General features: G+C 54.2%; 3 protein-coding genes across 4 annotated transcripts; 1 reads left to right on the top strand and 2 right to left on the bottom strand.

Moving 5' to 3' along the window:
* Window positions 1-289: 289 nt before the first annotated feature.
* Window positions 290-27,196, bottom strand: ARF3 (ADP ribosylation factor 3). Its single transcript, XM_062203743.1, has 5 exons — window positions 27,066-27,196; window positions 5,073-5,313; window positions 4,170-4,280; window positions 3,806-3,930; window positions 290-3,252 (listed from the first exon to the last, which is right to left on the bottom strand). The coding sequence occupies exons 2-5, from the start codon at window positions 5,218-5,220 to the stop codon at window positions 3,091-3,093; spliced, it is 546 nt and encodes a 181-aa protein (XP_062059727.1). The 5' UTR covers window positions 5,221-5,313; window positions 27,066-27,196; the 3' UTR covers window positions 290-3,090.
* An 8,701-nt stretch (window positions 27,197-35,897) lies between these two features.
* WNT10B (Wnt family member 10B) lies at window positions 35,898-41,654 on the bottom strand. Of its 2 annotated transcripts, XM_062202229.1 has the most exons (6): window positions 41,426-41,654; window positions 40,954-41,171; window positions 40,117-40,231; window positions 39,720-39,982; window positions 37,687-38,060; window positions 35,898-37,406 (listed from the first exon to the last, which is right to left on the bottom strand). In XM_062202229.1, the coding sequence occupies exons 3-6, from the start codon at window positions 40,188-40,190 to the stop codon at window positions 36,948-36,950; spliced, it is 1,170 nt and encodes a 389-aa protein (XP_062058213.1). In that variant the 5' UTR covers window positions 40,191-40,231; window positions 40,954-41,171; window positions 41,426-41,654; the 3' UTR covers window positions 35,898-36,947. The 2 variants fall into 2 exon arrangements, with proteins under 2 accessions (XP_062058213.1, XP_062058212.1); XM_062202228.1 differs by lacking the exon at window positions 41,426-41,654 and having other exon boundaries at window positions 40,954-41,232.
* Window positions 41,655-48,650: 6,996 nt separating this feature from the next.
* Window positions 48,651-51,531, top strand: WNT1 (Wnt family member 1). The gene is made up of 4 exons (XM_062202227.1): window positions 48,651-48,754; window positions 49,455-49,708; window positions 50,356-50,621; window positions 51,043-51,531. Exons 1-4 carry the CDS (start codon window positions 48,651-48,653, stop codon window positions 51,529-51,531), a joined length of 1,113 nt encoding a protein of 370 aa, XP_062058211.1.
* Window positions 51,532-59,118: the final 7,587 nt, after the last annotated feature.

Below are 59,118 nucleotides of genomic sequence, written 5' to 3'. Positions count from 1 at the left end.
AGGGTCGAATTCATTACACTGCCCGTTTTGCCTTCATGCTTACTCACTGCCAAAGCCCAGAACTCGATGGGTAACAGGACCTCAAACCATGGATAAGGGGACTGCATTCAAAATTAGAAAAGTTAAACCCTTCGGAACCAGAGGAGCACAAAAGTCACAAAGGCTTCACTCTGGGTGCTCCCTCTGGGGTACAAGGGGAAGAAATAAGCTGTGTGGAGACGGGTTAGGTTCCTCCTTTACTAGCCTCCCCTCACCGCCCCTGCCCCAGGCACGTCTGCCTGCTACCCCTCTGCAGAGACAGAAGTCTGGAGAGAAGGACCACCACCAGGACTGCCCTCACCATGGGGCCGCTGTCCCACAGCCGCTGCACACCAAGGAGGAAGGCCTGCTCCAAAGCTGCATAAAACGAGTTTAATTTCCAACCAGGGTCACAGTCATCGCGTTATCCCACATTTTGAGCAAGGATAGCGAACGTGAGTTATTAAACAAACAGTCCACATTCCAGAGGAAGAGGAAAAAAAAGAGAGAAAAACCAGTTCAGAACTGCAGTTACCACTGTAACACCACAAACTTGGGCAAGTGGGTGGGTGGGTGGGTGGGTGGGGGAGTCCCCGGGAAGAAGAAAGCTGGAATGAGGGGAAAGCATAAAACTAAACCCATCAGAAGAGAGCGAGAGAGGGAGTGGGCAGAAAGGAATGAAACCCAATCCTGAAAGAGCTGTCTGGTGAATGGGAATGTACAAAAGACCACCCTGTGCCAAGGGCCAGGCGGCAAGGGACATCACCAAATCACTACTGCCTCCTGCTGGACAGACCAGGAGCAGAACTGAGACAGCCTCCAAGGCTGCTTCCTAACACCCTTGCCCTCCGTGGGTCCCTGGAGCCCCAAAAACACCATGGGGTGAGGCCTGAAGTAAGGACAATGTGTCTGGGACAGGCATCTAATTAAAGAGGGATGGAGAGGGCGTGAGGAGGTGAAAAGGCAAAGTCGTCACTGGCCATGAAGATACAGGGAGGGGAGGAGAAGCATAAATAGGGAACAAGGAAGAAAAGAACAATAGGCAACAACACTGAATGCGCTGCGACGGCAAAGGGAGGCACTGAGAAGGAGGGGCAACCGGGACGGGATAAAAAAAATATCTTAGGAAATAGGGCAAAGACAAAATATAGAGGAAAGCATTTGTGTGGTCAGAGGAGTGAAAGCATTTTGAAATAAAATAACCCCCCCAGTATCCCACACGCTACACACACACACACACAGGCCTGGACAACAAGATAACTGTATACACCTGCTGCATCTTGGGTAACACTTTGCTAAGTAACTGGCACTGAGGGAGACAACCCTGGACCCTCTCTCTCACAGTTCAGTCTGGAGGGGGGTACTGGGGACTGATCTGCTTGCTGTAGAAAAGGTGGCAGGCAGCCAGGCCCCAAACCTGGGGCTTGAGGCAGCCCTTCTGGGAAGGGGTCCTTTAGCTTTGCTGGGGGGGGGGGGGGGCCTCTGGGCCCCGACCTTAGCGAAAAAGGTTATACAGACAGCTGTCTTAGAGCTCAGGGCGCAGCCAGCACACACAGGAGCCCACAGAACAGCCACAGCTTAACAAGAACTGCCCAAGTCAAGACCTCCTGCCTCCTGTAGACAGAGATGTGGTAGCAGCAGCTTCTGGACAACTAGGTAATAACAGGCAGAGGCTCTGACTGAAGGCGCCAACAGCCCACCAGCACCAACAGCCACTTTAAGGTCCTACTTCCTGCACTCCAAGCCCGAGATCCATCCATTTACGAGAACTGCATCAAGGACAGGGGAAAGCTGTTGGGTGGAAGGGGTAGCAGTTATGGACTAATGCCCAGGAAACAGCCGAAAACCCTTTTCCTTGAATACATTCTGGACTTGGAAAAGAGAGCTAGAGAACAGAGGGCTCCACACGGAGGCCTGCTGTGTCGTTCCTACTTGGCAGCACTCAGCAGCCCACGCAGGGAGCCCGAGCAAGGCCAGCAGAGCTTCCCACAACGGCCACGTGCACCACCTGACCCTCCAGGTCAGCAGGGCTGGGAGGTGGGGACGGGGCTGACCCTGGACTCACCTCCTCCTAGCAAAAGAGAAAAAGATGGGACACCTGAGGCCCTCCCTACTCCACGTCCCCTTCAAGCTCCTGAGCTAAGAACGGTGGGGAGGACCCATGGAACACTCTGGGCTGACACAGGAGTGGCCTCCTCTCTCCTGCCCCCTAGCAGGGCAGGGCAGAATGGCATCTCCTTGGGAAGAGTCATCTGGAGATAAACGTCACCCCCTACACTCACACACCCTAAACAGAGGAGAGGGAGCGAGCTACAAGGAAGATGGGGTGGCGAAGAATCCAGCATCTGTCCTACCCGGGAAAATATAACCTCTGCAGAGAGCAGAGGAGCCAGCCCGAGGCCGGGGTGGTCCAGCCTGACTAAAACCTGCCTCCCATCTTCCCTCTACCTCACCTACACCTGAGGGGCAGGTGACAGGCTCCAGGGGGCAGCGTCCTGGCTGCAAACCCTGAGCTGCACTCCCTCGCCTCCCTGCTTCCCCCATCCCCACATATATATCTCTCTATACATGTATATACAGGCGCACACATGCACGCACACACAGAGGCCCGTGCAATTCCCATGTAGAGCAGGGAGAGGGTGGCGAAGGAAAGGAAGACAGGGAGGAGGTGAGGGGCTTGTGGGGACAGGGAAAGGACTCAGATGCCAAGAGCACAGCAACCAGTGCCAAACGAAGAAAACGGAAAGAGTACTCCACCCTACCTCCCAAAACCCAGAGGGTGAGAGAGACGGGGGCCATCCCATGAAACCATAACAACCTTGTTTTTGTTTTAAATCCGGTAAATTGGAATGATTCATCATCAGGACAGCAATTGGGGACTGATCATGTCAGTGGACGCGGGATTGAAGGAGAGGGAAGGGGGCAGGGGAGGCGAGGCTCTTGCTGGGCATGCGGACATGATACCCACGGCCCTGGCCACACTTGCAATGGGAAGGCAGGGGTGGGGCTGGGGGAGGGAGACAGTAGGTATGGCAGGGATTGATGGGGTCATTGGACAGGGCTGCCTGGCTCTCACTTCTTGTTTTTGAGCTGATTGGCCAGCCAGTCCAGGCCTTCATACAGCCCATCCCCGCTGGTGGCACAGGTGGCCTGAATGTACCAGTTGCGGTGACGTAGGGAATGCAGGCCCAGCTTGTCCGTGATCTCAGCAGCATTCATAGCATTAGGCAGATCCTGGAGCACAAGGGAGACACACAGAAAGGAGCCTCAGGATCTTTCCAAGGCTTCTCAGGGTACCTATCTACCAAAGATATGTGTGCTAGCACCTTCTCCCCTCCTGCATTATGGGAAACCCCCAACAAGATTCTAAGGAGCAACTCTGGACTTAAGTCACCCTTGGATCCCTGGACCAGATCCAGGGCACCAAATAATTATTCTGATGAGATGGAAACCAAATAAGGGGTTGGTGGAGAGTGGAGGGGTGACTGACATCCGCCCAAGTATCCAACCTGACAGCAGGAACAAGGGACCAAGGTGGAAAACAGGAAAGACCAAAGAAAGATTTGAGGTGTTGTATGTGGGTGGACATACTGCTAAATGGGGCTGGGTGGGGAGTGAGGATGGGGCATCAATTGACTGCTCATGTTTCCCATACTTCCCACACTGAGAGCATGGTCACAGGGCTTCCCACACGATGCAACCTAAGGCCTCCACATGACCTCCACAGCCAGACTGCCCTCCCCCCAGTTCCGGGACCAGGGGTAGGGGGTGGGAGGAGAAGTCTCACCTGTTTGTTTGCAAAGACAAGGAGCACAGCATCCCGGAGTTCATCCTCCGCCAGCATCCGCATCAGTTCCTCCCGGGCCTCATTTACTCGCTCCCGGTCATTGCTGTCAACCACAAATATCAACCCTAGGGAAGCAGAGCATGGGCTACACAGACAGGGAAGGTGCGCCCATCCCACCACCGCCACCAGCAAAGACAGCACCCTCCTCACACCCTCCAAATATCTGCTCCCTTTCCTCTTGGCTATGACCCCCGGGGAGCTGTAGCTGGGCAAGTGTTTCCTGCCCACAGCCAAGGAAGGCAGCCACACACTCTGCTCACACATGAACCACCCAGGCCACTCCCAGGCACTTCATCTGCCGTACCTTGGGTGTTCTGGAAGTAGTGTCTCCAGAGGGGCCGAATCTTGTCCTGGCCACCCACATCCCACACTGTGAAGCTGATGTTCTTATACTCCACCGTCTCTACGTTGAACCCTACAGGAAAGCAGACAATCACCATAGCATGCAAACAGTACCCCGAAGGGTTTGGGTCTGTTCCCTTAGCCGCTAGGCCATGACACCAACAGTGGAAAGCTAAGCCATCCTCAGACCTTGTGACCCCTGACCTGGTAGCCCAAAGGCCAAGAAGACAACCTAAAGTAAGAAGCAGACGACAATGAGGAGTTCATAGTTGACTGAGAAAAATGAATCAATCGTCCCCACTTGTCTGCTCAGCCTTTGGCTCTTCTTCCTACAAAGAAGTGACTCAGCTCCACTCCTGTACCTTGGCCACCAGAGTCTGTCAGCTAAGGTGGGGCCTGCAGGGCAGTGAAGAAAGAGAAGCAAGCTATGATCCCGGGAGTCCCAAATGCAGAACCAGCCTCCAAGGACCTGCAGCCTCACTTGCAACAAATGTTCTCCCTCCCTTAGGCAGGTCTTAACCAGGATCAGCTGCCAAAGATCTAACCCGAAGCAATCCCAGGCCTCTGGCAGAAACATCAAAGCCCTTCACCTGCTTTCCAAACAACACAGAGAACAAATCAACGCTGGTGCCCGAGGGCAATGACTGAGTGCCAGGCTGTGGAAGTTCCCGCATCAGGGAGGGCCCGAGTAGGTGGGCAGACAGCAGCCCCAGCACCTGCTAGTAAACTGAACAATCATCCCACTCTGAACCCCACAGGTCGAATGGGCTTGCCGGGGGAGAAGAGGCCGCACAGGGGGTCCAGGAATAGGTTCTGGCCCCGCCCCAGGACTGCACAGAAGCCTGCCTCCGAGCTCTGCCCTTACCGATGGTAGGGATGGTGGTAACGATCTCGCCCAGCTTCAGCTTGTACAGGATGGTGGTCTTCCCCGCGGCATCCAGCCCCACCATCAGGATGCGCATCTCCTTCTTGCCAATCAGGCTCTTAAGAAGGTTTCCAAAGATATTGCCCATGATCACAGCAGCTGCTTTCTGAGGGCAGTGGGGCCCAAGTGGGGGCAGTGGCAACCTGGTGCTGGCCTGGTCCCTGGTGTGGAGGACTTGATCCTGGGCAAAGGAAATGCAAACTCGTTATCACCTCCGCTTGTTAAGGACTTCACGTGAGTGGAATCTGCTAAAGTCGTCGCTGAAATTCATCCAGGACAACCGAGAGTCCGAAGGCCCACTCAGACACAGCCTGAGCACAGACAGAGCAGCGAACACTCAGCTCCTCGCTCTGCCAGTAATTTAATCGTGTGACTGGGCAAGTTACTTCACCTTTCCCTATCTGCACCTGTGAACCGAGGGGGTTGAACCAGATGATTTTTAAAGTCCCTTCAGTTCTGACATTCTACACTGCACCCCAAGGCATTGAGAGCTCCTTAATGCTCATCCCCCTCCCAGCCTTACCCTGATACTTCTGGAAAGGGTGGGAGAGGAGAGACAGTGGAATGAGGAGTGGCTCTGTGACTGCTGACAAGGTTCAGGCTTGCCAGGTTCCCAAGGTTTATGCTCTCGCTCTGATCAAGAGACTGCTTCTTCCCGTCCTGTATAGTTAGTTCTACAATTCCATCTTCTTTCCACACCAAAATACATGAGGGAGAAATAAGAAGGCAGTTGAGCTTTCACACTATGTAAAATGCCAGCTGCTGACACTGCACCTGCCCATACAACACTGACAGCCAGGAGGTGACACAGGGACAGGCTATCCTTCTGTCTCAGCCAGGGAAATCCTAGGTCCACAACGGCCCATCCAGACTGTTCCACAGGTCACCTGCAGCCAGGTGCTCACCTAGTCCCTGCAGAGCAGCCAGAGTGATGGTAAATGTTAAAACCAACATCAGGTCACATGGCTCTGTTCAAACCCCCGCTCCTGGCCTCACAGCTCCTTCTCAGTGTGGCCCACAGCCCATGGCCACGGCCTACAGGGCCTCACACGCTCCACACACCCCTGCTTCTCTTGTTGGATCTCCTGGCACTCTCCCCTTTGCCTGTTCCATGCCAGTTCCCCAACACTGTCCTGCCTCAAAGCTTTTGTTCTTGCCTGGAGTGCTCCTCTCCCAGATAACTTTCATGGATTATGTATGCCCTCACCTCCTTCAGCTATCTGTTTCTTTTTTTTTTTTTTTTTTTTTTGACAGGCAGAGTGGACAGAGAGAGAGAGACAGAGAGAAAGGTCTTCCTTTGCCGTTGGTTCACCCTCCAATGGCCGCCGCGGTAGCGCGCTGCGGCCGACGCACCGCGCTGATCCGAAGCCAGGAGCCAGGTGCTTCTCCTGGTCTCCCATGGGGTGCAGGGCCCAAGCACTTGGGCCATCCTCCACTGCACTCCCTGGCCACAGCAGAGAGCTGGCCTGGAAGAGGGGCAACCGGGACAGGATCGGTGCCCCGACCGGGACTAGAACCCGGTGTGCCGGCGCCGCAAAGCAGAGGATTAGCCTAGTGAGCCGCGGCGCCGGCCTCAGCTATCTGTTTCAATGTTTCGACATCACCTCTCAAAGAGGTTTTCCATGATGACCTATATCACACACACACCCCACTCCCTATCTCATTTATCCCACTATACTTTTCTTCAGCCCACTTACCCTGGCACACTGTATATTGTTTCTTGTCTTATTTTACTATTCCTACTACAGTGTAAGCTGTTCACTGCTGTGTCCCCAGTACCTAGATCAGAACCTTGCACATAGTAGTTGAGTAACAACTGACTTCTAGGGTCTACACAAACTTCACTGGCAGCTCACAGAGACTGAATGCCTGGTATGGAGTAGGCACTTCACAAATACTTGCTGAAAGGGAAGGGGGGGGCACTAAGAACCTCTGTGAAGGTACAAAATGGCTGTCTGCACACCCCAATCATTGCCTCCAAGAGACAGAATCACACATTCACTCACTCTTCCTTCCTTGTAGCCCAGAAGAGCCACGTGAAGTACATCTTTGAAGCAATAGTGAAATGGGGCTTCAGAATCAGCCATGCCAGCCAGTCCTCTGTGCCTGCAGGAGGCATGCGTTAGCAGCCAGCTTATTCAGCAATCACCATATGCCAGCTGCTGGCTTTCTCTACAGAGACTGCACACTCACTCCACACCCAGCAGGCGAAAGGACGGGCCACGACAGAGTGCACCCAAACCCAAGAATGCGAAAGGCGGATGGGGGGAATCTACTCACAAGCAGAAGCATGGGGGTTTGGAAGGAGCTTGTTTTTTTCAAAAACTTCTTTGGGCTTGTATTTTGGTATTTTTTTTCCCCTACTCAGTTTGCAACAAATTCCAGACCAGTGCAAAGAAGTCAGATCAACAGCCCCTGGAGACCAAAGTACTAGTTTCTCCAAAAAACAGAAACAATGAGTGTTTCATCTTCAAAGGCCTCCCCAGACATCCACTAATGAGACAGGCGTGGCATTCCCAGCAGGTTCCTCAGATGAGCCCTGCCCCTGACCCGCAGGCCTAACACCCTAGGGAGCAGGCCTGGCTCAACCGCAGCCAAATCGCCCACTAGCCATCCTCCCTGCCCTTCCTGCCACTACCCACCCAGGTAGACAGATGCCCAAGGATCCCAGAGGCAGGAGGGACAACTGCCCAGTTAATAAGGTCAGATCTCACCAGCCCTGGAAATGTGGGATAGTTAAGACTTCTGATTCTGGCCAGTGCCGTGGCTCACTTGGCTAATCCTCCATCTGCAGCGCCGGCACCCCGGGTTCTAGTTCCAGTTGGGGCGCTGGGTACTAGTCCCGATTGCTCCTCTTCCAGTCCAGCTCTCTGCTGTGGCCCAGGAGGGCAGCAGAGGATGGCCCAAGTGCTTGGGTCCCTGCACCCACAAGGGAGACTGGGAGGAAGCACCTGGCTCCTGGCTTTGGATCAGCACAGCGCCGGCCGTAGCGGCCATTAGGGGAGTGAACCAACGAAAGGAAGACCTGTCTGTCTTTCTATGCCTATAACTCTCTGTCTCTCTCTCACTAACTCTGCCTGTCAAAAAAAAAAAAAAAAAAAAAAAAAAAAAAAAAACTAAAAAAATTTAAAAAACAAAACAAAACAAAAACCAAAAGACTTCTGATTCTGCTACCATGGCCTCCAGAAATGCAAACCTTGCCCAGGTCTTCCTGGTCTTTACTCTGCCTCCTGCACAGGTGGCCTTGCCTTCAGCTCCAGATAATATGGATATTTGCTTCATAGGTTTGGTGTCAGACTTCGGCCGAGGTTCTGAGGAGAATTTATACCACCCAGCCAGCTGCCTTGCATGATGAAATGATAACCAATCCTGAGCACAGCAGCAGTTGAAGATGTAAGAGGATTATACTTGCCCCACAACACACACACACTGTCCCTTCATGTGCTTCTTTGACAAGCCATAATGCTGAAGTCCTGGTTCAAAGGCTGATTCCCGGGGCCAGAGTTGTGGCACAGAGACAGTGGGTTAAGCCACCACTTGTGACACCAGCATCCCATATCAGTGTGCTGGTTTGAGTTCTGGCTGCTCTGCTTCCCACTCAGCTTCCCGCTGATGCACCTGTAAAGTGGAGGGCAGCCCAAGTACCTCGGTCCCTGTTACCCATGTAGGTATCCCTGGAGTTCCTTGCTCCTAGCTTCAGCCTTGCCCAGCCCTGGCAGGTGTGACCATCTGGGAAGTGAACCAGTGGATGGAAAATCTCTCTCCCTTTTGAATAAAAAAATCTTCTAGGGGCCAGCGCTGTGGTGTAGTGAGTTAAAGCCCTGACCTACAGCACTGGCATCCCTTATGGGCACCAGTTTGAGTCCCACATGCTCCACTTCTGATCTATCTCCCTGCTCATGCACCTGGGAAAGCAGTGGAGGATGACCCAAGTCCTTGCCCCTGCACCCCAGTGGGAGACCCAGAAAAAGCTCCTGGCTCCTGGCTTCAGATTGGCTCAGCTCCAGCCATTGTGGCCATTTGGGGAGTGAACCAGCAGATGGAAGACTTCTCTGTCCCTACCTCTTTCTGTAACTCTTTCAAATAAATAAAATAAATCTTTATTATTAAAAAAAAATCTTTTTAAAGAAAAAAGCTGATGCCGGTGACCTCTTCCTATTTCCTGGCATGCTGTACCCAGCCCCTAAATGATCTGAACCACTCAGGGGGTCCCTACGACCTTAGAAAAGTTTTCCTTCTTTCCTAGTGTGTATATCTGCTGTCTCCCCAGTGTGACTACATATTCCCTACTGGTAAGGACTACTCTGCCCTTACCCCTGGTGCCAAGGAACAAAATCACACACGCTGGCTTACTCAAGCCTCATGTAGGGATGTCCTCATGTTATTTCTCGCGCCCAGCAGTACCTGGTATCTCCATGTAATCCACAGATGGCTGCCTTGGTGTCCTGTTAATTCTCAGACATTTTCTGTGCATATCTGACCCCAAGACTGGTGTAGGAACACTATAAAGGGATTGGAAGACTGTAATTGGCAGAATTTTCTCTTGCCACTTAATATGCAATGAAAGAAAAAAAAAAAGTATAAAATATCTGGGAGCTACCATGTGTCCCTCTGGGGCTGCCCAGGGCCTTGAAATTAATGAACACTATGACTTTAAGCCTAATTGGGAGCTCGACTTAGAAGGACATTCCAAAGAGGAATGCTTCCTCTGTCCTGCCTGTTAGCAGACGGCATGCTGCCCCACCACTAGGCAGGAGCGGCTTGCAGCTTTGTGCCATGAACACAAGACCTGGCTATCCAGCTAACACTCACCCTCACAATAATGTATTCCCAGGAAAAGCTATAGGAAGCAGAATGGCTAAGAAGCCTGCTTTCTGCCCTCCCCGTATGGACTGCACAGCCTATGGTTATGCTTTCACCACAGATGGTGCTCCTGTGTTGACAGGGCAAGATGCCAGGGCTCCAGGGGCTGCTGGGAACCAGGAATAGCAGCTAACACTGAAGGTGACTGGTTCCAGATGAAAAATGGAATACGGTTAATAGCTCTGTGGACAAAAATGTTGACAGTGCAACTCTCCACTTTATAGTCAGAAACTTTTGTTATCAGGGCTAAGAGCCGTATGAGCTTCAAAACCGTGATCCTGTAAAATCTGTGAGAGACGCTGCAAGAACTCAATCAAACACACCGCATGTTTTTTTTTTTTTTCAACGACATCTCACCTTTTTAAAAAGATTTATTTATTTATTTATTTATTTATTTGGAAGTCAGAGTCACAGAGAGACAAAAGCTGAGAGAGATCTTCCATCTGCTGGTTCACTCCCCAAATGGCCACAATGGCCAGGGCTGTCTCAGGAACCAGGAGCTGCTTCTGGGTCTCCCATGTGATTGCAGGGACCCAAGCACCTGGGCCATCTTCTACTGCTCTCCCAGGCGCATTAGCAGGAAGCTGGATCAGAAGTGGAGCAGCTGGGACTTGAATCGGCACCCATCTGGGATGCTGGTAGTATTGCAGACAGCAGCTTTCCCTGCTATGCCACAACACCAGCCCCACATTGCACAATCTAAGCTTCACATTCACCCCTACCACTCCAGGAGAAGCAAGCTGCTGCTTTGGCTGCTCTCTTCACAGCTTGAGTGTGTTACAGGAACACACCTGGTCACAGCCCAAGTGTGCCACACATACTCTCCCCTCCACGATTCTAGGGACCGACTCAGGCCTGTGGCCCAGGACATCACTGAGAGAATTCCTGGCCCGGCACCACCTCCTCCTCGTCAGTCTCCAGGGAATGGAAAATCAGAGTCTCCAAAGCCTCTGGTGCCAGGCAGGATGTGGTAAAAACAGCTTTGTCCAAAGATAATTTGCAAATTAAGACAGCACTAATAGAGATGCTATTTTTAGCACAGCTAAGCAAACAAGCCAGTATCACTTAAGAAAACAAAATAGGGTATGCCTGTATTTTGTTTCCTGGGTGCAGCTGGCTTAAGGCATCTGTAAACTCCAACGGTTTTGTCTCAAGAGCACTGAAATCAGAACACGAGAACTCCTGGCTCAGCAGCTCAGTGACTTCCAGGGGACTCAGACTGTCTTCCTCTCAGTATCCCTAGTTTATTATAGTCAGTGCATATCTAACAAGGCTATTAAATTCTTGCCTTTGGAATGTTTCTGCCTTTGTGAAACTCAAGTCTAGCAGGGAAGAATAGAAAACAAAAGATTATAAGATGATGTGAGAAGATGGGGACAGAACGCGTGAACAGTTAACGATGGAGGGGAAAGGACAATTCGCAGGCAGGATTTTTAGGTCACACTTGAGCTGACTCCTGAAGAATCCAAAATACCCAGACAAGAAGATGCGACGAGGCGCAGGCAATTAAGCGGCTGCTTGGTGTGCCCAGCTCCTCCAAGTCTCCCCTGCTTCTGTTCCCAGCTTCCTGCTAAGGTGCACCCTGGAGGGCAGCAGGTGATGGCTCAAGTACTTGAGTCCCTGCCACCCTCATGGGAGACCTGGATTGAGTCGTCAGCTCCTGATTTTTATCTGACCCAGACCTGGCTGTTGTGGGGCATTTGTTTCAAATAAAACAAAAATAGTTTTTTAAAAAAAATAAAGAAAGAAGGAATGCAGAAGAGAAAACAGTATAAGGGGCTGCCGCCTGTAGTGCCAGCATCCCATATAGGCGCTGGTTCAAGACCCAGCTGCTCCATTTCCAATCCAGCTCTCTGCTATGGATGACCCAGAAGAAGCTCCTAGCTCCTGGCTTCGGATCGGCACAGCTCCAGCCAATGCAGTCATCTAGGGAGTGAACCAGTGGATGGAAGACCTCTCTCTCTCTCTCTCTCTCTCTCTCTCTCTCTCTCTCTCTCTCTCTCTCTCTCTGTCTCTCCTTCTCTCTCTGTGTAACTCTGACTTTCAAATAAATAAATAAATCTTTAAAAAAAAAAAAAGAAGAAAGAAAACAGTATGAACAAAGGTGTGCATAAACAGACTGGAGTGACAGATAGCACTTTTTATTGGGCAAAGCCAGGCGCCAACTGGGAGGTAATTGATTTGGATGCAGCACTGTGAGTAAAGGAAGTGATGAGAGATGGAGCTGGAGAGAGAAGCAGGAGCTGGATCATAAAAGGCCTCAAAGGCCAGGCTGAGTAATGTAGACAGACATGTTCATGCAAATGACCTCACAAAAGGTCATTCTGGCAGCAGTTTCAGGAATAAATTAGGAAGGTGAAAAACTGGAGACAGCAGGTTAAGTCACAGCTTAAGCAGCTTGCATCCCATGTCAGATTGCCTGGTTTGAGTACAGCTACTCCTTGCTTCCTGACCAGCTTCCTGCTCATGTGCCTGGCAGGCAGCAGGGCATGGCCCAAGTACCTGGGTTCCTGCCACCCACATGGGAGACTGGGATGGAATTCCTGGCTTCTGGCTTTGCCCTGGCCTAGCCTGGCTGTTGCAGGCATTTGGGGAGTGAATTAGCAGATGGAAGATCTGTGTGTGTGTGTGTGTGTGTGTGTATATATATATACACACATATATATATAGATATATATATATATATGTCTCCCTTTCTCTCTGTTGCTCTGCCTTTCAAATAAATAAATAAATAAATCTCTTTTTTTTTTTTAATTTATTTATTTATTTGAAAGGCAGAGTTATTTGAAAGGCAGAGAGACAGAGAGATCTTCCATCTGCTGGTTCACTTACCAAGTGGCTGCAATGGCAGAGCTGGGCCAATCTGAAGCCAGGAGCCTGAAGCTTCTTTGGGGTCTCCCATGTGGGTACAGGAGCCCAAGGATTTGGGCCTTCTTCCACTGCTTTCCCAGGAACATTAGCAGAGAACTGGATAGGAAGTAGAGCAGCCAGGGCTCAAACCAGCGTCCACATAGGATGCTGACACTGCAGTCAGAGGCTTTACCCACTGTGCCACAGCACTGGCTCCAATAAATCTTTAAAAAATTAAGTTAAATTGGGCCGGCGCCATGGCTCAACAGGCTAATCCTCCGCCTAGTGGTGCCGGCACACCGGGTTCTAGTCCTGGTCGGGGCGCCGGATTCTGTCCCGGTTGCCCCTCTTCCAGGCCAGCTCTCTGCTATGGCCCGGGAGTGCAGCGGAGGATGGCCCAAGTGCTTGGGCCCTGCACCCGCATGGGAGACCAGGAGAAGCACCTGGCTCCTGCCATCGGATCAGCGCGGTGCGCTGGCCGCAGCGGCCATTGGAGGGTGAACCAACGGCAAAGGAAGACCTTTCTCTCTCTCTCTCTCTCACTGTCCACTCTGTCAAAAACTTAAAAAAAAAAAAAATTAAGTTAAATTTAAAAGGTAGGAAGGAAAAGCAGAAGAGTCAAAGACGATTCCCAGGGCCCAGCTTTGTAGCACAGCATGTTAAGCTGTCACCTGAGATACCAGCATCCATGGGGAAAGCACTGTGCCGCAGAGGGTTAAGCCATCCCATATGGGTACCAGTTCAAGTCCCGGCTGCTTCACTTCCCATCCAGCTCCCTGCTAATGTGACTGGGAAGGCAGTGGAAGATGGCCCAAGTGCTTGGGACCCTGCACCCACCTGGGAGACCCGGATGAAGTTCCTGGACCCTGGTTTTGGCCCAGCACCCCATATGGGAGCACTGGTTCAAGTCCCAGCTGTTCTGTTTCCAATCCAGCTTCCTGCTAATGTGGCTGGAGAGGAAAGGATGCCCCAAATACTTGGGCTGCTGCCATCCATGTTGGAGACCCAGATGGAGTCTCAGCCTGGTCCAACCAGGGCTATTACAACTATTTGGGGAATGAACCAAATATGGAAGATAGAAAATATCTCTCTTACACTTCCCATCTCTCTCTCTCCATATATCTGCTTTTTAAATAAATCTTTAAAAAAAAATGATTCTCATATTTCTGGTCTAGGTTACATTTCTTTTTTGTTTTATTTATTTGAAAAGCAATTATGGAGAAGGGAAGAGCGAGAGAAAAACCTTCTATCTGCTGGTTCACTCCCTAGATTGCCACAATGACCAGGGGCTGCACCAGGAGCCCAGAAGTCCATCAAGTCTCCTACGTGGGTGCAGAGGCCCAAGCACTCGAGCCATCCTCTTCTGCTTTTCCAGGTGCATTAGCAAGGAACTAGATCAAAAGTGGAGCAGCCAGGATTTGAACTGGTGCCCATACGGTATACCAGCGCTGGATTAACCTGCTACACCATGGAGCAAGTCCTGACATTTCTTCTGATAGGAAATATAAGAGGAACAGATCTGAAGGTGAAGAAGTTTGTTTTTTATTTAGAGTTTTTTTTTGTTTTTGTTTTTGTTTTTTTTTGACAGGCAGAGTGGACAGTGAGAGAGAGAGACAGAGAGAAAGGTCTTCTTTTTGCAGTTGGTTCACCCTCCAATGGCCGCCACGGTAGGCGTGCTGCGGCCGGCGCACCGCGCTGATCCAATGGCAGGAGCCAGGTGCTTATCCTGGTCTCCCATGCTGGTGCAGGGCCCAAGCACTTGGGCCATCCTCCACTGCACTCCCTGGCCACAGCAGAGAGCTGGCCTGGAAGAGGGGCAACCGGGACAGGATTGGTGCCCCGACCGGGACTAGAACCCCATGTGCTGGCGCCGCAAGGCGGAGGATTAGCCTAGTGAGCCGCGGCGCCGGCCAGAAGTTTGTTTTTTAAATTAAACACTGGGGGCCAGCGCCGTGGCTTAACAGGTTAATCCTCCGCCTTGTGGCGCCGGCACACCAGGTTCTAGTCCCGGTTGGGGCGCCGGATTCTATCCCAGTTGCCCCTCTTCCAGGCCAGCTCTCTGCTATGGCCCGGGAAGGCAGTGGAGGATGGCCCAAGTGCTTGGGCCCTGCACCTGCATGAGAGACCAGGAGAAGCACCTGGCTCCTGGCTTTGGATCAGCGAGATGCACCGGCTGCAGCGGCCATTGGAGGGTGAACCAACGGCAAAAAGGAAGACCTTTCTCTCTGTCTCTCTCTCTCACTATCCACTCTGCCTGTCAAAAAAAAAAAAAAAGTAAATTAAACACTGGGGCCAGTGCTGTGGCATAGAGGGTAAAAGCCACCGCCTGCAGCGCTGGCATCTTATGTGAACACCAGTTCAAGTCCTGGGTGCCAGCTCTCCACTACATCCTGGGAGAGTGGCAGAGGACATGCCCAAGTCCATGTGCCCCTGCACCTGCGTGGGAGGCCTAGAAGAGGCTCCTGGCTCCTGGCACAGCTCTGGCCATTGCAGCCAACTGGGGAGGGAGCCAGCGGATAGAAGATATCTCTCTCTGCCTCTGTAGCTCTGCCTTTCAAATAAATAAATCAATCTCAAAATTAATTAATTAAACACTGATTTTGAGGTGCTAAGGTATGAAGCTCAGGAGACAAGTCTGGGATGAGTATTTGGGAGTCCTCTGTGCAGATGGTAACTAAAGCCATAGGAGAAAAGAGAAATCAACATGACCCAGGCCAGCAGCAACTGCCAGCTGCCTACCCAGTACTCAATCTCCCCTTTCCTCCTAAAGAACCCCTATTTTGTTCAGATCTAGGGACAAAGCTTGAGATGTTCTCAGTGAAGATGGCCCTTCCTCATCCCTAAGGAATAAAAAATTGATCAGCCTACGGGCCAGCACCATCGTGCAGCAGGTTAAGTTGCCCTCTGCAGGGTCAGCATCCCACATGCGCACTGGTTCGAGTCCCAGCTGCTCCATTTCAGATCCGGCTCCCTGTTAATGCGCCTGGGAAAGCAGTGGAAGAAGCCCCAAGTGTCTGCGCCCCTGCCACTCATGTGGCACATTAGGACTGGTTCCTGGCTTTGGCCTGACCAGGTCCTTGTGGCCATTTAGAGAGTGAATCAGTGGACAGAAGATCTCTCTGTGTCTCTGGCTCTCCCTCTGTCACTCTACTTTTCAAATAAAATAAATAAATCTTTAAAAAGAAAACCTAGGTCCTTAATAATATCAAGCTGGTAGTTTAAAAACAACAAAAAACAAGAAGTGTTCTGTTCTCAGACTATTTTTAACTATGGTTAAATATACATAAAATTTACAATTTTAAACATTTTTAAAAGACACAGTTGGTGTGTGGGGGGGGTGCTGTGGTGTAGTGGGTAAAGCCACCACCTGCAGTGCTGGCATCCCATATGGGCACCAGTTCGAGTCCCAGCTGCTCCACTTCCGATCCAGCTCTCTGCTATTATAGCCTGGGAAAACAGTAAAGGATGGCCCAAGTCCTTAGGTCCCTGCACTAGTGTGGGGGACCGGGAAGAAGCTCCTAGCTCCTTGCTTCAGATCAGCCCAGCTCTGGCCATTGTGGCCATTTGAGGAGTGAACCAGTGGGTGGAACTCTCTCTCTCTGTTTCTGCCTCTCTGTAACTCTGCCTTTTGCCTTTCAAATAAATAAGTAAATCTTAACAAACAAACAAACAAAAAGGTAATTTTAGGTGCCAGTGCTTTGGTGCAGTGGGTTAAGCTGGCATCCCATATGGGTGCTGGTTTGAGGCCCAACGACTCCATTTCCAATCCAACTCCCTGTTGATGGCCTGGGAAAGCAGCAGGAGGTGGCCCTTGTGTCCTTGAATCCACGTAGGAGACCCAGATGAAGGTCCCAGCTCCTGACTGGCCCAATCTGACCACGTGGTCATTTGAGCAGTGAACCAGTAGATGGAAACACTCTCCCTCTCTCTCTGCCTTTCAGATAAATAAATAAATCTTTAAAAAAGTAAATAAATAAAAGGTGAGTTCAGGGGGTGAATATCTGCCTAGGATTTAAGACACTGTTTGGAAAGTGCCCACCCCACGTCAGAGTGCCGGGGTTTTCTCCAGCTGCAGCTCCTAATTCCAGCTTCCTGCTAATGAAGAGCCCGTGAGGCAGCAGTGATGCTTCAGATGGTTGTACTCCTGTTACTCACAGGGGAGACCTGGACTGGGCTCCTCACTGGTTAGCTCTGCCCCTCCCTGTAACTGGGAGTTAACTGGTGAATGGGAGCATGCTGTCTCTCGTGCCCACTCTCTGCCTCTCAAATAAACTAAATAAAAGAAGGGTTTGTTTTTTATAAGAAAAAGCTGAGTTTATTTTGACAGAAAAAAATTAGAAATCACACATACATAGGATATTCAAAAAGCCCATGGATGCGCCGGCCATTAGAGGGTGAACCAACGGCAAAGGAAGACCTTTCTCTTTGTCTCTCTCTCACTGTCCACTCTGCCTGTCAAAAAAAAAAAAAAGTCCATGGAGAGGCCAGCGTTGCAGCGCAGCAGGTTAAGCCTCTATCTGTGACACCAGCATCCCATATAGGTGCCGGTTTGAGACCCGGCGCTAGACTTCCAATCCAGCTCCCTGCTAGTGGCCTGGGAAAGCAGCAGAAAATGGCCCAAGTGCTTGGGCCCCTGCCACTCATGTGGGAGATCCAGAAGAAGCTCCTGGCTCCTAACTGGCCCAGCTCTGGCCATTGTGGCCATTTGGGGAGTGAATTAGTGGATAGAAGATATGTATCTCTCTCTCTGCCTTTCAAATAAATGAATAAATTTTAAAAAAATAAGTTTGTGTAAAATACATATTACGAAAAAGCTGCTGGTGGATTTCCGTTTTTGCACCAAAATAAACTTATCTTTTCATTTTTTGGTGAATTTGAGGACTTTTCTATCTAGGGATAATGTATATAGTGCAATTAAAGAAAGGATAAAAGGGAGAAACTTGGGGAACATCAGCATTTAAAGTAGCAGGCAGAGCTCTCTACTATGGCCCGGGAAGGCAGTGGAGGATGGCCCAAGTCCTTGGGCCCTGCACCCGCATAAGAGACCAGGAGAAGCACCTGGCTCCTGGCTTCAGATCAGCACGATGTGCTGGCCGCAGCGGCCATTGAAGGGTGAACCAATGGCAAAAAGGAAGACCTTTCTCTCTGTCTCACTATCCACTCTGCCTGTCAAAAAAAAAAAAAAATTATAAAGTAGCAGGCAGGAGGCTTGCTGTGGTACAATGGATTGAAGTTTAGGCTGCTCTACTTCTGAGCCGGCTTCCTGCTAATGTGCCAGGGAAGGCAGTGGAAGATGGTGCAATTAGCCACCCACGTAGGAAACCAGGTAGGGTTCCTGGCTCCTGGCTCCTGGCTCCTGGCTCCTGGCTCCTGGCTCCTGGCTCCTGGCTTTGGTTTAGCTCAGCCCAAGTTGCTGCAGCCATTTGGGAAGTGAACCAATGGATGGAAGTGTTCTCACTCTCTCAGCTTGTCAAATAAAATAAATAAATCTTCAAAAACCAATAAATAAAGTAGCATGCACAGATGGGAATTTGGCCTAGCAGTTAAGACATCACATCCCACACCAGAGTGCCTGGGTTCAATACCCAGCTCCGGCTGCTGACTCCAGTTTCCTGCTGAATAAATCTATTCGAACCTTTCCTCTTGACGAAAGTTGAAGCAGAAAGTCTATCACATAAAGTGAATACATCATGCTGTGTCAAATAGATTTCTGACATCAAGTACATTATGTGTGGATCTGATGAAAGGAACATTTGTCTGTGCAAAGCTGTTTCTGAGAAGCTGGGCGTGCTTACATCATGAGAAAAAGCAAGCAGATTATAACCAGAAGTTAAAGGAGAAATTTGCACACCACCCTCATGTAAAACGTGGATCATCTTTGACATCCACCAAAGCCAGCCAGATTCAGGAAGAGCCCGTTGTGAAAGCAGCTTGTTGACAAAGGGAAGTGAACTGCCCTAAGCACACAAACCTGGAACAGTGCCAACTGTATTTGAGAGGAAGAAACATGTAAGGGCTTTCAAATGAATAAATAAATGTATCTTTTTAAAAATGCATTTATTTATTTGAAAGAGTGACAGAGAAGGGCAGAGGGAGGGAGTGAGAAAGAGAGAGAAAGCAAGAGAGGGAGGCAGAGAGGGAAAGAAGGAAAGAGGGAGCGAGGGAGAAAGGGAGAGGGAGTGGTTCTATCCAAAGGCTCATTCCCCAGATGCCTGCAACAGTCAGTGCTGGGCCAAATTGAAGCCAGGAACTTCCATTGGGGTCTTCCATGTGGGTGGCAGGGACTGAAGCAGTTGGGCCTTTACCTGCTGCCTCCCAGGCAGTGTATTAGCAGGAAGCTGGATCATAAGTGTGGAGTACGGGCCAATACTGTGGCACAGCAGGTTATGTCACCACCTGCATACGATGCTAGCACTAGCACTCCCTAGGAACACTGGTTCGAGTCTGGCTATTCTACTTCCGTTCCAGCTCCCTGCTAATGTCCCTGAGAAAGCAGCAGCAGATGGCCCAGCGGATGGGAGATTGATATCTCTCTCTCTCTCTGTTATTTTGCCTTTCAAATAAATATATGTCTTTTTAAAATGTGTGGAGTAGGTGGGGCTTGAACCAGGCACTCTGGTATGGGATGAGGGTGTTCCAAGTAGCAGCTTAACCAGCTGTGCTACAAAACCAGCACCACAGATTCTTTTTTTATTTTTTTTCTGGAACATTCTGTGACACTGACCTGTGACCAAAGCTTTCAGCTTGCCCCATTCTTAGACTCTTACCAGCTTCCTGCTGCTACATCTCCTGATGCTCTGTGGCTGCTCCAACTCCTGTATTTATAACCCTGGATATCCAGTACAATATACTTTCCCAATTATAGAATCTCTGAAAAAATCTATCAGTAATTAGCCTTTGCCCCCAACTGGTCCCATGGCACATAGAGCTGACAATGAACAGATGAAACAGGAAGCCATGATTTGATTCAGACAAAGCCGTTCCATATAGAACAAGCTAGTGATACACAAGAACAGGAACTGTCTACCACGGGGAGTGAGCTCCTCAGACACCTCTCTCCTCTAGGACTTACCTATTCACATGTTTGTCTGTCTCGCTTTCCAGAGCTGGAACTTCCCAATGTGCCTCCAATGCACTACAGGTCTGCTAGAGATATCGATCCCATCAGCCACAAGATGGCTGAGCAGGAATTAGGGCGTCTAGACACCATGGTCCAGTCCTCTGAGTTTGCTAACAGTTGTGTCCATCTCACAAGGACCATTTTCTATGTGTGCCATGAGAGGAAAAAGGTTGGGAAGTAGCTCAGCAGCCTGTGAGTCCTTTACCACCAAGGATTATACTTTACTCATGCTAAATGTTCCCAGAATCTAGCACCACAACCTGTCCTACCATGCTTGGTGATGGATATGGCTATTGCACAGTTCTTTTCTTTTCTTTTTTTTTTTTTAAGATTTTATTCGGGGCTGGTGCTGTGGCATAGCAGGTGAGGCTGCTGCCTGCAGTGCCGGCATCCCATATGGGCACTGGTTCAAGTCCCGGCTGCTCCACTTCTGATCCAGCTCTCTGCTATGGCCTGGGAAGGCAGTAGAAGATGGCCCAAGTCCTTGGGCCCCTGTGCCCACGTAGGGGACCTGGAAGAAGCTCCTGGCTTTAGAAGAGGTTCCGATCAGCGCAGCTCCAGCTGTTGCGGCCATCTGGGGGAGCAAACCAGCAGATGGAAGACCTCTCTCTCTCTCTGTGTAGCTCTTTCAAATAAATAACAAATAAATCTTTAAAAAAAAAAAAGGATTTATTTTATTTATTTGAAAGAGTTACAGAGAGAGGGAGAGACAGAGAGGTCTTCCATCAGCTGGTTCACTCCCCAAATGGCCACAACGGCCGGAGCTGGGTCCATCCGAAGCCAGGGACCTTTTTCAGGTTTCCCATGCAGGCACAGGGGCCCAAGGACTTGGGCCATCTTCTACTGCTTTCCCAGACCATCAACAGGAAACTGGATCGGAGTAGAGCAGCGGGACTCAAATCAGTGCCCATATGGGATGCTGCTGCTGCAGGCTGGGGCTTTAACCTGCTGTGCCACAGCACTGGCCACCATGCACAGTTCTACTGAGGTGGCAAAACTGGAAGATAGAATTCTAAGGAGTCAGTGTTGTAGGGTAGCAGGTTAGTTGTTGCTTGCAACACCAGCAGCCCATATCAGAGCACTGGTTCAAGTACAAGCTACTCTGCTTCTGATCCAGCTCCCTGCTAATGCACCTGGGAAGCAGTGGAAGACGACCCAAGTACTTGGGCTCCTGCCATCCATGTAGAGACCAGGATGGAGTTCCTGGCTACTGGCTGCAGCTTGGCCCAGCCCTGGTTATTGCAGCCATCTGGGGAGTGAACCAGTAGAGGGAAGATTATATATATCCACCCCTCTTTCTTCCTGCCTGCCTTTTCAGTAAATAAATACATCTTTTAAAAAAAAAAATATATATATATATATATATATGTTCTATAGATAGTCCATGATCCTTCCCTTGTATGTGACAAACTGAAGAAGTAGGAATGGGAGTTGGGTGCAGTGGTAAAGATGCCAGGTAGGCAGAAGGCTAATCCTCTGCCTGCGGTGCCGGCAAACTGGGTTCTAGTCCCGGTCAGGGCACCGGATTCTGTCCCGGTTGCCCCTCTTCCAGTCCAGCTCTCTGCTGTGGCCCGGGAAGGCAGTGGAGGATGGCCCAAGTCCTTGGGCCCTGCACCCGCATGGGAGACCAGGAGAAGCACCTAGCTCCTGGCTTCGGATCAGCGCGATGCGCCGGCCGCAGCGGCCATTGGAGGGTAAACCAACAGCAAAAAGGAAGACCTTTCTCTCTGTCTCTCTCCCTCTCTCACTATCCACTCTGCCTGTCAAAAAAAAAAAAAAAAGATGCCAGGTAGGAGCCGGTGCTGTGGTGTAGCCGGTAGAGCCGCCGCCTGCCTCACTGCCATCCCATATGGGCACCCAGCTGCTCTACTTCCGATCCAGCTTCTGGCTCCTGCATTTGGATCGGCATAGCTCTGGCCGTTGCGGCATCTGGGGAGTGAACCAGCAGATGAAGACCTCTCTCTCTGCCTCTAACTCTGTCTTTCAAATCAATCAATCAATCAATTTTTTTTTTTTTTTTGACAGGCAGAGTGGACAGTGAGAGAGAAAGACAGAAAGAAAGGTCTTCCTTTTTGCCGTTGGTTCACCCTCCAATGGCCGCTGCGGCCGGCGCACTGCGGCCAGCGCATCGTGCTGATCAAAGCCAGGAGCAGGCGCTTCTCCTGGTCTCCCATGCAGGTGCAGGGCCTAAGCACTTGGGCATCCTCCACTGTCTTCCCGGGCCATAGCAGAGAGCTGGCCTGGAAGAGGGGCAACCAGGACAGAATCCGGCGCCCCAACCAGTACTAGAACCTGGTGTGCTGGCGCCGCAAGGCGGAGGATTAACCTCTTGAGCCACAGCACCGGCCAATCGATCAATCTTTAAAAAAAAGATGAGAGGATACCTGCATCCTACCCAGCATTCCTGCTAATGCACACTAAGAGAGGTACCAGGTGATGGCTCAAGTACTTGGGTCCCTGCTACCCAGGAAGAAGACCTGGATTGAATTCCTTGCTCCTGGCTTCATGTTGGCCTACCTATCCCTGGCTTTTACAGGCATTTTGGGGAGAGAACCAGCAGATGGAAAATTTCTCTCGCTTTCTCAAGCAAATAAAAATGAATAAAGCTTTAAAAAAAAAAAAAAAACTGGAGAAGTGGTTTGCATGCTCTCAGATCCCTAGAGTTTCTTGGAGGGGACTTAGAGGCTGCCTGGGGAGAGGGAGACAGAAGAGGGGCTCTCATACCCCTCCATTCTCCAGCATCACAAGAACTACACTTTTATTCATCCTACATATTAGACTTTAATTAAGGTTTTATTTAAGGTAAAATTTGCTTTAAAAAAAAAAAAAGCTATGGCAAAGTGAGAGCATGTTGAAGTTTCAGCATTCATGCTTGCTGCTCATATACATGTGCTGATAAAAGGGTAGAGTGTTAAAGGTACCACAAGATCTGCCATCCGTAGCCATTTCACCTTTCTTCAGGAACATGGGGATAATGCCAACTCCCTGAGACCTTGAGCCATTTCCTTTCCTGTCCATATGGTGTGGCCCACAACAAAACTCTAACACAGTCACTGAATCCCTACCTCGGCCAATTCTTCCCCAGACTATCATGCGAAGCCTTCAGACATTTGTAGGGCACTTTCCCAATGTTCCCCATGCCTTTTCACTACCAGAAAGTTTTCTGAGTTGGCACTGTAGTGTGGTGGGTTAAGCCACCACCACCTACAAAAGCAGCATTCCATATGGGCGCCAGTTCAAGTCCTGGCTGTTCCACATCTGATCCAGCTCCCTGATATTGTGCCTGGGAAGGCAGCAGAGGATGGCCAAGTGCCTGGACCCTTGCCATCCATATGGGAGACCGGGATGGAGTTCCACACTCCTGGCTTCAGCCTGGCCTAGCCCTGGCTTTTGCAGCCATTTGGGAAGTGAACCAGCAAACAGAAGATCTCTATCTCCTCCTCTCTGTAAGTCTGCCTTTCAAATAAATACATGTTTTAAAAAATTAAAATTAAAAGGGGCCGGTGCTGTGGCATAATGGTTAAACTGCTGCATGCAGTGCCGGCATCCCATATGGGCACCAGTTCGAGTCCCGGCTGCCCCACTTCCTATCCAGCTCTCTGTGGCATGGGAGAGCCATGAAGGATAGCCCAAGTGCTCGGGCCCCTGCACCCGCATGGGAGACCTAGAGAAAGCTCCTGGCTTCTGGCTTCAGATCGGTGTAGCTCTGGTCATTGTGGCCATCTGAGGAGTGAACCAACAGATAGAAGACTTCTCTGTCTGTAACTCTTCCTCTCAAGTAAATAAATAAATATTAAAAAAGAAAAAGAAGAAGGTCTGATAAGGAATTAACAGATATCACAATCTCTGAATCTCTAAATGAGGCCAATTGGGATGCTACTTTATGGACGGGCCAATCATACCTCAGAGTCAGGCTGCTTTTTCTAATATGAACAGCAGCCTGAGCTCCGTGTCCTCACCCTACATCCAAGTGGTTGGCTCAGCGCCCTGCCTTGCTCCAGTGTCACCTCCTACTCAGGCAGCAGGAGCCGCCTCTGTGAGGCTCACACCAAGCAAAGATCTCACTGCTCTTAAGCCTCCCTACCACCAGCACACACCCAGGGCTACAATGACCCCTTTACACAGGAGCCTCAGGCAGCACATTGCTCCTTTGTAAACCTCCTCTCTTTTAAGGCAGTCCTGACTGTTCCTAGTATGATGATTACTATTATGACAATGGGTTATTAATAGCAGCTAACACTTATTTGGTGCTTACTATGTGCTCTGTAAAATACTAAGTACACTTATGATCTCCTTTAATTCTCACAGCCCTACTATCTTCTTTACGGATGACAATCAAGCTAAGAGAGAGGGAATTTTACCAAGGAAAAAGCAACTAGTACCTAGCAGAAGCAGAATTTGAACCCGTTTTGTCTGATTCCAAGACCTCCTCTTTCTTCACTACACCACTCTAAAATTACCTGCAAACAAACATGGCAAGGAGAGTCCAGCAGAGAGATACACTTTGAACTCAGGGCTGCCTCTGAATGCACTCAGGGGAGCTGCTCCCACCATTTCCCTCAGTTATATGCCCAGCTTTAACAAATCTTAGAGAAGTTCCTCCTACCGAGCACATCCCGCCCTCTCTCCTCTGAGTCCATTTCCTCTTCTGACTTGGGTGGAAAGGAGGAGGGCAGAGGAACACACTGCAGTTTGACCCTTTGTGGACTGCACACTGCACTTCCACCCTTCCCAGCCTGCTCTCCTTTCGGCACGACAGCAGCTTCCACGCACTGCTGCCACTTCTGCGCCAGGCACCACGCACATGGGCCCTTCCCCCATCAGCTCCAGGTCACAGACACCACTTGGGAGGACCTGGGTCTCATGAAGAGAGCCCTTTGCCCACAGGGGTAACAGGAAATCTGGGATTTCAGATAAATAATGGCTTTTTGCTCGCAAAATATTTTTTCTGTTGGGGCTGGTTTCCATCATCTCTGCCAGTTTTGTGCCTACTGAGAAGGTGGAGATGCTAAGGTCGCTCGGTTATGAAGGCCAGAAGCCTTGAATCCTAGATCAGCTATTTCTAGGCACTTTCAGTAACAGCCAAGCAACATCTTCCCTTTTTCTTAAACTGTACTGAGTTCCATCCATTCACACGTTGCATTCATTATGAGCGCCTACTGTGTGCCTAGGCATTGTGGGAACTGAGATAAAAATCCAATTCCTGCCGGCGCCAAGGTTAACTAGGCTAATCCTCCACCTTGCGGCCCCGGCACACCGGGTTCTAGTCCCGGTCGGGGCACCGATCCTGTCCCGGTTGCCCCTCTTCCAGGCCAGCTCTCTGCTGTGGCCAGGGAGTGCAGTGGAGGATGGCCCAAGTGCTTGGGCCCTGCACCCCATGGGAGACCAGGAGAAGCACCTGGCTCCTGCCATCGGATCAGCGCGGTGCGCCGGCCGCAGCGCGCGTACCGCGGCGGCCATTGGAGGGTGAACCAATGGCAAAAGGAAGACCTTTCTTTCTGTCTCTCTCTCACTGTCCACTCTGCCTGTCAAAAAATTAAAAAAAAAAAATCCAATTCCTGCACACAAAAAGCTTTCGTCTCTTTGGAAAAGCCAGATATATACATAATTTTTTTTTCTTTACTACGCAAGGTAATAATTCTATGCTGGAAGGCAGAGGGCATGTGAATTGGATACATGGGAGCCCTTCCTGGCTGAATTCAAGGTCAATAATTCAGTCTGTGAAACGCTGCACTTCAGATGGATTACTTTCTTTCTCTAAAAGAGCTTTTGACAGACATGGTGTCCAAACTCAGGTCCAATGTGCAATGATAACCCTGGGCCAGTCGTAACAAGTGGAGATCCTTTCTCACCAGCAGGCCCAAAACAAAATGGCAGCGAAGGCGATCACCACCTACCCAACTAGATTCTGTCCCACTGCATTGACCCCAGGCAATCAGACTCCCAATAAAAGTTTCATGCTTTGGACCAGGGGTGACCCAATCCAACAGAGGCAAATAGGGGTTTTAAATTACACCTCTCCCTCACCCGAGTGACCGGCTATTGCTTCTCACTTGGAACCAATAAAACACTCCTCCACCTCTACCACCTTACTCCGCCTGGCCTCGCCTGGCCTGGCCAGCCGGGAGCCCACTGGCAGCACAACCCAGAAAGCATGGAACTCCTCCCAAAGGAGAGCTTCCAGCAAGTGGCCCTTTGCAACTGGAAACTACAACTCCCCACCTCCCCCCCTCCTCCCCTCGGATGCCTGGCATTAGGCAATGTCTCCATTTTCTGTTCCGGGAATCCTGGTACTTCCTAAAGAAGGAAAGCCTATTGGAAGACACAAACTCAGGGCCTGTGACAAGATGCTCCCTCCTCCTGTGAGACCGCCCCCGCCTCGCCTGGGGGAGGAAGGCACCACCTCCCCTCTCCAGCCGTGCAAGATCAGATGCCCCCCTCTCCCCCCTCCCCCTCCTCTCCCCACCTGCTGCCCTCTTCCCAACCTGCGGCTGCCAGCCAGGACCCGAAAGCGCAACCTCCACAAGAACAGCACGCCCCTTGAGGGGACCCCCACCCGGCTGGCCCCCCACTGGCTGACCCCAGGCTCCCTCTCCCTACGCACCCCGGCCCATGTAGGGGGGAGGGGTGTCAAAAGCGCCAGGCTTTTCTCTGGTCTCCTTTTGCTAAAGTGGGGGGAGGGCGAAGGAACAAGGGCGAGCAGCATTCCCTAGCCCTTTCACAGATTAACAAAAAAAAAACAGCCCTCGCCGCCTCCGCATCGCATCTCCCCGGACCGCTCTCCCCCCACCCCCACCCCCGGAAAGCCCACCGCCTGCAAGGCCAGGAGAAGCTAACTGCAGCCCAGGTGGCCCCCTTGTGCGACACGTAGGACAAACCCGGGTGCGCCCCCACCCCCATCTCCGCTCCGCGTCCTTCCAATGCGGAGGCAGCCCTGGGGCTGGCCTGACGCCCCCTCCTCGCGATGCAGGTGGGGAGGGCCACACCGCCTCTCGCCAGGCAGGGCCGGGCGGTGGCCAAAGGGGCTCGATTCCCTCAGCCCCCACCTGCGACCGAGCCCCTTCTCCAAGGGAACCCACCTTCTCCCCTCAGCCCCTCACCTGGTCCCGATCCCAGCTCCGCCGCTGCGACCGCCGCCTCCGCCCCGCAGGTTCCGCCGGCCTCTCGCTCCGCTCCCTCCCGCTACCCTTGCCGACTTCGGCTTCGCTGCTCCCCCAGCCCGCTCCCCGGTCCCTCCTTCCTTCCCTCCACCTAGCACCGGAAGCCGCGACGGCGACTAGAGCTGTGCGGCGAACCCCCACCCTCCCCAGTCCGGGATACTTCCCACCTCCACGATCGCGCGAGAGCTGTGCTGCGGCGAGCGGCAGTTCTCGCGAGAGCCGTCACCATGGCAGCGGCTGCAGCAGAAGCAGCCGGGCGCTGGAGTCAGGGCGGGGGCTGGAGGCTGCGGCGGCGCGGGGGCAGAGCTGGAGAACCGGGATGAGACCGTGGGGACGGGGGCGAGGGTCCGGAGCTCCAGGGCCATGCCTGGAGTTTAAGGACTGGGGGTTGTGTGGAGGCTGCGCCTGGGCTGAGGGGCCCAAGGGTTCCTTGGGCGTAGCTGGGAACAGGTATGGGGGAACAGTGTGCCACGGCCCCGCCTTTACCTGCCAGGCCATCTTTGTGTCTTTTTTTTTTTTTTTTAAGATTTATTTATTTGAGAGTTACTGAAAGAGGTAGAGCCAGAGAGAGAGAGAGAGAGAGAGAGAGAGAGAGGTCTTCCATCGAGAGAGGTCTTCCATCCACTGGTTCACTCCCAAAGTGACTGCAATGGCCAGAACTTGAGCCTGTCCAAGCCAGGAGCTTCTTCCGGGTTTCCAAAGCAGGTGCAGGGGCCCAAGGACTTGGGCCATCTTCTGCTGCTTTCCCAGGCCATGGCAGAGAGCTGGATCGGAAGTGGAGCAGCCGGAACTCGAACCAGCGCCCATATGGGATGTTGGCCCTGCAGGCTTTAAACCTTCTGTGCCATAGTGCGGGCCCCAAACTTTGTGACTTAATTTGGTCCAGCTGCCTGTCCCTGAGAGCCCACCCAGTTGCTTACACCCTCACTGGAGACTGACTTCCGGGTCTGAGTCCGGGAGTCCTTTCTCAGAAGGAAGAGGAGGAAGAACGATGAATTTAAGAGACTAGCGGAAACAACTGGACTCTGGGCCAGCTAGGAAGCTGGCATTTGAAACAGCTGATTCCTAAGTCAGAGGTGTGGCTTGTGGAAGTGTCCCTAGACCAGTTTGGACTTTGGTATCTCAAGGAAAATGAAGGACTTTGCTCCCTTGTTCCCCAGTTCCTCCCTGTCTGCATTTCCCTTGCACTCACTTTGCACCTGGGCTAGATATGCAATGCGGGGTTGTGATAGTCACAGCCGTGCTACAAGAACGTTAGTAATGCTAAGAGCAGAAGGTTCTTTAAGTGCCCTCTCTCATGTATAGCAGAAGTCTTGAGCCAAAGTTGTTGCTTTTCTTAATTTTTTGCCTTTTTCTTATCTTCCAGGAAGAGTGAGGCTGGTAGGAGCTGGCATTGTGGTACCGCAGGTTAAGCTGCTGCCGGAAATCCCAATATTGCATGTTGGATTCCAGCTGCCCTGCTTTCTATCCAGCTTCCTGCTAATGTACCTGGGAGGCAGCAGATGCCAGTCCGAGGACTTGGGTTCCTGCTACCCATGTGGGAGACCTGGATGGAGTTCCTGGCTCCTACCTTTGGCCTGGCCCAGCCTTGCTGTGGTGGACGTTTGGGGACTGAACCACCAAATGGAAGATCCCCCCCACCCCTGTTACTCTGCCTTTCAAATAAATGCATATACTTTAAAAGTTATGCTGGTAGATGCCATACCATGTCTTGCTCCTGTTGCTGCCTGCTATATGTGCTTACCCGTCCCTTTTTTTTTTTTTTTATTTGAAAGAGTTACAGAAAGATGGAGAGAGAGAGAGAGAGAGGTCTTCCATCCATTGGTTCACTCTCCCAAATGGCCGCAATGGCACGAGCTAAGCTGATCCAAAACCAGGAGCCAGGAGCTTCCTCTGGGTCTCCCATGTGGATACAGGGGCCCAAGGACTTGGGCCATCCTCCACTGCTTTCCCAGGCTATAGAAGAGAGCTGGATCAAAAGTGGAGCAGCTGGGACTTGAACCGGTGACCATATAGGAGGCTGGTGTTGCAGGCTAGGGCTTTAACCCTCTGCACCACAGCGCCAGCCCCCCAGTTCCTTCTATATATTCCAGTCTGTTTGCTCTCTTGTGTTAACCTGAAGAATACCATGACCTTACAATGTGAGGTCAACAGGACCCTAATTTAAAATGGCAGGGAATGAGATGGACAACAAGGAAGCTGTTTATAACAAACACAGTTATATCTGTTCTGGTCATTTCTATTAAAGGCTTTTCCCTTATTAGACTCTCTGTTTTTCCTTTTTGCTTTTAGTATTTATTTTAATTTTTAAATTTATTTGAAAGAGAGAGAGACAATCCATCTACCAATTTACCCCTTCAATATCACAACAGCTGCACTAGGCTGAAGCTAGGGACAAAGAATGCAATACAAGTCTCTGGATGACAGGGACCTGAGTACCTGAGCCATCACTAGTTGCTTCCTCTAGGAAATTGGCTAAGAAGAGGAGCTGGCACTCAAACTCAGGGATTTCCAATATGTGACATGACCAACCAACTGGTATCTTAGCTACAGCACCCAACTGACCAACGCCCACTCCAGTCTTTTTTTTTTTTTAATATTTATTTATTTGAAAGACAGTTATAGAGAGAGGTAGAGACAGAGAGAGAGAGAGGTCTTCCATCTGCTGGTTCACTCCCCAAATGGCTGCAATAGCTGGAGCTGGGCTGATCTGAAGCCAGGAGCTTCTTCCAGGTCTCCCAAATGGGTGCAGGGACCCAAGCACTTGGGCCATCTTCCACTGCTTTCCCAGGCCATTAACAGCTGGATCAGAAGTGGAGCAGTGGGGACTCAAACTGGTACCCATATGGGATACTGGCACTGCAGGCTGGGGCTTTAACATGCTGCATCACAGCACCAGCCCCCAGTCTTTATTTTTAATTAACTTTTAGTTTTAAAATTAGCTTTCCTACATAGGAAACCATTCTAAGATTTAGTCTTTTAAAAACTAACAGTTGGGTGGCCGGTGCCTAAGAAAGCAGCAGAAGATGGCCCAAGTCCTTGGGCCCCTGCTCCCACATGGGAGACCCGGAAGAAGCTCCTGGCTCCTGGCTTTGGACCGGCTCAGCTCTGGCCGTTGCGGCCATCTAGGGGAGTGAACCAGCGAATGGAAGACCTCTCTCTCTCTCTCTGCCTCTCCTTTTCTCTCTGTGTAACTCTGACTTTCAAATAAATAAATAAATAAATCTTTTAAGAACAACAACAACAAACTAACAATTGGGTTGGTGAACATTTGGCCTAGAGTTAAGTTGCCATGTGGGCTACCGGCATCTCATATTGGGGAGCCTGGGTTCAAGTCACAGCTCCCCTTCTTAACATAGCTTTCTGTTAATGCAAACTGGGAGGCAGCAGGTGACGGCTCAAGTACTTGGGTCCCTGCCACCCATGTGGGAGACCTGGACCAAGTTCCTGGCTCCTGGCCCAGCCCCAGCTGCTGTGGGCATTTGGAGAGTGAATCAGTGAATAGGATCTCTCTTTTTGTTTTTATATATTTTATTTGAAAGGCAGAGCGAGAGAGAGAGAGAGTGAGATCTCCCATCTCCACTCCCCAAATGTCTGCAACAGCCAGTGCTAGGCCAAGCCAAAGACAGGATCTAGAAACTCAATCCAGATCTCCCACATGGGGAGCGAGGGCCCTGTTATTTAAGCTATCACCTGTTGCCTCCCAGAATGCTAATGAGCAGGAAGCCAGAATGGAGAGTGGAGTCAGAGCCGGGCCTTGCACCCAAGCATTCTGAGAGGCTGCAGGTGTCCCAAGTGACAGCTGAAACGGATGTGCCAAATGCCTGTCCCTAGGTTCCATTTCATTTATTTTTAAAGATTTATAATTTGTTTGGAAGGCTGAGAGACAGAGAGCCAGGAGCCAAGAACTCCATCCTGGAGCCTCCTACATGGGTGGCTGGGGTCCAGGTACTTGGCCCTTTCTCTGCTGCCTTCCCAGGAGCATCAGCAGGAAGCTGGATGGTAAGTCAAGTGCCTGATAGGGTATGCTTACCACACAAGGTGCGGCTCAACCAGCCTGCTATGCCATAATGCTGGGCCCTGTCTGTGTGTGTGTGTGTGTGTGTTGTGTAAGAGAGGGAGAGGCAGAGGCAGAGAGAGAGGTATCTTCGTCTGCTGGTTCACTCCCCAAAATGGCCAGGACTGGGCCAAACGGAACCCAAGGGCCAGGAGCTTCCTTCAAGTCTCCCACATAGGTGCAGGGACCCAAGCACTTGGGCCATTTTCTGCTGCTTTCCCGGGCGCACTAGCAGGAAGCTGGATTGGAAGTGGAGCAGCCAGGATTCCAACCGGCGCTCATATGAGATGCCGGTGCTGCAGGCAGCAGCTTACCCACAGCGCCCAGCCTCTAGCTCTGTGTTTTTAAAGATAAAAGACCTCCAGTGTGATTAGGGAACCCTAGACCAGGCCTCGTGATTCCTTTACATGATTGCTCTTTTCATTTCTTTCCCTAGAAATGTTTCTAATAACACTGTACCAAGTTATGGCTCCATACTGACCACCAAAATTATGCTTTTCAACCCCTCTTCCCCAGTGCCCCAACCCCACCAACAAGCCTTCAGGGACGCCAACAGAGAGATGGAACTTGTCTGTGGGCGGTCCTGCCTGAGACTTCAGCTCCCCCCAAGGCTGTAGCCTAGATGTGACAGGAGGCTGGAAATGGTGACATCCTGACATGGTTAGCAGCAGGAACCATGTATGTGAGGCAGAACCGATCAATGGGAACTAGAGAATCATCCAGCTCTACTGAACTTCTCCCCTCTCCAGAGTTGGGGGAGAAACTGGCCACTGCAGCTGACGGGGCTGTCCAGCTGAAAATTAGATGACCACTGTCACTCCCCAACTTCCCATCTACCAGATAGGAACCAGAGGGAAAAATATCCCAAGCTGAAGGAGGGCAGAGGCCAGGCATATGGTTCATCAGCCTTCTTACCTCCCTGTGGCTGCCACTGGAGCCTAATAAAAGCTGAAACTACAGCCGGCCGGCGCCGTGGCTTAACAGGCTAATCCTCTGCCTTGTGGCGCTGGCATACCGGGTTCTAGTCCTGGTTGGGGCACCGGATTCTGTCCCGGTTGCCCCTCTTCCAGGCCAGCTCTCTGCTATGGCCCGGGAAGGCAGTGGAGGATGGCCCAAGTGCTTGGGCCCTGCACCCACATGAGAGACCAGAAGAAGCACCTGGCTCCTGCCTTCGGATCAGCGAGATGCGCCGGCTGCAGCGGCCATTGGAGGGTGAACCAACGGCAAAGGAAGACCTTTCTCTCCGTCTCTCTCTCTCTCTCTCACTATCCACTCTGCCTGTCAAAAAGGAAAAAAAAAAAAAAAACTATAGCCAGTGGCTCTGTGGGTTGCATCCTCCTACCCCATCACTGACCCCAAGCCTGGGCCCGAGCCCAGTGCGTGTGCCGGGAGCAAGGGTGGAGATACTAGCCTTGCTGACAAAATCCATTTGGAATTTGTCAAGGTTGTGGTTTGGGTTGGTTGAAGTTTGCCGCAGAGTGTGCATCTGATGAAAGAAGAGGGAGAAAGCTGGGGGGAAAAGAGCCAAAGGAGTACAGAAGAAGGAAGGATTAGAAAAAGTTGGGACGGGGCTGGTACCGTGGTGCAGTAGATTAATCCTCCACCTGCGGCACCCGCATCCCATATGGGCGCAAGTTCGAGTCCCAGTTGCTCCTCTTCTGATCCAGCTCTCTGCTGTGGCCTCGGGAAGCAGTAGAAGATGGCCCAAGTCCTTGGGCCCCTGCACCCGCATGGGAGACTGGGAAGAAGCACCTGGCTCCTTGCTTTGGATCAGCGCAGCTCCGGCCATTGTGGCCATTTGGGGAATGAACCAACCTTTCTCTCTGTCTCTCCTTCTCACTATCTGTAACTCTACCTCTCAAATAATAAAAATCTTTAAAGAGAGAGAGAGAGAGAGAGAGAGAGAGAGAGAGAGAGAGAGAGAAGGCTGGGATGTCCTTGCTGTAACTCTATTGGAGTTTCTCCTTTTTCCTGAGTGTGGGAAATTCCCATTCTGAATATTCTTTTTTTAAAAAAAGCTTAATTTTATTATTTATCTTATTTTGAAAAGCAGAATTACAGAGAGAGGTAGAGACAGAAAGATAAGTCTTCCATTCACTGGTTCACTTCCCAGATGGCCACAATGGCCAAGGCTGGGCCAGGCTGAAACCAGGAGCCAGAAGCTTCCTCTGGGTCTTCTACATGGATGCAGGGCCCCAAGGATTTGGGCCATCTTCTGTTGCTTTCTAGGTGCATTAGCAGGGAGCTGGATCAGAAGTGGACTTGATCTGGGACTCGAACTGGTGCCCAAGTGGGATGCCGGTAGTAGATTACCCGCTACACTACAACGCTAGCTCCTCTGGGTATTCTGTACCATTATTGTCCCTCATATCTATTCTATGCCCATTCTAGCTACAATCCTCCCCCCGACACACACACACACACATGCACATGCGAGTACTAGTTGCAGTAAGTACCTGGAATCAGGGTGGGATATCTCCCGCCTCCATCAAGTTTCCAAGCTTAGAATTATCACTGTTGAGCAGGAAATTCAGAAAATGAAATTTTGCCATCAATTACTGCTCAAGCCCAACACTCCTTAAACGTCATTGTACCCTTTCGCTAGTCTCATTTCACCTGATTTTGAGAGCAATCTGGATAGCAGATATGCCCGTTGCCTGGAAAAGTCAAGAGAAGTATTTCTATAGCATCCTGGCAAGGGAGATGACCTATTAGAGACAATCTCTTAGATGGCAAAGGAATTATTTTACTAGATTAAATACGAAAGTTCTGGGCCAGCACTGTGGCACAGTGTGTTAACGCCCTGGCCTGAAGCGCCGGCATCCCGTATGGGTGCCAGTTCAAGTCCTGGCTGCTCCACTTCCGATCCAGCTCTCTGCTATGGCCTGGGAAAGCAGTAGAAGATGGCCCAAGTCCTTGGGCCCCTGCACCCACGTGGGAGACCCGGAAGAAGCTCATGGCTCCTGGCTTTGGATCGACACAGCTCCGGCCATTGCGGCCATCTGGAGAGTGAACCAGCAGATGGAAGACCTCTCTCTCTCTGCCTCTCCTCTCTCTGTGTAACTGACTTTCAAATAAATAAATCTTGAAAAAAAAATGCAAAAGTTCTGAATGGGGCAGGCATTGTGGTGCAGTGAATGAAACTACCAATTGCAGTGCCCCCACATCCTATCTGAGTGCCAGTTCAAGTCCCAGCTACTCTGCTTCTGATCCAGCTCCCGGCTAATGTGCATGGTGAGCAGTGGATGATGGGGCTCAAGTAATGAGCCCCTGCTCATTCTCAGGTTGGAGAACTGGAAGGAGCTGACAGCTATGGCTTCACTATGGCCCAGACTGGGCTGTTGCAGCTATTTGAGAAGTGAATCAACAGATGTTAACATCTCTGTCTGGCGGCAATGAAGCTCAATAGGCTAATCCTCCACCTGCAGCGCTGGCACACCGGGTTCTAGTCCTGGTCAGGGCACCGGATTCTGTCCCGGTTGCTCCTCTTCCAGTCCAGCTCTCTGCTGTGGCCCGGGAGTGCAGTGGAGGATGGCCCAAGTCCTTGGGCCCTGCACCCATATGAGAGACCAGGAGAAGCACCTGGCTCCTGGCGGTGCGGTGCAGCACACCGGCCGCAGTGGCCATTGGAGGGTGAACCAACGGTAAAAGAAGACCTTTCTCCCTGTCTCTCTCTCTCACTGTCCACTCTGCCTGTCAAAAAAAAAAAAAAAAAAAGAAAAAAAGAAAAAGAAAAGAAAAGAAAGAAAGAAAAAGAAATCTCTGTCTTTCAGGGTATAGAGGCTTAAGCCTCCACCTACAGTGCCAGCATCTCATGTGGTTGCCAGTTTGAGTCCCGGCTGTTCCATTTCCAATCCAGCTCCCTGCTAATGCTCCTGGGAAAGCAGCAGAAGATGGCCCAAGTGCTTGGGCCCCTGCACCCATGTGGGAGACCCAGAAGAAGCTCCTGGCTCCTGGCTTCAGCCTGGCACAGCCCCAGCTGTTGCTGCCATTTGGGGAATGAACCAGCAGATGGAAGACCTCTCTCTCTCTCTCTCTCTCTCTCTCTCTCTCTCTCTCCCTTTCTCTCTGTGTAACTGTGCCTTTCAAATACATAAAGTATATCTCTGAAAAAAAAATGTAGGAATTCCTTTTGTTATGTTCCCCATCCATCTTACATCTACCTCCCAAGTTCTCTATTTGTAATCAGAGGAGAAAGATATCTGTTCTTTTTGGGTCCAGGTTCAATGTTGAGATACATTTAGGACTTTACATTTCCAGAACAGAGGTGATCTGATAGCCTAGAGCAGGCAGTCAGCAAACTACAGGCAAAGGACAAATCCTGTCCCACATCCCAATTTTACGAGTGAAGCTTAACTGGACACAGCCACACTCATATACTTATATATGGGCTATGGTTGCTTCTCGTCTGTAACAGCAGAGTTGAGTAGCTGAGACGAAGACCACAAGCCTTCTCATATTTTACTTGAGAAAAAAAATGTGCCAGCTCTTGTTCTAGAGCAATGATGGAGGTGAAATCAGGAGTAAGTAAACAAGACCTATTTTTGGATCTGCAGCCCCTCCCACCAAAACTGCCAACCAGCCCCACTGTAGGCCATTTCAAATCCTTGACACGCATTGAGTGAAGGGGTAGGAGGCACCTGGAAAAGTGACCAGGGGCGGAGATCCCAAGCATGGGGAGATAACAATCACCATTCGCACTCACCAGCCCAGTAGCTTAATTTATTTTATTTTCAAACAGGAACCAAGAACAAGTCTCAGTACAATAAATTATCCATTCTCAACCCTCCTGCTGAAGAAGGAAAAAGGCTCCAAGAGTCTTAGGTTAAAAAAAAAAAAAAAAGGCCGGCACCGCGGCTCACTAGGCTAATCCTCCGCCTTGCGGCGCAGGCACACTGGGTTCTAGTCCCGGTCGGGGCACCGATCCTGTCCCAGTTGCCCCTCTTCCAGGCCAGCTCTCTGCTGTGGCCCGAGAGTGCAGTGGAGGATGGCCCAAGTGCTTGGGCCCTGCACCCCATGGGAGACCAGGAGAAGCACCTGGCTCCTGCCATCGGATCAGCGCGGTGCGCCGGCCGCAGCGCACCTACCGCGGCGGCCATTGGAGGGTGAACCAACTGCAAAAAGGAAGACCTTTCTCTCTGTCTCTCTCTCTCTCTCTCTCACTATCCACTCTGCCTGTCAAAAAAAAAAAAAAAAAAAAAAAAAAACCTTCCTTTGGAGGGTCTATTTTAACACCTGAATGGAAGGAAGCTCATTTTCTAAGGGCCTGGACAGGATTCAGGGGAGAAGACCCTACCCCACCTTCCCATCTTGTCCCCCAAGACAAATCTTTCCATCACTGTCTCCCATTACCTTTCAAGAGGAGAGCCAGGCTATTGTAGAGGAGCTGCAAACAGTAGATAGCAGTGAGGGGGTCTCCTTTCAGATATAGGTCTTACTGGCTCCACCTCTAACTTCTGCATATCTGGAGTTATCACTCACGAGAGAAAGGAGTGGTCAAAAACAAGGAACAAGAATCAGGGTTAAAGGGTGCCCAAGACTGTGAATTTCATCTTGGGCCATTCAGGTGTTTAAGGAAGAGGGATGGCACATTTCTCCCAAATCCAGCTAACTTGGCAGGGGTTGGGGAGACTTCACCTGACCCCTACCACCCTCAAAAGCTGGTTCCAGGTAGATGCTTTTGAACTTCCAGGAGCCAAGGAGGACCCTGGACAGAAACCAGAGCCAAGGACTTCCCTTCCCCAGCCCCTAGGGTGAGGCTGGCCTCACTTGCACACATTGACCCATTCTGTGACTTTGCACTCGTCACATAGCACGTAGCAGCACCAGTGAAAGCGGCAGTGGCAGCGCTCAACTCGCGTCTGCCGGAGCACGTTGTGCCCCCGGCCGCAGCACAGGCTCCCGCAGCCATCCAGCAGGCGGCTGGTCTTGTTGCAAGCCCGGCCCCTCGTGCCCGGGGAGCCCACCGTGGGGTCTCGCTCGCAGAAGTCGGGTGATTTCTCAAAGTAGACCAGCTCTCCTGATAGTCGCCGGGGACGCAGGCGGGGTTGGAAGGCTCCAGAATTGCGGTTGTGGGTGTCGATGAAGATGGCTCGGCCCAGCCGCTCCCTCAGCGCTGCCCCCACTGCCCGGAACTCTGGGGCTGCCCTCCAGCATGTTTTAAACTGGCAGCTGCCTGAAGTGCCATGGCACTTGCATTTCCGCTTCAGGTTTTCAGTTACCACCTAGAGCGTCAGAGAGGAAAGAGGTGGAGGTGAGGGCAGCCCAGAGGCCCAGCACCCAGGAGGCAAGAATGTTTCGATGGCAGAAGAGAAAGGGCTTTGCAAAGCCAGCAGGTGCTAAGCTGGGTGCGTTCGCCGTTTGCAGATGCTGAGCTGAGGCTGGGTGTCTTGCAGGTGCTGAGGGGCCGCCACCATCCCACATGCTACTGCTCTGCTGTGCTTCTCAGCGGCTAGCCAGGACTCAAGAAAGCCAGGGAACCCAGGTCAAGATGCATTCACATACCTGGCGCCCCACCCTGTTGTTATGGATTCGCATTCTCGCCTGGATGTCCCGGGGAGCTTCCCTGGAATCCAAGAAGTCCCGAGAGAACTTCTCTCCAAAGTCCATGTCATGGTTACAGCCACCCCATTCCCACGTGTCCTGGGGGCCAGGGCTGGAGCCTGAGCCGGGGCCAGGGCTGGGCAGGGAGTGGGGAAAACTCTTGCCCCGGGATAGCGCCTGCAGCTGCAGCAGTTTGGACCTGAGCCGATCCTGCTCACCGCTGCCCTTCCAGCCACAGCCACAGCTCACCAGCTTGCCCAGGCTGCAGGCTGTGGCTACCGCATGCATTACCCCAGCAGCCAGCATGGAGAAGGAGAAGGCACTCTCACGGAAACCTGGTTGGGGGGGAGGGGGAGAAGAAAGGCGAATGGTGGAGGGGACATTGACAGGCAGCTGAGAGTGGGAAGCAATTCCTAACTGATTCCTGACCCTGCCGGACAGATCAGAAAGCCCAGAGCCTGATTTCCTTATCTGTAAAGGAAGACGGTGGATCCAGATGATTTTTGGAGACCCATTATCCCTCTTAAAAGTCTGTGGTTTTCAGGTGTGGATGAAAGAGCTCGCCCAGGGGGGAGGAGACCCTGGGATTGGGATGACTAAGAGGGAGTCCCTGAGGTCTTTGAAGATGAGTTCACCGAGTTCCACATCTGAAAGCCTTGAAATTCCCCAGCCCTGCAGGACACTCTAGGGGGTGAGGGTGGTGGGGTGGGGAGAAGCCTTTGGGGTTCTTTTTATTTCTTCAGGATTATCTTAATCAGTCTTTTAATCAAACTACCCTCCACCACCCCAACACCCACAAAGCACTCAAGCTGTGGAACTGCCCAGGTCTGAGTTTTATATTTGCCCGTCAAGACTGTTTATCCTAACCTGCTATTACCTTATAAAATACTGGGGAGTGGAGAGGGATGGGGGTGGAGGGGATTTTCCCTAAGGCCCTCTTAAAAGATTGGCTTCTGTGTTATGTTTTTTGGGGGGTTCACGGAAGCTCAAGATGATAAGCCCTTCCCAGGCTTGGATAGACACACGCCCCACCCAAAGGCAAAGCCTTCTCCTACGCCAGGCTCTCAGCAGAAGTAGAGGGGTCCCTCGCCACCCTGTAGGAGCCCTGAGAAGATGAAAGGCGTAGAGGCCAGGCTCCTCAGTGCCCAGGACCCAGGGCCCGGACCAGCCTCCGGATCCCCCAACCCCAGCGTTCCAAGAACAAAGCTGTTTGCACACGTCTTGGGAATTCCCCTGCAGATGGCATCTGCCTATTAACCCTATAGTCCCCGAAGCACTGCCCCCACCCCCTGGGTGGAGCCCCCCACGGATCTTTGCTCCTCGGGGAGCAGGGCGTGGGGAGAGGCTGTGATGCCTCCCAGACCATGCCTTCCAGACCAGACCAGCAGTGACCTGTTCTCTGCCCCTCCAGCCATTCCTCACCTGCTCAGGTGAGGGACACCTGGGAACTCCACAGCTCAGAGGAGGGGGCTGCTCCCCAGCTTCAAAGCTATCAGGGTCTTTGTTCCCAGCTTTGGCTCCTGGGAACCCCAGCAATTAGGGGAGCAGGTTTAACCCTTAAACGGTTGGGGGCGTCACTCCACCCCCGCTGAGGCTCTGGGGACACCAGCCTGGACTTGTCCAGAGTGGAGGGAGGGGAGAGAGCAATGGGGGCGGGGGGAGCGGAATGGGGGCGTTTGAAGCTTCCAGGGCTGGGGGCGTCTCTTGTTCACAGGTGCAACCCAGATTGAGCAGGGCGGAGGCAGGAAAGGGGGGGAGCCCTGGGGTAGAGGAGTGAGGACCCAGCTGCCTTGCCGGCAGCGAGCAGGTGGGAGTCAGCACCGTAGGGGCCCAGACGGGTGGCCAGACCCGGCTCAGCCTGGCTCCCAGGGGGGAATTCCCGGAGAGGCCCCTCCCGGAGCCTTGAACCCGTCCCTTCCCGCCTCCGCTCGCCTCGGCCTGCCCCCCGCACCCCAGCCTCGGCGGCGGCGCAGACCCCGCCCCTCCAGGCTCACCGCGCTTGAGGATGGCGCTGTGGTGCGGCAGGCGGCCGCCGCCCTCGAGCGCCGAGCAGTTCCAGCGCTGGTCGCGCAGCTGGTGCTGGCACTCGTGCACGGCGACGTGCAGACCCTGAAGCGCAGAGGCCGTCACGTCGGGGCTGCGCAGGCACAGGCCCAGCTGGCGCTTGCTTAGGCCGGACAGCGTCAAGCACACGGTGTTGGCCGTCAGCGGCGGCTCCCCGGGCAGCTTCAGGCCCAGAATCTCATTGCTGAGCGCCCTGGGAACAGAGAGGGCGTCTCTGGGGTCTGGACCCCCTCCACCGCCTCCACTCCCGGCCTGCACTCCCCGAGGGCAGGTGGTTGGTGGAGGGCTCAGAGGTACCACAGCGGGGAGTGGGGGGCTGCTGCTCACCGACTGCACACCGCAAGGAGCAGGAGACCCGCGAGGCCCAAGGGCAGAGTCCGCTGCTGGGGCTCCTCCAGCATGTCGAAGCCCGGAGGCTCCGGTGGGCAGATGTGGTCAGGGCCTGTGGACGGGGAGAGAGATCTGATGTGAGATTGGGGATAAGGGTGGCTTGCTCGGGGCTCCTAACCCGTTCTGGCTCTAATCATCCATCCCCAAATAAAACCCATTCCCACAGTCCTGGACGGCTGAAAGAGGAAGAACCCAGACCTCACGCAAGCCCTGGAGCCCTGCCCGGTCAGACACAATGTACACACAGACACACACACACACATTCAAACTCAGAAACACCGACCACCGCCTCCCACTGCTCCCTCTCCGAGCTCTCCCCCCACCCACAACTGGCTCCCACGCCTCCAGAGGCCACGGAGTGCAGGTATTGTCAAAGGAGAATGGAGAGTGGGCTCCCCCACTCCCCCCCCCCCCCCACCGCGCACACCTCCCTGCTCAGGGAGGGAACGCTCCAGGTGCAGCTAGGAGCGGGAGGGGAGCCGGGTTCTCTCCGGTGTGGACCCCCGTGTGGGCAAAGCTGAGTCCCCGCCTTTCCTAACTACTTACTCCCCTCCTCAGCGGGCTGCCCGTCTGGTCCCCACCCCCCTTTGCAGCCACTTCATTGCCCTCCAAACTTGGAGGCACCCTTTTATGCTGTCTTTATCCCTGGCAGTGTCTCTGGCTCTCCGCGCCTGCGGGTGGGCGTCCGTTGGTCTGTCTGGTCTGACAGTGCACCGGTTCCGTCCCCGGGGGCGTGCGCCCCCGCCCCTCCCTTGCTTTCTGGGCTCCGATTACCTCCAGCGGTTCCGGTGCTGGGTCCGTGACCGGCGCGGCTGGGCCGCCTGGACTAGGCTCGGGCCGCTCAAACTCTGGGGAGACTGCTCCGGGTTCTGCCCCCTCGGCAACGCTGCATTCTTCCAGGGCTGGGCCACTCCTCTCCGCCAGCTTCCCCCAGCGCCGCGGCGGCCGCGGGGAAGGAAGGGCGGGAGGAAGGGAGGGAGTGCTCGAGAGAGCTAGGAGAGAGCCGGCAAGCGCAGAACTGCAGCTCTGGCTCTGCTGGCGCACAGCTCACCGAGGCTCGGCCCGACTGACGGAGCTGCGGCCCCTCCCCGAGCCCGGGGCATCCCCTCCCCCCTCTCCCCTCCCTGCCTTGACCAGGGGAACGCAACCGCTCCCCCTCCTCCCAGCCTAAACACACACCCTCTCCCCCGACGCCCGCGTCGAGCTCAGCCTCGCAGAGCAGGGAAATGGCCCGAGTTCCTCTCACCTGCGCTGGGGTCCCCAAAGCTGCTAAGGAGAATGCAGCCACCCAGACCGACAAGCCAGGACCGCGTCCCGGTGGCCAAACCTTTCATCATCTTTCTTTGCCTCAGTTTCACCACCAAGAGCGGGGTGACTGGCGGGCTCCTTTGACAAGCCGAGGACGGAGCTGAACAGGCGTCTGGCTTCCGGGGTTGGACAGCGGCTTGCAGAGTCCGGAGCCAGGAGCGCAGCCGTCCGCACGGCGCTGGGAGCCAGCAGGAGAGGCTTAGGACTGTGGGCTTGGCAACCGCCCACCTCAGAGCCCTGCACCTCCCCCTTGGGAGGGGTCAGCTTTGGCCTTGGAGTGTGGTCCCAGCTGAGGTTCAGGTAGCCCCATAGCTCTTCAGCCTGCCTTGCAGGCATCCTGGCCCACAGCGGTCTTCCTACCCTTCCGGGGATCCCGGCTGCGAGCTGGCAGGTGCACTTCACACAGGCTGAGGAGGGTCTCGGGATCCCAAACTGAGCCCAGCCCCAGACAGTCAGGAAACACCCCGGTCCTGGGGTACACAGGCAGAGGCAAATCACCTCCAGGAGCTCCAGCGGTGGCAGTGAAGGGGTTAGGCGCCACCGAGCTCCCGCCTGAGTCACCCTTGCAACTCTAACCACTGCGGGCTATTTTTGCCAGAGAGGGGCCCCAGGCTTCCCAGCCACCCCCAGCCCCTGCCAGACCACAACCCAAGGCACGGCTGGCCCCGCGCACCCCAGGCGAGGCACGTTGACTCAGACACGGCTCCCCAGGAGGCAGAGGCACGGGGCTGATGCCCGCAGCCAGAGGCCTCTTCCTTGGTGGTGGTAGCAGCCGGCGGTGTGGCTGCAGGTCCTGCCTTGGGCTGCAGGGGGCGCCGCGTCCAAGATGGAAGATGGGGGATTTAACGCATGTTGGGATTTTCCTGAGCACCTTCCTGTGCCAAGCCCTGCACAGGCCAGGGAGGTGAGAGTGCCACGGTCCCTGGCACTGGGCAGCCTGGACCGAGAAGGGATGCTTTGCTCTCATTTTGCACCTCTGCATAGCGGGAGGATAGGGGGACGGAGCCCAAGTGCTATGGACCCCCCTCCCATTTAGAGGACAAGAGCCAAACCACAGTGGCTTTTGAGGCCACTAAAAGCTGAAGCCCTATCTCAGTAGCTTTATCCATAAACATGGATTCCGTGGTCCCTGCCAATGTCCTGGCCCCTTTTCCTGAAATCCACCCATGTCCCTGGAGTAGGGGGTCCTAGACCCCTTTTTCCATGGGGACCTCATGGACACTGGAACTTCTCCATGTGTCTCCAGATTTCCCTCGAGTGGTTTTGGTGGTTGTTGATCTCGCTAGCATCTTTTGCTTCGCCTATGGATTCTACCTTTGTCGTGTTCACACAGCATTGCTGTCAGGTGCCAACAAGGGGCCAGGCTCAGAACCGGTACCATAGGTTTCAACTCATCAGTGACCCCTGTGCCCTCCGTGCTGGACTGTTCCAAATCCCAGCGCCCCTACTCTGGCTCCCTGTCCCTGATGAGACCCGGCCTGGGGATGAGCGGCCACAGCAGGCTGACTGGGTGGCCTGAGCTGGCCCACAGTGCCCTCAGTCCGACCGGCTGGCCTGAGCGCTGACCCGCAGGCAGCTCAAGGGCGGTGGGACAGGCGGGGCCTGGAGAGGGCTGCGGGTGCACGCCCATTGCCTAATACCCCAAGCACGCGGCCAGCTCCAGGAAAGAGGAGGGGCGGGAACCAGAGAGACCTTGACAAGGGTTGGGGCCTTCACGGAAGGGGGCTCGCAGGGGGCTGTCAGCACGGCAGGGAGGGAGTGCACGCGGATGAGCAGCATGGAGGGCTGCTCTTCCCATCGCGAGGCCACAGAGTGGATCGAGAGCAGTGTGGAGAAGAACACTGGGGCTCTGGAGGGCGGGGGTCAGAGAAAAGGGTAGGGGCCCCTGGAGATTGGGGGGATCAAGCAACCGAGGCGGTGGCTAAAGCCGGGCGCAGCCTGGGGAAACCTCCTCCTCCTCCTCCTCCCCCCATGTTTGCCTTGGCCCAGGGTCCCGGGTGACTCATCTGTTGCTAAGCCGCTGATAGGGGCGGCCAGGCCCGGGGAACCCAAATTATAGGCCCAGGAGGGATGGATGCGCCTGAAGCGGTGAGCTCAGCCGCACTGCCTACCCTCCGCCTCGAAAGCCTGCTGCAGCACCGCAGGCCACCACTAGGAGGCACCAAAGGGTCTGTGACCAGACCGTGCTGGACTCAGGCAGCGCCCCCTCCCCCCCATAATCGGCAGTGAGCTCCAGCAGTCTGTGGGGGTCAGCCTGGGACATGTCCCCCTTCTCTGCTCATGCCTTCCCAACCCAGTGGGGTAGTGCTGCCTGCTGACGCTTCGAATGAATGTAGGCTTCCCCGCCCACAAACTTGCAGCCTTGGTCCCCTGCTTCCTCCCCCCACCCCATCCCAGGGTTCAGGCAAAAGCTGCCTCCCTCCTCCAACAGCTCACTCCTATCCCTTGTGTAGAATAGAAATTTGCTATTGATTGTGGTCAAAAGCGATACAGAGAAAAATAAAGCGGGGTAAAGGAGGTTGGTAGTGGGGTCTTGATAAAGACAGAGGGAAAGGAAGAGAGGGAATGAACACTTGGAGAGCATTCCAGAAAACAGGAGAGCAGGTGCACAGACCCAGGCAAGTGAGCATGCCAAGGAGGCCAGCGTGGCAAGAGGGGAGGAATCCATGGGGAGACACAGCAGAAAGCAAAGAAGGATGAACTCAGAAAAAAACAGGCAGTGCATATGGGGCCTGAGAAGCTACTGGAAAGATTTTGATTTTTGCATTGAGTGACATGGGGTATCCGAAGATTTGAATAACATGATATGACTTCCTTTTTTTTTTTTTTTTTTGACAGGCAGAGTGGACAGTGAGAGAGAGAGAGAGAGAGAGGTCTTCCTTTTGCCATTGGTTCACCCCCCAATGGCCGCCACAGCTGGCGCACTGCAGCCGGTGCACCACACTGATCCGAAGCCAGGAGCCAGGTGCTTCTCCTGGTCTCCCATGGGGTGCAGGGCCCAAGCACTTGGGCCATCCTCCACTGCACTCCTGGGCCACAGCAGAGAGCTGGCCTGGAAGAGGGGCAACCGGGACAGAATCCAGCACCCCGACCGGGACTAGAACCCGGAGTGCCGGCGTTGCCGCAAGGCGAAGAATTAGCCTGTTGAGCTGCAGTGCCAGCATGACTTCCATTTTGGAAAAGATGGCTCTGGCTGCTGTGAGGGGAATGGACTGTGGTGTGTGTGTGTGTTAAGGATAGGAGCAAGGAGAACTCTGAGAAGGCCATTGTCCTAGGCCTTTGTCCTGAAAGGATGGAGTTACTATTTTTTTTAAAAAAATATTTATTTTTTTTTAAAAATATTTATTCATTTTTTTGAAAGTCAGAGTTACACAAAGAGAGGAGAGGCAGAGAGACAGAGAGAGAGGTCTTCCATTCACTGGTTCACTCCCCAATTGGCCACAATGGCCAGAGCTGTGCCAATCTGAAGCCAGGAGCCAGGAGCTTCTTCCGGGTATCCCACAGGGGTGCAGGGGCCCAAGGACTTGGACCATCTTCTACTGCTTCCTCAGGCCACAGCAGAGAGCTAGATTGGAAGAGGAGCAGCTGGGACTAGAACCGGTGCCCATATGGGATGCTGGCACTGCAGGCAGCAGCTTTACCCACTATGCTACAGTGCTGGCCCCTGGAGTTGCTATTTACTGCGGTGGAAAAGACTGAAGAACGAGCAGTTGGGACAAGTAGGAATCAAGGATTCAGTGAATTCTGAGATGCTAATTCAAGTGGTAGATATGGAAGACCAGAGTGCAGAGACAGATATAAACGAGGGAATGTGAGTCTGGATAGTTCACCAGGGGAGTTTGAGTAGCTAGCGAAGAAGCTCAGATTGAACCTTGGGTGTGTCCCAGTGTTTAGAAATTGGATAAACAAGGAGGAACCAGATAGAGAGACTGATAAGCAGCCAGTGAGGTAGGAACGGCTGTTCCAGAACCAAGTGGAGATGCATTTCCAGAAGGAGGAAGTGTTTAGCTGTGCCTACTGTTCCAGAAAGGTGACTGCAGTGAGCACTGAGAACTGCCTATTGGGCAGGGCAACACGGAGGTTCATGGATGATTCTGCCAAGCAGATGAGTTCAGAGGTGTGACTGGGGTGAAAAGAAAAAGGAATTGGCACGAGCAGAGAAATGGAGCAATTTTGGATGGCCATATGGGATTGGTTTTGTGGCCTTTCAGACTGGCGCTGTCACAGTGTGTTGGCAGGTGTATGGGTACCTGCCAGCAAACTGGTGATGTGGGTGGGGGTGGGGAGATGTATTCATAAGGTGATTTGCTCTTCCCAGAAACAGGGCTAGGTCATAGTGTGAATCCAAGCCTCAAGCCCTTCCTCACTTCCTCCCTACTCCTGGAGGTCAGAATGCTGGACTAAGGATATGGGCTCCATTTCTCTCTTCCTACCTCTGCTTGATGCCAATGGCCACAGACAGTGCTTCCTTGTCTTCCAAGCCCACCCGCCCCCCTTCCAGGTGGGGGTCTATCAACCTCTCCAGGCCTCCATGGGAAGACATTGCTAAGGGGCAAAGGAAGACTGCTCATGGTACTGCTCATGTACTCGGGCAATCTGCAGCAGGTGTTTTCTGCTGAGACTATAGGCTTGGGACTGTGGATGATACTGAGCCACTACACCTTGTCCTTCAGAGATGAATTATTGGAGAGGCCAGGTACCCTGGGCTGGGCAGAGGGTCAGAGAAGTACAGGATCCTCAAAACTAGCCTCTGTCACACTTCATTTGGATTCATACACATCTCTTTTAAAATGCTAAGTGTCCCAGGAATAGCATTTAAGCTTCCCAGGCATTTACTCCTCAGAATGATCTTCTTGCCTTGCAAGGGAAGCTTGGTCATTTCTAGGACTTCAGACACTTTAGGGTCAGGTCTGGGTAAATGAGTCAGAAAGCATCTTCAGGGGCTGGCACTGTGGGCATACGGGTGCCGGTTCAAGTCCCGGCTGCTTCACTTCGATCCAGCTCCCTGCAGATGGGGCCTGGGACAGCAGTGGAAGATGGCCCAAGTGTTTGGGCCCTGCACCTGTGTGGGAGACCCAGAGGAAGCCCCTGGCTTCAGCCTGGCCCAGCCCTGGCTGTTGTGACCATTTGGGGAGTGAGCCAGCAGATGGAAGAGCTCTCTCTGTGTCTCTCCCTATCTTGGTCTATAACTCTGCCTCTTAAATAAATCTTTTTAAAATAAATAAGTAAGTAAGTAGGTCTTCAAGGACAAGTGAGAGGAAGAAAAGAGGACCCAAAAGGAAGACTAGAAGGTCCTAGCAACCACTTTGATCTGTTTGTCGATTTCAGAAGGGCACCAGCCTGCTGGCAGGTCCCTGGTAGGAAGCAATCAGCACACAGGAGCTTTGAGTCAAAATGATCTGGCCCTATTAGCTGTGGCCTCGAACAAATGCTGAGTCTCTTTTTTCTCCTCTAAATTGGGGAAAAAGAAGAGACAGAGAGGCAGAGACCTCTCTGTGTGGTGGAGGAGGGAAGAGGCTGTGGTCACCAGCCTGGCGGTGTCTCCTGTGCCCATACAGAGGAAAGCAGGCACTTCTCCAATAGGAAGCCCTGGAGTGGACTTGCCGTTGAGCTGGAGCCTCTGGGAGAAAGGAGAGAGAAGGGTCGGCACATCGGATGGAGTGGGTCCAGACAGCCCAGTGTGGCCAGACTGAAGAAAAGCGGAGTTTGGGAGGAAGACAGAAAAATCCAGAGAGAAGCACACAGGTCGAGGCACAAGTGCCCTACCCCAACCTTCTGTTCCGGCAGAAGCAGCCTCTCTACAATCCTCTCCTGCCGCACCCACGCCTCTCATCCCTTCTGCCATCCTCTCTGAGCCCAGCCAGTGCTCTGAGATCCAGCTGCTCAGACACGGCCATGGCTGTAGGCTCGGCTCCCTCCCCCAATCACAGGAGCAGGTCCACACACCCCACCACAGGATGACACACCGTAAGATGGCGCAAGGGAAAGAGAGCGACAGAGTGACACATATACACATACTTTGTCTCCCCCTGCGCTCACTCATCCACCCACCTCCACACAGTCCCAGACGCTGCTGGCTAGCTCTGCGTCCCTCAACAAGCTCCACCTCCTTCCTGACACACAGCCCCAGGCCACCGCAGGGCTGGGATGACTTGATCTCTTCTGGTGTGAGCTGAATTCCAAAATTCTTTGGAAAAGTTCCAAACATCTCAGAACAAGGAGTTTCTGCACAGGCAGACACACGGAGAGCGATGCACCCCCCCTAGAACACACCCTCATTCGCTCGCACTCACATTGTCACACTTAGCCCACTCATGCGCTCCTTGCCGGCATGCACAAACCGGTTTCTCTCCACGGCTGGGCTTAAGCCCCCCCACCCCCAATCACCGGGATTTCCCTGACCACAGCCCCACCCACGCATACACACCCCCTCCAGTCTCCCCCTTTTCCTTCCCTGTCCAGCCGTCGGGAGTTCCTGGGCGGGGAAGCGTCCCCCGGAGTCGCTGACCAGAACCACAACTTTCCTTCCGCTACTCAGGATGGGGGAGAGAAGGGACGCCGGCGGGACTCGGGGTGACGTCGAGGGGACAGCCCCACCGCAAGCGGCGAGGCGGGTTGGGCGCCTGGCGGGTTCTCCCAGCAAGCACATTGTCGCCGCGCCCCCTGGCGGATGCTAGCCCCGACGGGCTCCGGACGCGGAGAGAAGTGAGGCGGGCGCGCGTGGGAGGGCGTCCCAAGGGGAGGGGTCGGCGGCCAGTGCAGGCCCGGAGGCGGGGGCCACCGGGCAGGGGGCGGGGGGATGAGCCCCGACGGCCAGCCCGTCAGCTCTCGGCTCAGACGGGCGGGAGCCAGGACCCCGCTCGCCGCCCATTGTCTGCGCCCTGACCGGTGCGCCCTGGTGCCACAGTGCGGCCCCGCGGGGCAGCCTCCTCTCGTCACTTCAGCCAGCGCCGCAACTATAAGAGGCGGTGCCGCCCGCCGTGGCCGCTTCAGCCCACCAGCCGGGACCGCGAGCCATGCTGCTGGCCGCCCGCCTCCAGGGTCCTTAAAGCCAGACTGCGAACTTTCGCCACTGCCGCCACCGCCGCGTCCCGCCCCACTGTCGCGGGCAGCCGCCAAAGCCGCCGCAACTACAGCACAGAGCGGGCAAGGCCAGGCAGGCCATGGGGCGCTGGGCGCTGCTGCCCAGCTGGGTTTCTCCTGCGCTGCTACTGGCGCTGGCCGCCCTGCCCGCAGCTCTGGCGGCCAACAGCAGCGGCCGATGGTGGTAAGTGAGCTGGTCGGGGTCACCACTTGTCCCGGGGCGCAGAGCCAGGGGTCAACCCTACCCAGCTCCCACGCTCTGGGATCCGTCAGCCGACTGGCTCGCTGCGCCAACATCCCGGGGCACGCTGGCGCGCACTGCAGCCCCACTCCCCACACCCAGGCTCCAGCTCTCCTGCAGTGGGGTGAACTACCGGCCTGCAGAGACCCACCATACCCAGGGCAGGGAGCCCACTCCCTTCTAACACTGTTCTTCCCTTTTGAGCCCCAAGGCAGGCTTCACGTTGGTGTCCACATCAGAAGTCTCACCACCAGGGAAAGGCAAGGGCCAGTCATGGTCTTAGAAGGGATGCGAGTAGAGGGGTGGGACTCAAGCATTGCATGCCCTGGGCGGGCAAGGACTGCAGGCTCGGAGCTCCATGCTTCGGCTGGCAGAGAGGAGGCTGGGGGAGCGCAGGTGGCCGCTCAGCCTCCGGGTTCCCTATGCCTCTGTCCAGACCCTGCATGGTGGGCTCCCGGACACACATGCCTGGTTATTTCAAACAGGTGAGCTCGGCAGCACGGGGTCATTACCTTATTATTTATCTTCCGACGACTGCCTCCCCACACAGAGCCCCAGGCAGACGGACAGAGGGAAGACGGCGTTTACCGTTAAGGTGCGGGTCCCCTTGGGGAACCTGAGCTCCAGTTTCGTGTCCTCCCAGGGGCATCGTAAACGTCGCTTCCTCCACGAACCTGCTAACTGACTCCAAGAGCCTGCAGCTGGTGCTGGAGCCCAGTCTGCAGCTCCTGAGCCGCAAACAGCGGCGCCTGATCCGGCAGAACCCAGGCATCCTGCACAGCGTGAGCGGGGGGCTGCAGAGCGCCGTGCGCGAGTGCAAGTGGCAATTCCGGAACCGCCGCTGGAACTGCCCCACCGCGCCGGGGCCCCACCTCTTCGGCAAGATCGTCAACCGAGGTGGGTGCCAGGAAGGCGCTGCTTCCGGGAGCAGAGGAAACGCAGGGTTACCCCCACCCCCGGGGCACCGGCGGGAGGGCGAGCGAGTGCAGGGAAGACGTCCGGGGCGCTGTAAGGTCACTCTGTCCACCTGCCGAGCGCCCAGAGCCCAGCGCGGGCTCCAGGGCACGCTCTTTCTAACCGAGCGCTTTCCAACTGTATGCCTTGGGCAAGAAGCTTGATTCTTCTGAACCATCGCCCCCAGAGAAAAGGAGCTGCTGGTCGGGGGGCGCCGGCCGGCGGGCTCTCCCTACCCCCACCCTGTCCCAGCGATGTCCGAGGAGCTGTTGTCTACAGGAACGCGTCTTGCCTCCTGCCCAGCACGGCTTTGCGTGAGCCACATAGATGGCAAGTTTGGGCTGAGGCCAGAACTTGCCGATGCGAAGTTCTCCTGCTCCCCTGCTTTCGGATTTTCTCTCTGGGGCTGCCCCATTTGAGCTCCAGTCAAAATGCGCGCGGAGAAGTCGGCGAGGCGTGATTACGGGTGCGCGCCCGCCCACGCACCTACTTGCTAAAGGCGACCCGGGTCCCAGTTCTCAGGACTACGTGGTCCCAGGCCGAGCCCCCCTCAGGAACACCCTTCCTGATCTTGAGCTTTTCATCCACAGGCTGCCGGGAAACAGCTTTTATCTTCGCCATCACCTCCGCGGGGGTCACCCACTCGGTGGCGCGCTCCTGCTCCGAGGGTTCCATCGAGTCTTGCACGTGCGACTATCGGCGGCGCGGCCCCGGGGGCCCCGACTGGCACTGGGGGGGCTGCAGCGACAACATCGACTTCGGCCGCCTCTTTGGCAGGGAATTCGTGGACTCCGGGGAGAAGGGGCGGGACCTGCGCTTTCTCATGAACCTGCACAACAACGAGGCGGGCCGCACGGTAAGTCGACCTGGGACCCGCGGGCTCCGGGGGCACCAGGAGAGGGCGTCCCAGAGGGCGCAGAAGGCTTGGAAGGAAGCCGGGGAAGGGAAGAGATAAGCGGTCGAGGGCTAAGGGAGGGCTTCCTGGGCTGAGAGGCACAGATGCAACCAAAGCGATTACAAGTTGTGCAACCCACAGACTGCCTCGCCTACGGCCCTTCAGTGCTACAGACGCGAAAAATAAGCCTGGGAGGCTGAGATGGACGCGCAGCTCCTGTCCAATCTCGGCGGCACACTTCGTCACGTCCCTTGCCCTGGGCTTGGCTAGGCCAGGGCTGCTGCCGAGAGAGGGCCTGCTGGCGTCCGGGAGGGGGCGGTGCCCGGGCGGGTGGCCTCGGCGCCAGCAGTGCCCTAGGACGGCTCGCTCTCTTCCCTCACAGACCGTCTTCTCCGAGATGCGCCAGGAGTGCAAGTGCCACGGCATGTCGGGCTCGTGCACCGTGCGCACGTGCTGGATGCGGCTGCCCACGCTGCGCGCCGTGGGCGATGTGCTGCGCGACCGCTTCGACGGCGCCTCGCGCGTCCTCTACGGCAACCGCGGTAGCAACCGCGCTTCGCGGGCGGAGCTGCTGCGCCTGGAGCCCGAGGACCCGGCGCACAAGCCGCCCTCCCCGCACGACCTGGTTTACTTTGAGAAATCGCCCAACTTCTGCACGTACAGCGGACGCCTGGGCACCGCGGGCACCACGGGGCGAGCCTGCAACAGCTCGTCGCCGGCTCTGGACGGCTGCGAGCTGCTGTGCTGCGGTCGGGGCCACCGCACGCGCACGCAGCGCGTCACCGAGCGCTGCAATTGCACCTTCCACTGGTGCTGTCATGTCAGCTGCCGCAACTGCACACATACGCGCGTGCTGCACGAGTGTCTGTGAGGCGCCGCGCTCGCTCGCGCCCGGGAGAACGCTGGCCTCCAGCGCTCCCCCCAGACAGACTCGCTGGCCTGCCAGACCCTCAGAAGCGTCCCCACCCGCATCCCGTACCTCCAGCCGCGTCCCCACGGTGGTGCAGATGGTCCCTCCCACCTCCATCTACCTGGGGACTCCTCAAACCACTTACCTGGGGCGGCACGCACCCTCTTGCCACTCTGAGGGATCTGCCCCAGACCTACCTCCCTCCCTGACCGCGGGAGACCCCCCTTGTTGCACTGCCCCCTTCCCCTGCTTGACCAGGTGAGAGAAGGATTGGTCTTTTTCCCACTCTGGGGCCAGCTCCCTGCTCCATGGTACCAGCGACCCCTGCGCCTCTCTCTTTCCCTCTTTGTCCTTTCTCTCTCGGTCTCCATGCACCCCTTCCCCCTCCCAGCTTGCTAGGGGTGCAGACACACACAGGCACACACACATACACACACACATACACACACCTGGGCCATCAGGGACTTTCTCCTCCCCGTGAGCAGCTGAAGCGGGAGATTGCAGGGTGAAAAGGCAGCTGTGGTGATGTGGACCAGGAGGCCCCCCCCTCCAGAAGGGGGTGAGGGTGGGGGGGGCAACCCGGCAGCAATGCCCCCCACCCCATTCTCCAAGCCTCTGCCCTGAAGCCATTGAACAGCTGTGAGCCACCCTCAGCCACCTCCTACCCCTTCCTGTCCTGCCTTCTCATTAGTGTGTAAATAATTTGCACTGACACGTGGATACAAAGCCACAAATTTGGTTGTTGTAAATAAAACTATTTATTGTGCTGGGTTCCAGCCTGGTTTGCAGAGACCACACCCCCCACTTCTCACCCCCTAGCCTCTCTCCTTTGGCCCCTGTACCCTTTACTCTCCTCTTCCCAGCTTCTCAAAGATGCCTTTGCCCACCGGAATCAGTATTTCCTCCCACTGTAGCTATTAGTGGCTCCTCGCCCCCATCGGTGCAGTATCTTCCTCTGCAGAATAAAATCTCTATTTTTATCAATGACCTGCTGGCTTTTCCTTGAATTCAGAACACGACCTTCGCCCTTCTTGCATCCTTGCCTGGCTTAGATGCTCTTAAACAAACAGAACGCATCATCAGAGGACGGCTTTTCTGATCCCGCACGAGGGCCCTGAGATCCCGACCCTTCCATGGCCCTAATGACGTCTCCTAAGAGAACCTGATAAAGAACCAAAAGACCCCGCAGAGGTCTTCCTCCTCCAACACCACTGGCCAGGAGATGCGGGCGTGTGCATTCACGCAGTGAGTGGGGATTAGACCAACTCCCTGGGGCTGTGACGGTAGCGCCGATGGAGTGGCAGTCAGGACCCTATTCGAAGGAGTGGGAAAAGAAACCCAAGCAGAAAAGGGTGTTGCCCCAGTGTATAGCTATTGGTTCCTCAAGCCTGCCTTCCCCAGCTGCGCTCAGGGCATTGGGTGGCGGTGAGGTTTTCCTAATGGGGAAACACCCTATTAGGATCCCATCCTCGCTCTGGGCTCAGGGGCATCCAGGTGACAGACAGGGACTCAAAAGCTCAGAGACAATGGTGGAAGAGGAAAGTGGGACAGGAGGCTTAAGATCCAAACACAGGCCACACTTAACTGAATACAACCAAAAGGAAACCCAATGTCAACCATAGCCACACCATTAAGCTAGCCATTCTCATAAACAGTGACAGCACTGGTGTGAAAACTTCGAAGTGCGCATTCACAGACATCAGCAGGCATTCTAATCCTGCCCACAGTCCTGAGCCCAGCTCTAACTTTAATCCCCTCCCTGGTTCTGGGACTAGGTAACCCTCACATCCGACAAACACTAACTCCTTCCTAAATGCCAGTGATTGTCTGGAATCCTAACCCCTCTGAGGAGAGGAGCTGCGAAGCACCGCCCCCTGCCCGCCCGAGGGCACCAGCGGGTCCCAGCCTGCTCTCCCCAGGACGCTGTCACTGCCTCCCACTTCTCCCTGGATACGTAAACTCTGACCCCTCTTGGCCTTTGGGATCTGTGTAGGGGGAGCAGAGCAGAACCAGGAGCTGCCCAGCGCTTACAACTGCAGCCCTATGCCTTAATACCGCCTTGGTTTCAATGGGAAGCCCGGCGGGAAGAATGAAACCTTAGTGATCGTGGGTAGGAGGCACCCAAAAGGCCTTAGGGTCCAGTAAAGAGCACCTGCAGAGAATGCCCAGTCCGTAATCCAGACAGTGGCTCCATCCCGCAGCTCTCAGAAGCCAGGGGGCTCAGGGGGCACTTGGAGAAGCAGCAGAGGTCAGAGAGGGGGTCCAAGGGTTGACGACTGTCTCTACCACTCTCAGCTAAACTCTGAACTCCAAGAAATGGAATCAGAGTTAGCTTTTAGGCCCGGCAGCTGGGTGGTGGTGGTGGTGGTGGTGGTGGTCTCTGGGGGTGAACCGACACACAGGAGCTGGAGGAAGAGCAATGGAGAGCCCCCTAAGGAGACACTCACACAAACTGGCCTGATCAGGGGCGGTTACGGCACCTTATCCTGTAGGGAGGGGACGAGGTTCACATGAGAAAATGTTGGGTCATCTGAACACTTGCTACCACCCCCTCTGTATCAGGTAAATGCCAAATACTGTCAATGCAGTGATGTTCAAGCCACAGGACCTGCCTGGAGGAGGCAACTGTCCAGCCAGAGAATCAAGCACCCTGACAGATATTGTCCATGTAGTAGGCGGGACGTAGTAGGTGGACTCAGTGAGGTGGAAAGCCAAAATCTGCACGTGCAAGACATTTAAGGATACACAACTCCCCCACCCCCACCCCACTCCTCCTCACTCAAGCCTACAACAGAGTAGCCTTTTTCTTTCCGGAAGCTGGGCCTGTGCGATCCGTGGGGGCTGTGGGGAGTGTGGTGCTGCAAGGGGCATGCAGAATGGCTGCCTCCTAAATGAAGCAGGCGCTAATAAAAAGGCAAACCCTTTGTAGGAGCTGCAACGTGCCCCCATGGCAGCTAGGAGCTGCTGATATTGTCTGACGCGCTACGGTGCTGCCATCCCCAGGGCTGCAATGGACTAACCCTGGGCAGAAACACCTGTGCCTAGAAAGAGGCCTCACCAAGTGTGCAGGGCCAGGGACGGAGCTGGCTCAGGATGGTGGCCCCGGGGAGTTGTGTCATCAAGAATTTTGCTGGATGCTCCTCTGGCTCCCGCCCACCTCTGATCTTAAGGTGCCAGGGGCCATGCACCCAGTGGATCAGAGACTGGCAGGAACCCTGGACACAAGGCTGGCTTAGGTAAGTGAATGAAAAGTTAGTCTTGAAATAAACCCGGGTTGGGGGGTGGAGGTGGGGGGAGCGGAAAAGCTGAGAGGACCGAGACATCAGGCTGGTGCATGGTCCCCCAGGGGGGTCAGCAAGCTGGCTCCACTCACGCCCTGCTCCACGCACCCTGGAAAAACCCTGTCAGTGGGACTGCAAATACGCTAGGGTCCAGCCGCCCCTCCCTCCGTCCCCCCACCACCACCCAGGCTGGCTCAGGTCTCCTCTCCTGGGCCCCGAGGAAGAAAAATAACAAAACGAGGAGAAAATAAGCTGTTTGGCTGTGGTGTGAGCTGGAATATCCATGCTACGCTGCCCACCACTCACTCTTACTCACTCTTTCCACACCCAGCCAGGGCGCCCGGGCATGAGACAGACCACCCTCCTGCCCCCTCCCCCGTCTGGGCTAAAAGCAGATGCTGGTGAGAGAGCAGCAAGTTATAAATATGCCCGAGGGAACTGCCGCCAACTCGCTCCCTTGTCATACCCTGGGAGGGGGCAGGGTGGGGTGGCTCCTGGGAGGAGCCAGGGCTGCCCTGTCCCTGAGGCCCTGCAGGAAGTGGGGCTTCCAGGAGCCTGGTGGGCGTGCGTTCTGGAAGCTGGAGGTGCCATCGGGATTCTTGTCACTCTGGATGTTTGCTTAGCTTGAAAGGGCCTGGTACCACCTCCCGTCCTCAGACTTTTCCTCTCAGCAACACACAAGCTCGTTCATTCATTCATTCATTCGTTCAGCGGGCGCTCACTGAGGCACCCCTGCATGCCAGACCTACGCCCAGGTCACGCATGCCTACACAGCTGCTCCGCGCCCGTGAGTGCGTGTTGTCTTAGCTGCCTGTTAGGATGTAGTAGCTGAGACCTTGGCAGCTCCCTCCGAGCCACCAGGAAAGGCCATGCTGCTTTGGGCTCCCCAGTCTAGCCTCAGATAGATTGGGGTGCTGGGTGGTGGGGGAAGAACTGAGAATAGACACCCCACCACCCCACCACAGCCAGAGAGCCTGTCCCTGCTACTTCCCCTTAGATGAAGGCGTTCTCCCCTCGCCACGCAGGTGCCCTGTGCGGGAAGCCAGCCCCCATTCTGGGGCCTCTTGAGGGGGCACCTGCCCAGGCTGTTAGAGCCTCCCACCTCCCACTCAGCAAAGCGAGAGGGGCAATGCCACCCTGAGAAGCTTCCAGCACTTCTCTACCCCACCACCACCACCAAGGCCCGGACCCCTCCCTTCTCTCTTTACCCTATTAATCCTCGGAAGTGAAGGGGCCATCCCTGGCGGCCCCCTCGGCCCTATGGCGGCCCCTCGCCCTCCTCGGCTGGGGTCTAATTAACTCCTCCTGCCCCTGGTTTTCTGTGCCTCCTCCCCACTACCCCACCTTGTCGGCCCCGCCCCTCCGCTCGGCTTGTGCCCCACCACGGACATTCCAGCCAGGCCGGGCCCGTGTGCCAGGGCAACCAGGGCCGGACCGAGGCCTAATCCCCCCGCCGCCCGGCCCGGCCGGGGGAGCCCCACTCACCTCCCCACTCTCTGGAGGCTGCCCGGCTCGGCTGTGGCGGAGACACACAATCGGGACAAAGGCGCAGCCCCCAGGGGGCTAACTCAGCCTTCACGCCCAGGTTGTGCGGCATTTGGGGAGTTTAATGAATTGTCCATCATGCCTTTCAGGGCCCGCCGGTCAGCCTGGATTAATCTTCGGAGCCCTGGTGCGGTAGGAGACACTAAGCCTGTATTTATTACTCTCCCATTGTCACTAATTGAGGTAATTATCTGTGACTCTGGCCTGGCCAACAATGCCGCATTCACTCCGGGGACCTCGATGGGCCTGGCTCCCACTCTCCGCACCGACCCTCCCACCCCTCCTCACCCAAACCCGCCAAGGGCCAAGACAGGCCCTGGAGCATGCTGGGAAAGTGGACAACGTCCCACAATGCCTCACCTCCGACCAGGGTCTCCCACGGTCAGCACGACAAGCGTCCTGGGAGAGACCTGGTTCTTCTGCGGCAGGTGCAAGGGCGGCTACTTGGGGGTGGGGGGGTGGGCAGCAGATGTGGCTGGCAGAGTCCTCAGGCCACAGACAGCCATGTTTCTGAGTTCTGTGGTTTCCCGGATTGCCCAAAGCTCACCTCTGGGCAATGGTATCCAGAGCCCAGGTACCATAGCAGGCCCACTCTGGCCAGGACCCCAAAGCTGTCAGGGTTGGCGGCGTGATGGTGGATATGGTGGGGAGGTCGGGAGAGAGGACAGGAGAGGGCTTGTCAGGGCACCAAAGGGAAAGACCCAGAGAAGACAACCAGGAAGAGCAGGCACGAGTCACAGCACCCCCAAGCATCCATGCTGGGGTGGCTGTGCAGCCAACTCCAGGGGAGGCGTAGCCTTGGGTGGAGGAGCCAGGACCCAGAGGAGCGGCCAGGTGGATACGGTTCCCCAGGACCTCGGGCCTGGCCCTGGGGAGCGGGGGTGTATCTGCATACACAAGATGGGGTGGGGAGAGAAAATAAAGTTTTGGGGCAGGACTGGCCTGGGATCCTGAGTACAGGAGCTGCCCATGACGGCACGTGGCACCGTCAGCAGAGCAGCTGCAGGGGCCAGGACCATATCTGCACTGAGGCTGGGATCTGCCAGCTCCTTCTTCCACAGCCGCACTCCGGCTGTTCATTCTTTCAGGACTGGCCTGGACGCCACGTCCAGGCCGTGAGGGGACAGTTCTGGAAGGGCCATCACCGAGTGCGACGCTGAAGACTCAGAACTGCAACTGGAACAGCGCCACCTTGTGGAGTCTCTTGGCACAGCCCTGGAGGGAGTCTGGCTGAGAAGGCAGCGTCACCCGCTCTGCCGTGGGAGAGCCACAAGCCAGCTCTCTCCCTATGCTGCTGACCCTGCCCTGTCACACCGGTGTTCCTGGGACACAGTTTTTCCAGTAATGCCAGCATCCTCTGACCTCCTGATCCTTGCAAAATTCATAGGAGATGGTGCAAAACTAAAGGCACCCCTTCCTTGAGCAGCTAATGATCTGGCCACGAGGGAACCAGTCCAACAAGGGTCGAGTAGAAGAAAAAGCCCAACAAGTGTTGAGAAGCTAATAAGATATTCCAATGCTCCAAAACGCTCTAGCCCTCACCCCTCCCTCCACCCTTTCACTAAAGCTCAAATGTTTTTAACCTTGCTTTCAAAAAATATTTCATGATTTGGCTACGCACATGTGATCCCAGGACCCACATCCTGCACCTCCACATTTGCCAGTATCTTTGTTCCCGGTAGAAACCACATGCTGGGGCCGATGCTGTGGCATACCGGGTAAAGCCACTGCCTGCAGTGCTGGCATCCCATATGGGCACCAGTTCGAGTCCTGGCTGCTCCACTTCTGATCCAGCTCTCTGCTGTGGCATGGGAAAGCAGTGGAAGATGGCCCAAGGCTTTGGGCCCCAGCACCCACATGGGAAGACCCAGAGGAAGCTCCTGGCTCCTGGTTTCGGATCAGCTCAGCTCCAGCCATAATGGCCAATTGGGGAGTGAACCAGCGGATAGAAGACCTCGCTCTCTCTGCCTCTCCTCTCTCTGTGTAACTCTGACTTTCAAATAAATAATCTTAAAAAAAAAAAGAAACTATGTGTTTTCTCACCTCTCTACCTCTGCCCATACCTGGGACATACCCTTTCCCATGTTACGAAGAGACAGAGAGAGAAAGATTGATCTCCCACCTGCTAGTTCACCCCACAAATGGCCACATCAGCTAGGGCTGGGCCAGGCTGAAGCCTGGATCCTGGAACCCCACCTGGATCTCCCACGTGGGTGTCAGGGACGCAAGCACTTGAGCCATCTTCTGCTGTCTCCTAGGATGCTCGTTAGCAGGTGGTTTTTGGATCAGAAGCACCGTAGCTGGGACTGGAACCAGGCACTCTGATGTGGGATGAGGTTGTCCCAAGCAGTGAGTTAAACACTGCATCGTATGCCTGCCCCCTCCTCCAAATGTATTTAAAAGGCAGAAAGAAGGCCGGCGCCGTGGCTTAACAGGCTAATCCTCCGCCTTGCGGCGCCGGCACACCGGGTTCTAGTCCTGGTCGGGGCGCCGGATTCTATCCCGGTTGCCCCTCTTCCAGGCCAACTCTCTGCTATGGCCCGGGAAGGCAGTGGAGGATGGCCCAAGTGCTTGGGCCCTGCACACGCATGGGAGACCAGGAGAAGCACCTGGCTCCTGGCTTCGGATCAGTGAGATGCGCCAGCCACAGCGGCCATTGGAGGGTGAACCAACGGCAAAAAGGAAGACTTTCCTCTCTGTCTCTCTCTCTCTCACTATCCAC

The sequence above is a fragment of the Lepus europaeus genome, chromosome 10, assembly GCF_033115175.1.
Source record: "Lepus europaeus isolate LE1 chromosome 10, mLepTim1.pri, whole genome shotgun sequence".
Classification (NCBI taxonomy): Eukaryota; Metazoa; Chordata; class Mammalia; order Lagomorpha; family Leporidae; genus Lepus; species Lepus europaeus.
This window is presented reverse-complemented; position numbering and strand designations above follow the sequence as displayed.

Bases quoted from the DNA above. Each gene is read 5' to 3' on its own strand.
- ARF3 (XM_062203743.1), bottom strand. From the start codon at position 5,220: ATGGGCAATATCTTTGGAAACCTTCTTAAGAGCCTGATTGGCAAGAAG. The intron at 3,931-4,169 runs GTACGGCAGATG...CTGCTTCCCTAG, and splicing joins CTACTTCCAGAACACCCAAG to GGTTGATATTTGTGGTTGAC. The intron at 3,253-3,805 runs GTGAGACTTCTC...CTTGTGCTCCAG, and splicing joins TTGTCTTTGCAAACAAACAG to GATCTGCCTAATGCTATGAA.
- WNT10B (XM_062202229.1), bottom strand. From the start codon at position 40,190: ATGCTGGAGGAGCCCCAGCAGCGGACTCTGCCCTTGGGCCTCGCGGGT. The intron at 38,061-39,719 runs GTGAGCCTGGAG...CCCCCCAACCAG, and splicing joins CAGCGCCATCCTCAAGCGCG to GTTTCCGTGAGAGTGCCTTC. The intron at 37,407-37,686 runs GTATGTGAATGC...CTGACGCTCTAG, and splicing joins ACAACAGGGTGGGGCGCCAG to GTGGTAACTGAAAACCTGAA.
- WNT1 (XM_062202227.1), top strand. From the start codon at position 48,651: ATGGGGCGCTGGGCGCTGCTGCCCAGCTGGGTTTCTCCTGCGCTGCTA. The intron at 48,755-49,454 runs GTAAGTGAGCTG...GTGTCCTCCCAG, and splicing joins AACAGCAGCGGCCGATGGTG to GGGCATCGTAAACGTCGCTT. The intron at 49,709-50,355 runs GTGGGTGCCAGG...TTTCATCCACAG, and splicing joins CGGCAAGATCGTCAACCGAG to GCTGCCGGGAAACAGCTTTT.